Genomic DNA, 70,333 nt, shown 5'->3' with positions numbered 1-70,333 from the left:
GGAAATGAGCACAAATATTTCCACCATGGTATAACTTTGCTTTATGTAAGCTATTGTTGGGCACGAGATTGTTGAAGATGCAGCAATCTCATGCAGATATCAAGCCATCAGGAAGAGTGAGGCCCTCCTCTCCATCTCCTGATAAGATATTGCGGCACGCATACAGCACAGCCGAGTGGAACCCCGAAGGGTTTTCTATAAACACGAAATGCCCCCCCTGCAGAATATAACCACAGAGGTTTAGTCCTTCAACCAACCAGTCCTATAAAATTGTAATTCGAGAATATGCGATGTTGCCAGCTGGCAACGTGTACCTGTGGGACTCTGATTATTTCACAAGGAACTTTCATGTCCTTCCGCGCTTGCTGAGCCCCTTGGTAGTTCATCCAATCTTCCTGCCCATATATGAATGTAGTCGGCACTTTCCAATCGGAAGCACTGTTGCAAGGATAGTAAAACATCAGCAAACATCATGGGGATTCCACTTACTCCAAACGAAATGATGATTTCATTGACATTCAGAATGTATTGTGCATGATCACTACCAGAGAACAGTTAACCACAAGTAGATGTGTGTAAGAAGCTAACCACTGCAGAAGAGGTTTCCTTGCAAATGCCCCAAAGGAAAATATGTATTTCATGCACAGCTCTCCACTAGCTTTGGCAGCTAAGGTATGGTAGATATAATCTTCATACATGAGAAAACAACCATAAGGCTCAGTTGCAAGTATTATAAGAAATATGCATTTACTGGATTAGTTAACCAAAAGGAATACCTGTCAGCAATGCAGATTCTTGATCTGTTAGTAATGCACCCGTTGAACTAGTACCAAACCTGGCACTAGTATAACTTTGTACTACACGTGGACCCCAAGGACCCAATCCTCTGTTTGAGGAAAACAGATAAAATAAGGACAAAATGTAGGAGCTCAGATCTTGGATGCAGAACAGAAGTGGCATGCTCCAGGGATTTGTGAGGTGTGTAGCAATGCAGATGGAAATATTATTTTGTACGAACATTTAAATCATTTGAGTGAAAGTTTGACTGGTGTTGGTGTTGCTTTGGTTGCTGTCACATATTTGGATGTGTACTTTGTTAATTTGGAGTTGTGGACTCAATTTGAACTTGGCAGGTTTTTCCAAGCTGAAGGCAAGTTTCAGCTTATTTCAGGAACTTCCAATTTTTCTTTGATGTTTTCCTAGTAAATCCATGGGTAGCTTTTGTCTGATGTTGAAAGTCACGACTGCGCTAATAATTGGCATGGCACTTCTATCAGTTGTAAAAAAACAACAACGACAAACTACACTACTCTGTTCCAACATTTGACTTCGAGTAGGAGGTTTCTGTTGCAATGCTGCCCTGTTTCTATTCCAAAACTAATAAAACAACAGATAAAGTTACGTGAAAAAATTGTAATGTGAATGTTTCGACAAAAAAGAAATGTGCAACAATCTTAGATTACCTAACAATTCTTTGAGGAGTAAAATTGGACTCCCAAAGATGATTGATTAGCATGCCTTTCCATGTTGCTCGAAACTTTGTTAGCCACTCAGAGCTATGCTCTGTTTCTGACGAGAAGCCAGCAGGACCAACCAAAACCAAGTGCTGAACATGTTCAGGGTGCTGAAATATGATTGAAGTTGTTAGTAATGATTGGCATAAATGCAGACACTTCACCCGGCAAATGTTTTAGGAACATACCTTTAGGGCATACTTTGCCGCAATATATCCTCCAAAAGAATGGCCAAGCAACACAAAATTACTGAGGTTCTTGGCCTTGCGCCACTCCTCAAAAGAATCTATGAACCACGCCTCAGTTTCTGTTTACACACACCCATAAGAAAGGCAAAAGAATATAACTTGTTACTATACCACTTATGCAAGCATATGTTAACAACTGAATCAAAATATGAATTTAATGGAACAAATCTAGTTACACTTCTTATAAATGGTTAAACTACTAAGATCCACAGAAAAGAACATATCAGAATACTATCATAAAATTAGAGTATGTGGCATGCTAAACGGTGGACAAGTTAAAATCTAATGGTAGTTTTGGCTAATCAGTATCATAATAACAAAATAAAATCATATTTAAAGTTGTGCAGAGTATCAACCTTCGGTACTTTTACAGGTGAAGTCAGGTCTGCTTGAACCACCCCAGCTGCAAAAGGAATGAGAGAGTCAATGCTATAGTGCCACGAAATGCATCAGAGGACGGTTAACTGAGAAATGATTCCTCCAAACCACATTCCATGACATCTTAAAATATAAGGACCAGATCAATTAATGAAAATTCAGTCCTCCTTTATCCTCATGATAATTTACTACTGATTAAAGACCTATAGTGGTCGATAATTAAAAAAGAATCCGTGTCACTTTTGTCAAAACTTACCCAAGCTGATCAATGGCAATCACCCTAAAACGGTTTGCAAGGGCATCAAAGTTTCGGAAGAAGAACCCCTGAGAAGCTCCGTAGCCATGAACCATAACAAGGGTGGGGGCGTTCTCCTTGCTATCAAATGTTACAGTGTTGATGAACCTTGGTTCATCACTTGCTGACCTAAACCATCTTACTTTCGACCCAGGTGGAGCAGAGCCGATGTTGACTTGTTCCTGGACATACCCAGTTCTGTAAAGACAAAAGGAAAGGTGCATCAAGTACCAGCAAAATACACAAAGGATAACAGAAATATCTAGAATGAAATGATAAAGGCAAGACAGCAGCATAATACAAAAGAAATACAAAAATAAAGGCCCATGAATTATTAAAAAAAAGCCCCATGCCAACAATAATCAGAAAACCACAAAATATATTTGCAGGTTATATCTCAAAATTAACATGTGCAATAGGGACGGTATGGTTTTGTATAACTTGAAAATGAACCAAATTATATTATACTAAGCCATGTTGTTGCTTCACTCTTTCAGACACCTTGCAACATTTCAGTATAATCAGAAACAATTGTGTACTTGTAATCACTTAAGCAAGATGAAAGACAGTTCTTTCGTACATTGCAGATGCAGTTCATGAGTATGCTGACACAGTTAAAAGGACTAACTGGATAAAATCCAAGCACCGGGCTAGAGAGTTCCGTTTGTAGACAGAACAATGAAAGACAGTTCTTTCATACATTGCAGATGCAGTTCATGAGTATGCTGACACAGTTAAAAGGACTAACTGGATAAAATCCAAGCAACGGGCTAGAGAGTTCCGTTTGTAGACAGAACAAGGCCAAACCATCCATTAGTAAATAACACCTCACCCAATGCGCTACAGAACCACTACAGCACTTGATAATTTAATTGAATTTGCTCATTTGACCTGAAACTACACCATGTGGCTGTATGATCTCAAGCCACTGAGCAAAATTCCATACTCAGCACAGGACAAAATCCACTTAAAGTGACTAAGACCCAAGGGATTCCACAGCAACAAAGTTACGATTTTTTTTAGAACACAGACAAGTTTCTATTCAGAGTCCCCAACATTCAGTTAGTAGAATTCATAACCTTAGCAGTGCAGTTAGCTAGAGCACTAACAGCTGATAACTGTGACGAAAGTGAAACTGCAGCAACAGTCCAATCAGTCTTCATGAAAGGGGAGGCAATTGCCCTGTTCCAGAGTATCAGCTTCGAGCTCAACGTTCAGAAGGACCTTAATCTTAGCCGAGCTGGATTGCAGATGAACTAACAACCAGTCGCCCAATTAGCACATGCCTAATTGCAATGTACTAAATCCACACTAAGTGACCAGGCGACAAGCTGCTCCGGCCAAAAGCCTGAACTTTGTACCAACTGGCATGTAATTTCATAAATTGGAAGGCAGAGGTGGGAATGTGTTCCGGTACAAAGAGGAATCACATCACAATAACTAGTTGTACGGTACCAGTCAAAAGCGCGAAGTATCAATCAATTCACACGTTGTTTGATAAATTGGAGGGGGCACCCAAAGTTGGGGCCTTGGGGGGCGGGGTCGTACTTGACTATGGAGAGGAGCCGCTTCTCGGCGGCGATGATGCGGTCGGTGGAGGTGGGGATCCAGCGGAGCGAGGGCGGCCACACCCGCGCCCACCTCGAGGCCTGCGCCGGCGCCGCCTCCGCCGTGGCCACGGAGGCGGAGGCCCGTCCCATCTCCTCGGCCGCCATCCTGGTCGTCGTCGCGACGGCGGCACGGCTCATACGACGCGGGCACACGTCACGCGCGTCTTCCCCCCGCTTCCTCCGTCCTCCTCCGCGGCTGCTCTGGTGGAGTAGTCTGGAGGCGTCCGCTCGGTTAGGTTCCGGTGACGGCGGCCCCCGCAGTTCGTTAGCGTAATCGGGCAGGTTTAGGCGTGTTTTTATGGGGGAAGAAAAGAAACAACACGGGCGCGCGCGCGTTCGCGAGACGAGCCGGCGACCGCGCGTTGGCAGCTGGGGAGGTTACGTCAGGGCGTGCGTGGTGCGCGACAGGCCGCGTGTGGCTTGGGATTGGAGCGCAAGCAAGGGAGCAGAGCAGGCGAGCGGCGAGCCCGCGACGGCGGCGGCCTCGGAGGCTTCTGGGAAGGCTGGTTGGTTGGTTTTGGGGTCGGACTCTTTCGTCTGGTCCGGATTGGATGGCTGCTGCCTGGCGCCGGGTGCGCGAGGGGTGACGCCTCCTGATTCCTGAACGAGGCAATTGGGCCGGGGGCGGTGGGCCACGCGATGACCCGGCTGCCGGCGGACTACGGGATCGAACTTTGGCACGGCCAATGGCTACGGTGAATGGTATCCCTGAAGGCATATGGACCGGGCTTGTCAAAATAGTTAGATTCCAAATTGGATCAAAAGTCTATTTATCTCGAATATGAAAATACCGTTCCAAGTGTTGGTCGAAGTCTATTAATCTCGAACATGAAAATACCTTTTAAAGTGTTGGTCGTTTTAAGTTTTTTAATTAGATTTTGCTATATATAGTGGTGGATCTTTATTTTTAAAAAGAATGTCAGGAGGGATTTCCCTTCCTCTTCTACCTCTAGTCATTCCTTTCAAGTTTCAATGGATGTAAATTTATAGGCGGGCTTAGGATGAGCTCCATAGTTCTAGAAATGGTAGGAGAGGCTCGAGCCCAATCTACCCGTGGCTATGCATCCAAATATAAATCATATCTAGATATGTAGTAAAAATTATATACCTACAAAACTACAACGACCTACATTTTAAAACTCGGAGGAAGGGAAGGGAGTACTGTTTCAGAATTCTTTGTACTTCCCATAACACATCAGACGCCTACGGCTGGCAGTGCTGCCTGGCGTGGAGCTGCTTAGGAGGGCTCGAACCAAACCAGCCCCCAATGCAGACACTTGCAAACTGAGCATGGCGGCATTCATGTCTCCTATGCTACATTCAAGCATTTTGGTTCCTTCGTCAAAATCAAAGGAGTTATCCACTGCAACTCGATCTGACCATTTTTGGAGTCCTTGAGATGGTAATTTTGACCTGAGAACATCATATCAAAATTCGTTTCGTTTGCATTTTTCTTGGCACACCAAAATCCGCAATTTTTGGCACCATAATTCCATGAAGCAATACTTTGTAGGTTTCACTCCAAGTGAATAATATTATGTTCCTCGTGAAGGTAAACCTCAACAAACCTCCTAAAAGTTATTTGTAGCGCTTGTGCCAATCAAGTCCATAAAATTCATCTACATATGTACAAAAGAATGCATATATTTGATAACTGTTATCTGCAAAAATGCTGATGCGACTTAACAATTCAAATCACATGGGAGAAAAAATACAGCATTACTGTGGGAGTTCAAGCACCAAAAGGACAAAATTTGCAATCGCAAAGGAACTTATCAAGACCTTGTTTAGTTACTCCTAAATTCTCAACTTTAGCACTATGTAAAAAGAAGATTCCCCATCACATCAAACTTGCGGTACATGCATGGAGTACTAAATGTAGACGAAATCAAAAACTAATTGCACAGTTTTGTTGCACTTTGCGAGACGAATCTTTTGAGCCTAATTAGTCAATGTTTGGACAATAATTCACAAATACAAACGAAATGCTACAGTTGCACATTTATAGCAAAATGTAAATTTTGCCACTCCAAATTTGGAAACTAAACAGTACCAAGCATACAGCGGCTGCCCTGAAGCTTCCTCCACGGGGGCCGGCGGGAAGGCAGGGAGAAAGGGGGGTCGCGCCGCCGCAGGGATGCGCTGCCCTGCCCTTCAGCCCAGCCCTCCGGCCTCACCGGGGCGAGGGAAAGCTCCGGCAGTTTGGATTGGGGACTCGAACCCAAGTCGGGGTATTTTGGTCAAATCAGTGGCTGTAGAGGAAACACAGGTGTGTGCATCAGGGACGCGTGTCTGCAATCGGCATGCCGCTGCCCCCGGGACTCGTCCACGCACGCACGCACGCGAGTCCCCAACCGCAGCCAAGAGCACACGACGCCGCCGCCCCACCCCACACCCTCGACCCGCCGCGCGCTCCCCAGTCACCTGCCGCTGCGCCGCCACAGCTCCGCTCATCCCTCGATCTACAGTTGTGCAGATCCGTCCGGACGCGGACTCATCTGCCCGGTTTCTCGGTATGTAATCCGGCTCGTCATTTTCCCCAAATCAAGCCGGAATCGTTTTTCCTCCCCGTCCGTTCACTTCTCGATTCCCGTGGTGCGTGGTGCCGTGCTGATCCGATCAAGCCATCCATGGTTCGATTGGGTTCATCTTCTTCGTCTTTTCGGCGCGCTAGATAGACATTACTATTTAGGTCGCACTGTTGGGCTTCTTGGAATCTCCCAGCTGAGGTGCGGTTGCAGTTTAATTTCAAAAGACTTGGGGGATTCCACCGAATAACCATTCCGGAAGCGACTTTCCCGATCGGCGACTAACGAACATTTCTATCATTGTCTTCTGGGCAATGGGCATGAGCATAACAAGACTAACATTCTGCAAAATGAGTGTGCTTTCTAGTTTTCTGCCTTGTGTTGTTCCAGAGCCTCAAATCTACCGTCTAGCATTGAGGCATATATGCTTGCAGCAAGCTTAGAACGGCAGTGTTTTAGCCATGCCCTTTTCAGTTTAGTTTGCAGATTATGTCACTAGTGAAGAACTGAACTTAACTGAATGCACTACGCTCATGCCAGTTGCATATCCATGTGGCCATGGTCGATGATAGTATATGATGCTTTCTGCAAATATGGTAGTGCTTTTTTGTTTTCTATTGTCTATTCCAGAGTCTCAATCTATTTTCTAGAATAAGGTGTATGCTTGCAGGAAGCTCAGATCCACAAGGTTTCAGTTCAGTTTGCCGATAATGTCACTAGTGAAGAGCTTAGCTTTCTGAATGTACTCCTCTCATGCCAGTTGCAAATCCATGTGACCAAGTGTGATTATATATGATACTTTGATTGGATGACTGCTACATTGGCTCTGATGGTGTGCATATTGGCTACAGTGCAATCATGCTAACTGCTTTGTGAACAATGATTAGAGCTCTGAACTTAGAGCTACAGGCAGATACTTGGTTCTCAAGATACCCTGCCTAGTGGTCAGGACACAGGAGTCAGGACTTGAACTCTGAACTTACGGGTTTCTGATAACTCTTATCTCCACAGTTATATTGTATAGCATACTTTTTGACCTAAGACAGAAAAATGAAAAACAAATCCTAAGTCTAGAGTAGAAGTAATTTTAAATTTCTGTTGGAGAGAATTGACAAGAAAGCTCTTGCAGGACTAAAGAATTGTCAAACATGGCATCTAGTGGCATGAAAGATTTTTACCGGCAGAAAAAGAAAGGAGGTGTGACAAAGGCGTCATCATCTTCCAAGAAGAAAACACAGCAGTACACTGGAGGGGCCTCTGTCGGGGCCCCGGACACTGCTCAGACATCAGCACTAGTTTCTCATGGTTCCTGGGATCTCAAAGGTACTTGCCACTTGTGGAGGGATCATAAGAGTAATCTTCTTTAATTTCCACACTTCTCACTTTGTGGGAGTGACCATCTTGTAGAAGTCATAATTTAGAGACCTCTCTTCCTGTTTCATTTTTTTGATACCATATCATAATTTGGAGACCTCTCTAGCTGTTTCCTTTTTGATACCGTAAGCTTTTGTTCATGATAATGTTGCTGCAGATGATTTTGGTGACCAAGAGGAGCAGCTGCGACAATTTGACATGGACACGAAGTTTGGCCCATGTATTGGTGTTTCTAGGCTTCAGCGCTGGGAGCGTGCTTCTGCCATGGGCCTCCAGCCACCAGCCCATCTCCGGGATCTCTTACTGCGTATTCCATCAACAAAGAATCGCAGTGACAGCACTCCCTCTGTCGAGTGCCTCTGGGAGGGTAAAGTGGGGGTGTTTGGCAACACCCTGTTAAAGTTTAACACCTGTCACATCGGATGTTTAGATGCTAATTAGGAGTATTAAACATAGGCTAATTACAAAACTAATTGCACAGATGGAGTATAATTCGCGAGACGAATCTATTAAGCCTAATTAGTCCATGATTTGACAGTGTGGTGCTACAGTAACCATTTGCTAATGATGAATTAATTAGGCTTAATAGATTCGTCTCGCGAATTAGGACAGGGTTCTGCAATTAGTTTTATAATTAGCTCATGTTTAGTCCTCCTAATTAGCATCCGAACATCCGATGTGACACTGTTAAAGTTTAGCACCTCGTATCCAAACACCCCCCTAGAAATATCTTCTACAATAAGCACTGCGCGGTTGTTCATAGTAACCTAGTGTGACCTGTTCCACTGCTTCCATCAACCTCTTGTCACATCTCTCTACTGCTTCATAGGTTGGGGTCCAGTAGATCACTATGCAACCTCTTGTTGATGTATGATGACACTGCTTTGTTTCTCTTGAGGATCCTCAGCTTGGCTGAATGTGCTCAGCTTCTTGCCATTGAATTCTTGTCTAATTCCGTGCTCCTGTTGTCTGCATTGCAAATTCGCCCATAAGTTCTCGACCTCACCTGTTTATATGTATCTGAGGGCTCCATGCTTGCACGTGAAACATTCCCGGTTAGGCGTCCTGCATTGCGATCGAATGTTTAGCGTGCTGCGATATTGCTAAGCTAATTTAGTTGAAACAAGAATGGAGAACTGCTTCTGATCGAGGCCCGAGAAAATGTCCCATAGGGACATGGAAGTTGGCTATCCAGGTGTAAAAAAAAAATTCTGAATCCAGGACACTGCTGTTGCCGAGTGTTTTCCATGATGCAGTCTCGCTCCGTGATCACCACCGTACCAGATCACTGCCTCAGCAGATTTCCAGGCCCACGAAGCTCTCCCGGTCTTTAGGCCATGTTTAGTTACTCCCAACTCCCAACTTTGACACTATGCAAAAAGAAGATTCCCCATCACATCAAACTTGCGGTACATGCATGGAGTACTAAATGTAGATGAAATTAAAAACTAATTGCACAGTTTTGTTGTACTTTGCGAGACGAATCTTTTGAGCCTAATTAGTCAATATTTGGACAATAATTCACAAATACAAACGAAACGCTACAGTGTGCTACAGTGCTGTAACAGTAATTTAGCACCCCAAATTCGCCAAACTAAACACGGCCTTATAGCAGCACCACGCGCACGCGCTGTGCGCGCAGTGCTAGTACTGCCCGCCGCCACAGTGCTGCGATCAGATCAGGGGTACCGATCGACCAACAGCGTGTTGCCGCTGCCGCTGCACGCTGCCTGCTGCTGCTGCAGCTGCAGCTGCGCTGCTCTCACCCGAGCAGCAGCAGGCAGCTGCAAAGCAGCGCCCCGAACACGCTGAGCTAACCACTGCATCGGTACGGCACTGCCTCGATCTCCAGCCTCAGCTCCTGTACTGCAAAACAAGCCAAGCCATGCTCCTACACCGTAGCGGGTCGCTGGCTGGGTGGCAGGGGCACAGGGCCCAGTTGCTGCCGTAAAGCGTGACCGGGGTGTGATTCCTCGCTTGCCCTGTGGCCTGTGCCACGTGTGTTTTACACTAGTGTGACTAATGCTCACACAAAGTGGGCACATGATGGCTTCTACTAGCTAGAATCATGAGTTTTTTTTCAGGTTCCCATCGTTTCGTGTAGAAAACCAAAGTACTTCCACCTGTGAAAAATACAAGTGTTTCGTTTCCTTGCTACTCAAGAAAAGGTGTCATATTGACCATGGATAATTTAGTCAAAAGAAGCAATCCATCATAATTCATAACTGTTCAGCCAGTGAGAGCAAGCCAAGCTGGAAGGTTTTTGAGTACTCGACGCTAGTACCTGTGTGCTCTCTCCCATTAAAAAAGTGAGACTTTGGATACTGACATGGTTTTTGAGTTTTGACTAATATTATTTATTGTGATATGTTTATGAAATTACACAGCAAAAATAATGTACTTTTATGGCGAAAATAAAGGTATATATGCTTTAATGAGATTATTTCTTATTTCTCAAGGCAAATGTACTCATACCATTTCAGATCAAATATCAAAACTCAATAAGAAAACTAGATGCAACTGGAGAGGGTAGCACATACTTTGGTAAAATCATGAGAAGATCAGAACAAGATATCATCAAGTTAAACCCCAAAGCCAATAAAGTTCCGTACACGTACACCCTAGGCAGTCCATCATTATCTTTTTCATTCCGATCTCCGTCAAGTACATTCAGCTTGAGTCATGATTTTTCATGTTCCCATCGTCTCGTATGGAAAACCAAAGTACTTCTACCTACGAAAATAGAAATGTTTAATTGTTGACACATGGATAACTAAGTCAAAAGAATTTGGTCTGATGGTCCAAAATACTATTTTTGATAGGGACATGCAATTCGACATTGTTTTAGTTTGTTGAATGTCAAATTACTATAGTTAACGGGAACCACCGTACCTTTTAGTGTGGCGGTGGGAGGTGTGAGATTACGACTGCACCCATCAGGGTTCAAATCTGGGTGTGCCCATCAGGCCATCAGGGTACATGAACAAGGCTAAGTGCCTTCCATGCATAGAATTGTTTGTGTGTGATAGGAGATGTACTTGCGAGTGTGTTGTATTTGAGTATGAGTTATCTATCCTTGTAACTGCAAACAAAACTTGAAGGAAGGGGAGCGGCAGCGAGTCTTTGAACTCGACAACATAGTACATGTGTGCAGTGTGCTCTCTCCTATTACCAAAATGGTGATATTTTGGATATTAGCACGGTTTTGACTAACATTATTTGTTGTGATATGTTTGTGAAGCGAAAAATACATGTTTATGCCACAGATAAAAAAAACCTTTACTTTAATGAAAATATTTCTCAAAGCAAAAATACTCATGTATATAGTTTCAATCATCAAAACTTTAAAAGAATCTAATATGTGACGGGAGAGAGGGTAGCATCTAGCATGCATACATATGGTAAATCATGTTACAAGAAAAACATATCCTTAGGCACACCCTAGGCAGTCCGTTATTATCCTTTTGCAGTCTCCAGCCACAGTCCCACACCCACAAACGCCCCTTTTATGAGCTTCAACTTTTTACACTGCTGCGGTGCTGCCATGCTGCGTCATTCTACCCCCGGTTTCCATGGAATTTTCTAGGATTTTGACGGAAACAGATCCTCTAAAGTATTTTCCTTTGCCGTTGAATCACTTTTATGTGGATCCGGACCACACATCAGTGGCTCTCCTGCAGGGGTAGTACCGCAGAGAGGCCTCATCGGGTTTTGAGGGGCTCGTGCCAGTGCCAAAAAAGGAATCTCTCGTCTGTATGCTCAATGAGCCTTGATGTGGTACCGAGAACGGCGGTGCTTCATCACTGCTTGGTGCTTGCCCCGGGACCGGGAGTACCGTCGACGAGGCGATCGATGTGATGATCTGCCGCCGCCGCCACTTTCACGCAATAATAGGCGCCGTTGTTTTCTTCCATTTGGAAGGAGAATCCATGCCGTTGTTGACGTTACTTCCGGCTATGGGACGCGAAAACGAAGCGGAACGCGCGCCGCCGGCCCGTGCCGGACCGTACGGCCTCTTCGTGGCCTGGCCGCCTGGGTGGTGCGGCTCAGCTTTCTCGGAGGGCTCCTTGATGCTGCTGCTTCAATTCGTTCACGGCGGCGGGCCGACAAGGTACAGGTCCGGGCGGCGCTCGATCGCCGTCGGCGTGGCCTGGCATGCGCCGTTCAATCGAGGCGAGAGGCCGGACAACGGCCGAACACCCGGGCCATGCCTCGCACTCAATGGCCTTGGGGCCCGGCCGGCCGGCCAGCGGCCAGCCGACGCGGCGCGGCGCGGCGCTGCGTGGGCGGCGACGGCTATCTATCGAGCGAGAGCGCCGCTCGCACGCGCTGTGCATGAAGGTGTACGTGCTACTACCACTGTGCCGTGCCGTGGCTCTCACTGCACGCACGTCGTACAGGGGGCCTCTCTCCCTCTCTAACCACCGCGCATCGTGTAGCTACCTGCAGCCGTACTTCCTGGGCAACGCGACGCCCTCGACGCGACGCGCCGTTACTCCGCCTCGTCCTCGATCTCCCTCCTGTACCCAAGGCCATGCTCCTACAGTCCTACTCCACCGTAGGGCAAGTACATTTCGTCGTAGGAGAAGGACGTTGCGTTATTGCTCTTTTGCTGCTACTAATTACGGAGTACTAGTTGCTAGCGTGATTGCTCTAATTGTTGCACTACTAAAAACGGTTGCTAAGCGTGATTGCTCTAATTTGTTGCACTGGGTTTTCAAGTACGGTTGAAACGGCATTTGCAGGCGCACCCCTATAAAGCCATTTTCAGGGCGGGTGACGCTATCACCCGTCTTTTACCCGCCTCTGAAAATGTCGTTCCCGTCAAAAAATTCAGCTATTGAAATTGAATTTGATAAAACTGTTTCCCGCCAGTTTTTAAAACTTTTATTTCCCGCTAATTTCACCCTAACAGTCTAGTGTGCGACCGAATTGAAGAAGCTGTAGTGATCGACATAGAATATATGTTACATAAATTCAATTTAAGTTTACGAAATAATAATAAGGAAATAGAACCATACATATATACATCATTAGAGTGCACATTGACAATATGTTTTTCTGCCACTCACGAAGGCTAGCTTTGGTGGTACTCTTAATTCTCCCACTCATGGAGGCTAATGTATTTATCTTCTTATGCTAATTCGTGTTCTGGGTAATAATAGGTACCCTTCAGGTTTACCACTTCATGCAAAAATGAACCGACGTAAATCGATGCCTATATATAGAAGTTGTTGCTCATGGACACGTAAACTATGTAGTTGAGGCCTAATCTGCAATTAAAATCCATGAAAAAATTAAAAAGTGTTACGTAGATTGCATTCTCGTGAATTTTAATTGCAGATTAGGCCTCGACTACATAGTTCACATCTCCATGAGCAACAACTTATATATATATGTGTGTGTGTGTGTGTGTGTGTGTACTTATGTATGTACACACACATCCCTATATATGAAAGGTAGCCCCTTACACATTCGGGATCAGTTATGTATCTCCCGAGCATTCTGATATGCTCGCACATGTAATACCCACAGTGTACAGAACCAGATGGTTACTTGTGGCATGAAAAGTTTGTGTGTACAACTATTTTTTCCGGTCTCTCGGGGTTATAAATTCCTTCTCTTTACATGTAGTGCCGGTAAGCCCTGTTTTGAAAAAAAAGAGAAGTTAATTTATATGTAATCTTTGGGTGGAACAATTTACACAATGTAAGTGTACATAATAAGAAATTCACTAACTTTTGTAGGATGAATATGAATTCTTTGTATCTATCCTGTTCCCAATCTAATGAGTTAAATACGGTCACAATTCCTATCTTTGGTTGTATCATAAAAGCAATCTAGTGACTCCTGCAAAAATATTATATAAGGTTTTTTTAGGCATGAAGAATCAAGTGTATATATTATAACAAATGGTAGAAATTTAGACTCACTGGAAGTTGTAGGGCGTCCATATGTAATGCCTATCTTGCCACGTAATCATCATATGCGCTATGTAGGCTGAAACCTTCCTCATAGCTTTTTTATGTTGTTGTACTCATTTCGCCCTTTTCTCCTTCTTTGTCTTGTACTTAGCTAGCTTGTCATGGTTATCTCCCCACTGACTTGGGAAGTTATTCCTAACTTCGCAAAAGTTGTGCCTAACTTCGCAAATAGTATAAGGATCAAGATATCCGGACTTCTCCTTTACAACATGCATGTTATTTTCTTGCATCCTGTACAATGTATCGCAATTAATTAGTTATGCATAGTACATGTAGGCCATAGCATATACACAAGATAATAGCATCGATGAAGCACTTACATGCACCACAATCTGACGAGGTTTAACTCTAGCTCTGAGAGGTGGAACACATCATGGATGTCTCAAAAATCGAAGAAGATTTTGGAATACTCATCGAATAGAGGTCCGAAAACATCCGGTGAGTACTGTGCCCGTATGGTTCTGAACCCAAGTCTATGCCCTTGTGTACCAACTGTGCATCCTTTGCATTTCACCTGGGATCCTGGCGATTGCCCAATCGGGTAGTAACAGTTTACTATACTCAAATTTTCGAGTACAATCCGGTAAATCTAGTATGTCATCGACTCCAATGATGAAGTTGTACTCTGACTAAGTGTGGGGCTTGGAATATCCCGGTCGTCAGATGGCTTGGATCTTGTCTTCCGTCTTGTCTTCCATCTTGGCTGCTTTGTTGCTCGTGTGCCATCTTACTGCAATGTTTGATCCTTCGTTCTCGTAAGCCCGCATGACTCGAGGCACTAATTGCGGGTCCACCTATTGTTGTTGTGGTTCCTTTGGCAGGTCCACCTGTTGTTATCGTGGTGATGCTTGAGTTGGTGGTGGATGGTGTTCCGGCCAGTCCACCGGCTCTAGAGCTGGTGCTAGAGCCGTTGGTGTGGCCACCCGTTGTTCTTCTGATGCTGCAGCCGGTGGTGTGGCCACCCGTTATTCTTCTGATGCTGCAGCCGGTGGTGCTGGACCCGGTGGTGTCGAGTCCACTAGTGCATGCTCAGAAGGAATCGAAGATAGGTCCTTGTCAATTTTTTAATGTTTCTTATCAGCTCAGGAATTTAATGTTTACCTTGTCAATTTTTAGGTCAAATTGACTGGCACACCTTGCACCACTCGCGAGCCGATTTGGAGCCTGCACTGGAGTTAAGCGGATCTCCCAGGTCCTCCGTGTTGTTCAACGCAGAAGTCTGAGGTCCAGATTTTGCGTCAACACCTGCGGGCGCCACCATATATAGGGTGCCATTTAGCATGTGCGGGTGACGTCATAACCCGCCCCTGGAAACAATTTCCAGGGACGGATGACGCTTGGAAAATGTTTCCAGGTGCGGGTGATGGCGTCACCCGTCCTTGGAATCCGTTTCTGCATTTTTTTCTTCTAAAAATATATTTTGGAGCTATTAAATGACCTCAAATGCAAAACTTGTCAACTACAAAGTTTAATGTGTCGTTGAGCTCTACAATTTTGATATAAAGTTTGTATTCATCTGAGATGATATGAAAAAGTTTGTATTCAAAAAATACATCCACTAAACACATTCACATGTACTCACACATATACTCATACATTCACATATACTTATATATTAACATTTAATCACGCATATGCTCATTTATTTATATATAATTATATACATTTCGACCTCGTGCTACAACTTTCGTATAGTGATTCTCTATAACCAAAGTCCTTTGAAAAAATTAAAATTTGTACATTTCGGAACTTGTAATAACATTTTCGAGTAATAAACAATCTCAAATGAAAAATATGCCAACTTCAAAAGTGTTAGGTCTCATCAAGCTCTACAATTTTTATATAGATAGCTTATCTATAGTCGAAGTCATTTAAAAATTCAAAATTTTATATTTCAAAACTAAAGAACATTTTGAAGTATTAAACAATTTCAAATTGTAAAGTTGACAAGTTTAGATCCCGTTAACAAGTTTACATTTTGCCGCAGCCCGATGGATCGGCATGAGGATCATCTGCTAGGCGCTAGTGCTAGCTAGCTTGAGGAGATCGATCTATCGCGGGACTGGATCGATTGATTGATCCTGACCCCCTACTCGATCGCCCGCCCTAGCTAAAGAAAAAAAATGGACGACCGAGACTCGTGCAGCTTTGGCAAACAAGAAGCACTACGTACGTGTCGACCAAATAAAGGTAGCTAGAAAAGTCTGTGAGATGGAGCCATCACTAGGCGACAATCACCCTGCTGAAGGCTATACCCCGCACGACCCGGCATGCAGGCGTGCATGCATGAGATAGCCGCAGAGCGCGCAGAAGGCAGAGACTGCGCACACGCTGACGACAGGCACAGGCGGCGTCGGAGACGACGGGGGCCGGGTACCTGATTGATCGAGCTCGTCCCGTACGAGCTGACCTGGGATCGATGGCCTGCAAAATTGTAGAGCTCCAGTGACCGCAGCGTCGGACGGTTATGATCCTCCGGTGACCGCCAGTCCCTTGCCGGCCGGCCGCCGGCACGTCATGAAAGCGGCGGCGCGTACCACACGTAAGCTCCAGTGCCGCTGCTGCACATGGGGCGAAGCCAAGAACAAGCTTGTGGGTGCAAATGCACCCAGGAAAAAAACGATTTTACTTGCTAGTAGTCAATTTTTTACCCTTTGTGCACCCCCCTGGCCAAATGGTCTGCACTCATGGCATCCGGCCTCTCCTGACGCACGGCCCAACAAGACTCATAGAGTCGTAGTAGTTGTTGTGAGATGCCCCAGAAGAAACAAGAATGACCATGTATGCAAATGCAAAGAAGTAACCAATGTAAATGGCCCTCAATATCTGGCTGTGAAGGTAGCAAACCGATGGACCTCCCACTGCATCCTCACGACGGGATCACGCTGGCGTTTACACCTCTGCATTGCCATCTCGGCAAACAGCCGCCGATCTCGGTAGCCAAATGACGAAGCAACCAAACCTAGCGACTTATCGGAAAAACTACGCATCAGCTAATTTATTTGTTGCGCATCTCCTTTAGCTGTATATAAATTTCTTTCGAGTAAAGAAAATAATTCCATGATCTAGTTTTCCAATTTGATCTTGTTCAAATTATAGGGTTAAACTTCAGATATACTTGAGATTTCAAATTATTAGTAGAACATGATAACATATGAACGAATCATAATTGTCTAATTTACGCAAACATTGATAGCATCTAAATTTCCTTTGTACCCTCCACAGATCTGAACTAGCTTGTAATCTAGTTTTGTGAATTGCTAGCGCCCGTGCATGTGTTTTGAAGGAACCGAAGATGTAGTCGTGTTTTGTTTACCTATTTACGTTTAGTATTTTTGATAAAAAAACTTTATTGTTTCATATTCTACGTCTCATATCGCCATATGTATTGTTTGTTTTCATTCGTACATTGAGGTACACGATGAGCTGAAATAATGCAAGATGATGCATGATCACTGCACCACCTCGTATGTGCAGGCTCTGCCGCGATCGATCGAGGATCCGGAATCGTCGTGCAAAGGCAAGCTCTCTGCGACTCGTAGCAGGGAGAGACTTGATGGCGGCAGATCTCCTTGCTGCGAGTATGCGCGCCCCACCGCGTGCGCCCTCCCTCTGACCGACCACAGGCTCACCACAGGCTCCTCGTCGTCATTGGCTGCCTGATGTGCATGTGCCCTGCCATGTGAACCTCGCCTCCTCGGCTGGAGAGAATGTAATATACGTACACGTACTGGGATGATGTACGTGTCGCTTCATTTACGCGGAGGATCTTGTTTGAGTAATCCACTAAATTATAAGTTATGGTTACTATGGTATAATATCATCTTGCATCATATTGGATCACAAATAAGCTGGTCTTTGATAGCTTATTTCTGATTATTTGTGATCCCATGATAATCTTTTACCCTACCATTGTACCATAATCCAAGACGGAAAGACGGAAAGAAACATGCCCTTACCTAGTACAACTCACACGCTGTCACGTGCCACACACTATATTATCGCGTCGTCTAAAATTGGGCGAGGTTTATTTACGCTGTGGAAAGTGTTTTTTTGTTTGTTTGTCGTCGTCGTTCTATATTTCAAGAAGGGACGTACTACTGTAATTTCATGTCCTTGCTGGTTCATCTTGCGTTTCCTGCATACGATTTCCAAGACGTAGCTTCTTTATTCATTAGCCTCCATGGGTAATGGTGGAGGCAAACTTCGGCGATATGGGTTTTATATAGTTTACGATTTCTAAATCATTACCATAGATGTATGCGTGTGTACATGTGTGTGTGTGTGAGAGAGAGTCCATCAAGTTCAATCCGATGGGGATCTCCTGGATAATGACTTAAAGTTTCGAACATGAGGAACTAATCAAGTATCTAGGCCAAGGAGATGATGGCACGAGTACGCCCTAGATGAGACCGGTACCTAAAAACCTCCTGAAACGATTGATGTGAGTGATCCGACGGGGCGATTGAGCTGCTGATCTGACAGGCCAGAATCGATCGAGGATCGTGCAATAAATTAGTTTTAATTGTGATCCGCTTTATAATAACTTTTGCCAATGACATGACGGTGCACATGAAGGAAGCACTCCGGAGACGGAAAAAATCAGGATTATTCAAGAACAACTCTCTGGGTTTGTTTTGGATGAGGTAATAAATCCAGCGGGGGAGTTCCATAATGATGGATCAAATCTGCATCACCGTCATGACTCAGGTTCAAAATGTTGAACTTCAAGTGTTGATGCAATGTAATATTATTCATAAATGTGTATGCACAAGATGTGTGTGTATAATATTATCTCAAATGTAATATTATAGATCAAATATAACTTTATATATACACGTATTAGAACTAGTATATGTAAAGAAAATAAATACGAATATAGAATGAAGAAATAAAAAAGAAAATGAGAAAAGAAAAAGAAAAAGAAAAAGGTGTTAGTACTGGTTGGTATTACCAACCGGTACTAAATTGGCCTCTGCCACGTGGTACTAAATTGGCCTCCGCCACGCGCAACGTGGCAGCCAATTTAGTACCAGTTGGACAGACCAACCGGTACTAAAGGGGACCTTTAGTACCGGTTATTTGACCCGGTACTAAAGCTCCCATTTAGTACCGACATCGTAGTACCGGTTGCACAACAGGTAGTAAGGGGGACTTAGAACCGGTACTTAAGGCGGTTTCCCAGAAGTGGGAATGTACATGGGAAAATAAGCGAGATTATCTCTTCACTCTAACTGTCTTTTGCACTGTTTAATGAATAAAAAATTAGTTCTACCCTAGATCGTTGGAGACGCCCTTATTGCAACTGGCCGCGGCACAGGTGGTGGGCAGTGCACGAACGAACCAGTGGCGAGGAGGAGAGGAGAGCAGCGGCAGCGCGCGGAGTACCACATGAGCCGGGACCGCGCGCGCGGCAGGCCGGGGTCGTCGTCGTCCTGTTGGACGCGCGCGCGCGGCCGGACCGACCGCCTGCGCGCCCTGGCGGTGGCTGGCACCTCCCAAAGCCCCGGAGGCCGGCCCTCTCCCGCGCGGTAGTAATAAGCTCCAGGCGCACGGCGCCTGACGCCTTTGCGCGGCGCGCCTCCGGCTCCTATCCGTGTGGTTAGCTAGCTAGAAAAGACTTTTCCAACGCGCGCGGCCGTGTCTGATCACTGACAGTCTGATACACGCACTGCGATCTCATCTAACGGTCGCTGGCTACCCAGCACGGTGAGAAAAATCATCTGCTGTGCTGGACTCATACACACGATACGATGTGATCATGTGAATGTGACTGGCGTGGTTGGCCGGTGCAGGACGACCAAGCAGCATGCGATAACCTGGGCCGTAGTAAAGAGTTGTTCATCTCCATCGCTCGCCATCCTAATCGACCAAATCGTACACAGGTCAAGGCATTATTTCCTACTAGATCGCATACGGAGATCAGTCTCGTCCAGGTCGAGAGCGACCTCATGGCGCCGGCTGGCATCACGAACGCCTCAAACTGAATTTTTGAATCTCCTTGCGTTGGCCTCCACTTATTTTTCAGATCGAATTTCTGCAGCACGTACTACGCATGGCTCCGGTCGTGAATGTCTGCGTACACGTACGTGTACATGCGCTCGTTCCTTTGGCTCTTGCATACTCTGTCCCCGCCAACGCGCGTGCGATGACAGCGACCCCCAGCTTATTCGATTTCTTTTATTTGGCCGGTAAATGAATAGAGGAACTAGGGACTTTGATCTTGAGTTTCGTTCTTGACTGACTTCATCAGCTAGTGTAAAAGCACAGGTCAGACGAACATAGCTGGCAAGGAAAAGACATGGAATCAGGCCACTGACCTTAGTTTTGTTTGCTGGTTTTACTATTTGAGCAAGGTTTTTTTTTTTGTTGTGCGTGTGTGTGTGATCTTGGTAATCCAATTGACCAGCTCACGTCACTTTCGCACTGGTCTTTGGAGCAGCACACTTTTGGTTCCAATTGGACGACAAGCAAGCTAGTGTTCCAACTCCCAACGTCCCCGGGACAAAATTAATCCCTGTTCGCAATAAAAGCTTGTCACGAGGCCCTAAACGCAAAATGAATCGCCGGCCGGCACTATAAAACCAGAACCACATGACCGATCGAAGCGCCTATGTCCGGTTTCCACTTTCAGGAGGAGTTCAGGTACGCCGTGACCACCACCACCAGTGAGTGAGTGAGCGAGCGAGTGCAATCCAATGGACGACCTGCGGCTGTCCCCGTGCAACTCCTTCTCCCCGCCCTCGCCGCCGCCCTTCTTCTCCCACGCCGGCCACCCGATCATCGAGTTCACCTCATGCGAGGTCCCCGAGCAATGGCTGCTCGGTGACGTCGTCGTCGCCAAGAACGAGGGCTACGACGACGGGGACGACCTGTGGCCCGTGGGGAGCACCCTCTCGACGGACTCCGAGCTCTCCGTGCAGCCGGCGCCGCCTCCACAGCCGGCGCCGCAGCAGCAGGAGCCCGGCGCCACGGTCCCGGCGCAGCGCCCGGGGAAGCGGCGGGGCCGGAAGCCCGGCACCCGCCCGGACGGCCCCACCGTCAGCCACGTGGAGGCTGAGCGGCAGCGCCGGGAGAAGCTGAACCGCCGATTCTGCGACCTCCGCGCCGCCGTCCCCACCGTGTCGCGGATGGACAAGGCCTCCCTCCTCGCCGACGCCGCCGCCTACATCGCCGAGCTCCGCGCCCGCGTCGCGCGGCTCGAGGCCGAGTCGAGGCGCGCCGCTGCCGCGAGGTGGGAGCCACCCGTCGCCGCCTCCTCGTGCGGCCCCCCGGGAGCCCCCGGCCACGGCGACGAGGCGGTGGAGGTGCGGATGCTGGGGCCCGACGCGGCCGCGGTGCGAGCGACGAGCGCCGCCCCGCACGCCGCCGCGCGGCTGATGGTGGCGCTCCGCTCCCTGGAGCTGCACGTCCAGCACGCCTGCGTCACCCGCGTGCACGGCATGACCGTGCAGGACGTCGTCGTCGACGTGCCCGCCCAGCTCCATGACGATGACGGCCTCCGCGCCGCGCTGCTCCAGATGCTGCAGGACAGCGGCTAGGCAGCTCGTAGAGAGCTCATCGATCTCCTTCCCGTCCATCTATCCATCCATACTGTAACAGTTCTCGGTCGCGTACAAGCAGTGCTAAAATGGAGCGGACCAAGGTAGGTAGATGCTAATGTTGATTGGGAGGATAATTAAAACGATGGGTAATCCATCGTGTGTGGATGTCGTCTCTGCCTGTCCATGGAATAAAGTGCACACTAGCTATAGCTGCTGCTCAAGGGCTCAATTGGGTTCTGTTGCAACCAGAAGCACTCATGCCTAAGGTTCTTCTTGGATCCAACATCATCCCACGATCCATCCAAACGGTGGTGCCCAAAAACGACTCACGACCAAGGTGTAAGTGCGTGCATGTCAACATATGAGTAGTACTCTACTCTAGTGTGTATTGCGTTGCTAAATTATATTATGGATTTGCATTGTTTGCTGTATGACACATCACACATGAGTGTTGTTGGCTTGGACTACTCACACTTATTGTTTTTCTTCACTCTAATCTTCACCCTCCTATTCAACTCTGGTGATATTAGCCTACCTCTTTTCCATTTCTTGCGAGATCAACAAGCCTCTCTCATGCGGATCACAGTAATTAAGGGATTTCAGGATTAGGGTTGAGGGTTTGGGATTGAGATGAACTACAATTTTAGAGGAAAGACTGGGAAACAAGGTTGGTCCGCTGGAGGAGAGGGAGTCGGTGGGCCGGGGGCGGTGAAGAGGTTGTTGTAATCCTGAAGCGCCACAATGTATACATAATAGGGTGTATCTAGTGCATGTTTAGATTTTTGTTTAGAAAATGAAAATGGTTTCCGGCCTGTGCGACCGCACACAATGCATATCTAGATATCGGCCTTTATTATCCAAACCAGAACTTTGGGCCTAGATCTTCATCATATACTGCATATCCAAGAGCTCTCCTTCTTTATTTCTTCTACTTCCAGTCTTCTTCTTCTTCACACCATGGCCATGGCATCTGAGCAGGACCCTCTCCATCCCCGCATGGTGGTAGAACCGTTTAATTATACTGTCTTAAATCCATCGAGAGATACCTTTAATTATATGTATATAAGATTTTCATGAGGCTAATCATGAGCTTAAATCCACGGAGAGACACCTTTAATTAAGAAAAAGATTATATTGTCTCAAATACAGGGATTTTCCGTCGCATGGATTTTCTGGGAAACAAAGTCATGTGGAAGCAGGCATGTAGGTTCAAAGGCATGCATGCCATCTTTAATTGCTTGCTTGCATTGGCTGAATCTGGGGTTATAGATGACCAACCTATTCTTTCCTAAGATAATTTATTTAATGGTAGCATAGATAAATCGAAAACTTTCACAAAGAGTTCCAACCTTAGCTTGCAAAGAATTAAATTAGGCTAGAACGATGAAAGCCAAGACATCAGGATTAGGGGATACTGGACAATGTCCTTCCAAGTGGAAGCGACCAAATGAATCTTCGATCACTGTAGGAGATTCAGTGGTGTCATTTTGTATGAAGAGGTTCAGTGGTATTGTATGTCAAATAGAAGATGCTGATCTGATTGGAGCTATCTGGAAACTGAACCCGTTCAAAACCCCTAATGTAAATTTTCTTATCGGCCAACCATCAAGCAAGCACACGTTTTTCTTGGTTGTTTAAGTTTGCCCACTGTTTTCTTGGCGGTTTAGAGGTTTCGACAATGACATGTGTCGCTGCATATGTCCTTTGTAGTTTGCATTCTTCTCTTACAAAAATTCTCCGCACTGTTCGCGTTGATTACGGATATTGTGGTTGTGCGGGAATCTGGGAGTGTTCACTGGATTGTCTAATCGACCAAATCGTACATATTCTAGTAGTATTATTAAATTTATTTGATATTTGCAATGTGTATGTGTTGAAAGTATGAATGGTTGTGTGAAAGTTTACATATTCTAGACGCAAGATTGAAAATCAGTTACTGATGGGTGGATGCATGGTGGGTTTAGCTTGTTTCCCATTGCATGCATGACCTGCAAAAATGGTGTTTTGGCTCACAGCCACAGGGCTGTAGCCTTACAGGAATACCAGTATATGGGATGTGTAATGTGTTTAGCATTGGTCGCCACTAAGACAACTAGTGATAAGTTTGCTGCCTAGAATTATTTTTTGAGTGTAGATATTGGAGATTTCACGAGTAAACGATATTGGCCCCCAAAGTCTTTCAGGTGCTGATTGCAGCAATGCATTTTCCTCTGCTGCTTTGGCTACCATCTTGCCTCTTGTAGTGCATGCGGACCCCAAAGGACATGTGGTCGGCTGAGCATTGCAGTGTTCGTTTGAACTGAAATACTTCAGCACATGTTTAGCTACATCTATATTTTTCTGCTAATAAAAGAGAGTAGGACTGGATGACGGTATTTCGTTTTCTTCAAGGGACAAATTAAACTGACTAGCTACCCGATCCCCCAGTTAAGGGTTTGGTTTGCAGCTATATATTCGTTTTGGCTAACAAGACAACACCTACTGCATGAGTAGTGACAACTGACAATCAAGAGGAATGCCGAAAGCATGCATACAGTGGTTGACGGATGCGATCACACCCACATTTATGGATTTGTGGATGGCCGTTGGAATATGCATATCCTATATCGTCATAGTCTGTAAACCTCATCAACTCGAGTACGTCGATCAAAGTAGCAATGTGCATTGCATATCTTGATCTGAATCCGCACAAACAAAGCGATGGCAGGACGACTGATGAGGGACCAGAGCAATGGTGTGGTAGTGTATTAAATAAATCGCCATTTGGCAGAAGATCTTTGTCCGTTTGCACACGTAACCAACAAGAATTAAACCAGTGTGCGTATGTGTGAAATGCATGCGCTCCATCCGTTCTAGTTCTAAATTATAGTTCATAGTTCATGTTTTTTTTTTGAAAATTACAGGAGGGGTTCAGAACCCCTACTGATTAAATATATATATAAATAGGTAAAGTTGCAACAAAAGTAATACAAAGAAGAGGCGTAAGAGCGGGTGAAATAAATCGGATAAAAGAAAAAAAAAGTAAAAGAAGAGAAGCCGAACAGGTACAAGCAAAAAAGCCTAAAGGGATTGAATCCAGTCTTCGAGCCGAGGACGATGTCTTGATTTGATCCGGAGCGAGAGGTCCTTAAGTTCGGAGACGAATTTTCGCTTGCAAGCCAAGCTGAGAGGATCAAAATTGTTGAACATCCAGTTGTTTCTTGTTGTCCAGATGCTCCACGCCATCAAGATTATAATCTCCATAAAAAACGATATTCCCAATTTCCTTTTTAGTTGCTCTAGTATGTTCAAGATCGGCCTTGTATGCACATAAGTAATCCCAATACTTCTCCAGCAAGCCTTTGCAAAGTTGCAGCGGAAAAATAAGTGATATGCCGTCTCTCTTTTTTGTCTGATGCAAAGCTCGCAGTTGTAAGACTCAAGGGCCATCTGCCTTCTTCTTAGGAGATCTCTCGTGTTTAGTTTGTCCATGAGCAATAACCAAAAGAAGATTTTGTGTTTCTTTTGACATTTCGATTTCCATAGCCATCTGAATGCTTGATGTACATTCCTAGTACCCATGATTGATTTGTATGCCCTCTTGGTAGAAAATGAAGGTGATCCCCAGATATAGGACCAGGTATCATTATGTAGTTCCAAGTGAATTTCAGCGGTCCATTGTTGCAAAGTCATAAACTGAGCATGTGCCTCTATTGATAAGGGAGTGTTGAAATTTTCTATGAAATTTTGTTTTTCTTTGACTGACTTGAGGGTTGCATTTGTATCCTTTGCAAAGGATAGCAGTTCTGGGAAGAGTTGTGCCGGAATTGCTCCTTGCCACATATCATTCCAAAATAACACAGTTGAGCCATTTGCTATTGTAACTGAAGCAATTCCTTTGTACTTGTCTTGTAGTTTAATTATGTCCTTCCACCAAAAGGAACCTCTACTTTGCCCTCCTGGAAGCTTTCCATTTGGATAATATTTGTTCCATAGTAACGTTACCCACGGTGTATCTTCTTTGGAGTAGAATTTGTGTAGAAATTTCAATAACATGGCTTCATTATGCGCAGCTATGTTTATTACACCTAGTCCTCCATTTTCCTTAGAGTGACAAACCATATGCCAGGCTGCCTTTGATGGTTTTGTAGAGTTTGGGTCGGACCCCCTCCAAAGACAATGTTTTCTGAATTTGTCTATCTGTGATATGACTCCCTTGTGTATTTTAATAGTCGAACAAAAGAATACCGCGGACGAGGACAAAACCGAGTTAACCATCTCAAGCTTTCCTCCTTGACTGAGAAACATAGGCATCGAATTCAATCTTTTTTCCATTCTTTGAATGAGTGGCATGAAATGTTCGATCTTTGGTTTTACTGACCCAAGTGGCAGACCAAGATAAGTGAATGGAAGAGATCCTTGCTGACATTCAAAGGTTTGTGCCAGAGATTGAAGTATTTCTTCTGAAATATTGATAGGTATCATCACTGACTTAGCGTAATTAACTTTGAGACCGGTTGACAGAGCAAAGATGTGTAAAACTTCTTTTAGAACCCTTAACTGACTAGGGCAGGCTTCCATGAAGAGAAGAGTATCATCAGCATATTGGACTATTGGGAAATCCGTTTCTGCCCCTTCCTCGATAGGTAGCTTCAGGTTCCCTAATTCTTTCTCATGATTAAGAATAGACTGTAATAAATCTGCTGTGAGTACAAAAAGGAGGGGTGATAGGGGATCTCCCTGCCTGACTCCTCTTTTGCAGTGAAAAAATTTTCCCGGCACTCCATTCAAAAGTACTGATGATGTCCCAGAACAAAGAATTTGTTGGATCCACTGAACCCATCTGGTGCCAAATCCTTTGTGCTTTAGGATTTCTATGATGGCTTTGTGCTCAATCTTGTTAAAGGCTTTTTCAAAGTCCAGCTTGAGAACCACTATTTGTTTCTTCAACTTTTTGCATATATGTAGGAATTCAAAGGCCCATGCTAGACAATCTTGGATAGTCCTTGTTTTGATGAAACCATATTGATTTTTATGAATAAGAGATCTTATGACCTGTTGCAGTCTCTGTGCTAGGAGCTTTGTTATTAATTTAATGGTTGAGTTAAGCAAGGATATTGGTCTAAAGTCTCCAACATATAGAGGGCTTTCCTTTTTCGGCAGTAAGGCTATGAAGGAGGAGTTGATACTCTGTAAGCATAAGTCCCCATGAAAGAAGCATTGTACTAATTTATAGAAGTCCTGATTGATAATATTCCATGTTTTTTTAAGGAACTTTCCATTAAAACCATCCGGTCCTGGTGACTTATCATTTGGCAGCTGTGGTATAACATTGTCAATTTCTTCTTTTGAGAATGATTCCTCTAGACACTGTAGGTTCGTCTCTCTTTGTAGTAGCTGTTGTAAATCTAGGTACATGTGGGTGTATTCTGATGTACCCATTCCATCTTTGAACGATTTCCATAATAATTCAGCTTTTTCTTCATGCTTGGTTGTTTGTGTTCCATCATCAGAGTATAGGTGTGTGATAGTATTCTTTCGGTTTCAAACTGATGCTTGTGCATGGAAGAATCTGGTACACTCATCTCCTAACTTAATCCACCTGACTTTCCCCCTTTGCTTCCAATAGATTTTTTGTTGGTGTAATAGGTTTTCCAGATACTGCTGTATTTCTTTCCTGAAGTTCCATTCTTCAATAGTCAGATCTCTTGATTCCTCAATTATGTCCATAAACTGTAAAGTGGTTTTGTTGTTTTGAATAGTGGTGGCTAGATTTGGTAACTGAGCTTTCCATCCTTTCAAGACTCGACGGAGGTTTTTGAATTTAGCTGTTACTCTTTTAGCCTGATCCAAATGATCCAATGGCAAATTCCAAGCATGCTGTAATATGGGGGTGAAGTGCTCATGTTCTAACCAGTAGTTTTCAAAACGGAAGATGGCCGGCCTGGGCACCTTCGTTTGCACAGTTATGACACATGGGGTGTGATCAGATGTGTCTCTAGAGAGAGCCATTACAGTTGAGTTAGGGAAGCAAGTAGTCCATGCTATCGAAGTGAAAAACCAATCCAGTCTCTCTAAAAGTGGATTTCTCTGTTTGTTTGTCCAAGTATAGCGGCATCCCTTCAGAGGCAATTCAATGAGTCTTAATTTACTAATGGCATTGTTAAAAGCTAGCATTTCTTGACAGTTGGCCCCTGGCTTATTCCTGTCCTCCGGTCGTCTCAGGAGATTGAAGTCTCCAACTATCAACCACTTATCCTCATCTGCAATGTCAATTTCTTTAAACCATCTGATAAATGTTGCTTTCCCTTCCGTGGTGCATGGAGCATATATATTGGTGAGGTACCATGAATATCCAGATAATAAGCAATTGATTAGAACTGACTGAGCGTAATCATTCTGAAACTTAAGACTTGCACTAAATTTTGAACTGTTCCAGACAATGAGGGAACCTCCTGAGTTTCCTATCGAGGGTAGGAAAACGAAAGCATCCAGTTGGGGGGGGGGACAGAAATTTTTAATGTATCCTGAGTCAATATCCTCTCTTTTTGTTTCTTGTAAGCACATGATGTCACAATTAGATTCTTTAATCTTGCTATTGATAGCTTCCCACTTTCCTATAGAGTTTAAACCCCTGATATTCCAAGATAAAATGACCCAAGCTCTATCTCTTTGTGTGTAATTCATAAGAAGTATTGGATGGGTGTTGCGAACGCGTGAGAGCAAATCTTATTATGATTGACATCTGTCAAGTCCTTGCTCAAATTCTGTAGAACTAGAAGCGAAATTGAAGCCAGTAGGCTGATATTCCAATTATAGTACTGATAAACCTTCCAGACAATCACATCCATTACATTGTTTTGGAGTCTGACCAACCATAACAAAATACATAGTTTGATGAGGTGTTAACCTCTCAACAGAATTCCATACTTTGTTCGATGACATGAATAAGACAAAGAAAAGATGATATTCAAGAAGGACATATGGGGTTTCAGGTCCTGGAGCCTGTGCCCGAGCATTCACCTTCTTCTAGCTCCTGAGGCATCTCATTGTTCTTGTTTCTCTTGGGTCTTATTCCTCCTTTGTCTCCTATCACATTGGGTTTTGCTGCTTTCATCCTGAGATTTTCATCAGATAATGTTCCTTTATTGACCTTGCAAAAGTCTTCTCCCATGGCTACCAAGGTTTTTGTGGGGAGGCTTGGTGGGACTGCTGCACATGCTAGACAGTTCCGGGAGGTGCAGCTGGAATGCCTAAACCCCGCATTCCTGGTCCTGATCCTTGGACTCCTCCTAGCTTCTGTTTCCACCAAGGGTGCTGAGGCCTTTGCTTTTTTCTGGCCATGAGGATTATTCATAGTTCATGTTAGTTTTATCCTAAACAAACTGCTTTAATTTTCACTATTTTTTTAAAAATATAATAACATCTATAGTACAAATAAATATACTATCAAGACATATATTTATAATGGATTTAATAAAAATTAATTAAATTTATAAATATATTGGTGTTTTTCATAAACTTGGACACAGTTAGAGATGTTTGAGTTAGTACACGGGCCACACGCACGGACGATGAAGGATCTTGATGGTCCCGCGCCCAAAACAGCTAGTTGTACTCGCTCAATTGCAGAGAAACTGAGAAGGGCTTGCTACGGCCACCCTGAAGCCCACCAACGAAATTGAGTCAGCCCATGGGCGTGTTATTCTTTTGTTTTGCTTTGCCTTTCCTTATAGCTCATGCAATTGTTTACCTTGTGTTGACGTTTTTTGGAGCCAACACACGAATCGCACTCTAGAGTGTAGCGCGCAGAGGAGCTCGATGCAGCGCCTCTGCATAGGCTGATCAGATCAGTTTGATGGACTGGTCAGACTGGTTCGCCGGTGAGCTCAGCGATAAACCTTCGAACGCTCACCCGGGAAGGATCCCGTTGGGGCAAGCTCACGCAGGGTTGCTCTAGGATCGGCAGGCCACCTAGAGTGCCTTCAAACGTCGTCGAGACGAAGGAAGAACAACAAGTAGTAGATTGGAAAAGTTTGGGCAAAAAATAAAAGAAAAGATACAAAAATAGTAGATTGGTTTTCGTCGATTGGGTTCTCTTCTCAATCGGCCGAATCCCCTTATATTTATAGGGAGGGAAAATCTTCCCCATGTAGGAGTCGAAACACTAATACAAATCGTGCTAAATTACAACTCCTACTTGGATTACACAGATCCAGACCGGTCCGAACGGCCTAGGCAACCGGTCTGACCGGTCTGCACATGTGCAGATCTTGCGAAGGTCGTATCTCCCTCATCCGAACTCCAAATCGGACATTTTATATATGAATCTCAATCATCTCGATGAGAGCTATGCCATGGCAAAGTCCAATTTGCATTTTGGAAACTTTCCCCAAACCGGTCTGATCGGTTGAGAGACCGGTCTGAACAGGCTTGACAAGATTTCCCAAGTCCTGCCACTTTTGGGCGTCAACACATGCCCCCTGTTTTCTAGCAAAGTTTGCAAGCCAAAAAATACTCTTCTGATCAAAAGTTCCTGAGGACGATGATGAACGATGCATCGACCATATGATGGTCTTCTAAATTCTTTATGAATGCTAATGTAGTCAAAACGAAATCAAGTACTACATCTATGAAACTTCTATTTCGGCTTCTAAAACATCTAAGCATATCTGAAATCTTGATGTGGCCATGACGGCCAACTATGGCTCCTTGGTAAATCATAAGCATAATATTGATAGTTATGAAATGAAAACCAAGGGTTATACCAAAACTATGGATTATAATCATGTATACCTGAATATGCATTCCATGGCATATGCATTGATGGAATAAATGTTGAAGACCGATACGATGACCGTTTATGCTTCTTCGCTCTCGGTGACGAAGAATTCCTATTTTGATCATCTCCTAACCGATTGCTTCGCTTTCGCTCGGCCATCTTCTGATACTTATGTAATAACTCAGCTAAGCTTGGCTTTTTCTTCATCCCCTTGCTTATTGGCATGACACTTTCAGTTCTGCCAAATCTTTTGACAAGACCGGTCAGACCGGTTTGGACACCGGTTAGACCGGTTCCTTCAGAACCAGTCACTTTGAGATCATCTTGTCCTCCAGCCGAATCTAGTTGTTGTTCATCTATTTTGTTTGAAATATGCTTATCATTGGGGACAACTTGATCAACAGGACTAGTCGATGATTCTTCAACGTTCGGCTTTTCGATGTCTAATGTCAAGTCTGAATTTTGATTTAATCTACCATCCTTTTTGACAAGATAGACTTGCTTGATCACCTCATGCTTATTTTTTTTGTATAAACCGATTCTTTTGATCAAAATAGTCATTATGTATGGGTGATGACTCGCTGATTGTCGGCTCACTATGTGCAATATAATATGGACAAACATCTAGGAAACAATGACGTATACGAATTACAATACCATGATGGATAAGAATAAGGCGTATTAAAGTAAACCCCCCATGGTATAGGTGTAGGTGATCCATGTGAACTAAACGGCATTGATGTATGAAAATTATTCCAATGCCGATTGTGATCATGGAACTTCTCTCTCGAAATTTTTTTTGAGTGTTTGGAATTTTTAGGCCGACTAGCATGTTTGATATCCTTTTGTTTTGAGGATTTAGTCGGAAGCTTCTTTGGCTTCAACTTTTCCTTTTTATGCTTGCTACGGCCTTTGGATTCAACGATTATCCAAACACCAATATCAGGTTTCTTAGGTTTAACCAGCTTTGGTTTTGATTTATTTTGTGAAACCCCAGAAGAAGCAGTTAGATCGGTTTGCAAACTGGTCAGACCGATCTCGGTAGAACTGGCACCTTTAGATTTGTTTTGTTGCCCCCCGAGCGTTGAAGTACTAGATACAGTCTCTGTGCTCTTGCTAGGGGATTTTAGATCAGAAACTTCGGCTAGAGATAGCCGAACTGGATCTTGGCAAACAACATCACAAGTTGACAAATTTTTGCAAGGATCAATAATAGCATTAGACGGCTTTTCAATAGCTGAATTTTGGATAATATGAATTGAATCTAGATTATCCTTTTTATGAATCAAATACTTCACATATTTAGATAGAGGACCAGATAAGTTACCTGAGGATTGCATCTCGTTCAATATGTCGATGTTGGATGGCAGCTGCAACTCTTTTATTTTGGCAATGCCTTGATCGGTTTGACGGAAACATGATAGAAGGAATTTTTCAACAGCTAGATCAGATTCCTGCAAATACTCCATACCAAATTCTTTACATAACATCATATTGCTAGGGTTTGATGGATCAGCCATGGCGGCCAGATTCTTGTCTCCAACGGAGTCGCAAAAATGTGTTGACGCTTTTTTGAGGCTAACACACGAACGCACTCTAGCGTGCAGCGTGCGGAGGAGCTCGATGTAGCGCCTCTGCACAGGCCGGTCAGACCGGTTTGATGGACCGGTCAGACCGGTTCGCCGGTGAGCTCGGCGGTAAACCTTCAAACGCTCGTCCCGGAAGGATCCCGTCGGGGCAAGCGCACGCAGGGTTGCTCTAGGATCGGCAGGCCACCTAGAGCGCCTTCAAACATCATCGAGACGAAGGAAGAACAGGAAGTAGGAGACTGAAAAAGCTTGGGCAAAGAATAAAGGAAAAGATACAAAAATAGTAGATTGGTTTTTGTTGATTGGGTTCTCTTCTCTATCGGCCGAATCCCCTTATATTTATAGGGAGGGAAGGTCTTCCTCACGTAGTAGTCGAAACCCTAATACAAATCATGCTAAATTACAACTCCTACTCGGATTGCACAGATCCAGACCGGTCCGACTAGCCTGGCCAACCGGTTTGCCCGGGTGCAGATCTTGCGAAGGTCGTATCTCCCTCATCCGAACTCCAAATCAGACATTTTATATATGAATCTCGATCATCTCGACGAGAGCTACCCTAAACCGATCTGATCGATTGGGAGACCAGTCTGAACAGGTCTGACCAGATTTTTCAAGTCTTGCCACTTTTGGGCGTCAACACCTTGTTATGGAGTTATGATTTTACAAAGCATTCAATATTTCCAAAGGCATGATTCAACATTTCGTAGAACCTAGTTCAATATTTTTCAAGTGCTATCTCCCACGTCTACGCAAAAATATTGAACTAAAAAATTGAATATTTAACAATATTCAAAACTAATAAAAGTATATGTCATCAATATTTTTAGGTAAATCATTATTTCAACATCTTCTACGAAAAATATTGAAATTGTACAATCAGCATTTTAGAAGACTTGTACTATGAACATACCATCTATTGGCAACCCTTTCACTCGTCGTGTCATGTTTGTACCGCACACATCCTTGCATGCACCTCTCCAACGAACTCGACCCTCCAATTTTTCTAGTGTTAAACAATGATAACCTTCCGTGCAAATACGTGCACACCACCGTTATCCTGATAGCAACTCGTAGAAATAACGGAATACAATTAAGTACGGGTAGTGAACTAGTCTAGTAGCTAGCTAGCTGATCTAATATGGTAGTAGCACTGTTTCTAGCTGCATACGTACTCTCCGCACTGGCCACATCATCGATCGAATTGAGAAGACCGCTGCCAACGAACCAAACGATTCTGTGATGAGACAATGTATAATTCTATACTTATCCGCATGGTTACTGCAAGGATGCTATATGTTAATTCTAGAGCTCTTTTACGGTGCACAGTACTACCAGGTGGTAGTATAGATATATAGGCTATTTTTTGATATGGGTAAAATTGTAATTAATCTAGGGATCCGTCTATATGACAGGGCTCGACCGCCGCCGCACGCACGCACGCACGCATGCCGCGGCGCCCAATCTCCCAGTAACGCCGCGTGCTCTATCTTTCGTGCCTGCGAAGAATTTTCCTCAGAAGCTTTCATCAATGGTTTCATTTCTCGATCATCTCAGAGATACACGTGGATCGAGAGACGTAACGTTTTTTCTGCTTTGGTATTCGAGAACGCATTGAGAACCAATTCAGAGCCGGCCGTGCAGCCCCGCCACAACAAGCTGGGGAAGGCTGTGCATTGCGGCTTGACGCGTTCCGTGGCTGAGAGCTTCTTCGTGTTCACCTCGGACTCCGGCAGCATGCAGCGGCGAGCGGACCAGCGTTCGCCGTCGATGGCTGGGCTCCCTCCCGGCCTCCCCATCCCTAGGCACCACGGGCTCGCAACGCGCTGGCGTTGTTGCCAGAGCATCTCCAGTTGTGCCGCAGCCTTGCCAACGCGCCCGGATGGGCGCGTGAACATGGCGGGGGCTCGAGATCGAGCACGATCCAATCATACCCCTATACTACTCATACTACTCATGTATACTACATATATTACATCTTAAGGTTTTAGTAGTATACAATTAATTTCAAGCACCAGATCTTATATACGAGTCCTTTTCGAACAGTAGTATAAGGTAGTATTGTGTACCATAAAAGAGCTCTAGTTCTATACTAACCCTCATGGTTTCACACTCATCATTTCACTAATACTCGGTAAGTACTATGTTCTCCCTCGTCCGCCTCGTCTGCATCGTCGGAGTTGTCATCAGATGATGTGAATGATCAGACAATAACACAAGTAGCTAGGCACATACAGCCACGTCGCACCTTCAAGTATAGGTGAGCAAAACTAGTTTTGATTTGCTTGCCCCCATACTACCCAGGACGAAACTAGTACCCAATAGGATAATACTAGCCTGGTACCTTAGGCAACAGTATCTTGGCACATGAAAATGTTTTTGGGTTCTTCATCTGTAAGTTAGATGTAGCTCTCGCTAAAGGATTATTACATATTCCCTCCGTCCATCCAAAATTACATGTCATTTTAACTTTTCTAAATATATAATTTTTACTATGCATCTAAATATAGAATTATACATCATATTTAAATACATATGAAATATTCAAATGCTATGTATCGAGAAAAGCAAAATCTTTACCTATTATTAAAGCAAGTAACGCTTCTGCCCGGATTTTCGTACGTCGTGGTCATTTTGCAAAAAAAAACCCTGATGTTTTGTGTAATCAACCCGCAGTCCATTATTATGAATAGTCTAGGTGTCGGATTGAAAAAGGAGGAAAGAGAGGGGGTTTAAAGGGAAAGTTCTTCTCTAAATTACGCCGCCCAACGGCACGCACGCTCCCTCAAGTCTCTCCGCCCGTCGCCTCCGTCCACGCGGGAGCCGCTTCCTCCACCGCCCCTCCTCTCGCTAGGCACCGAATCGGAGCTTGGGATCCGTCGATTTGAAGCGGCAGTACTCGTGCGGAGGAGCATCGACGGTTGAGCTGGATCTGTACATGGGAGTCCCGCAGGGGCCAGTGGCCTCTCCCGTGACGATTCGACCGGCGGAGGTCGAAATCGAGCCGGTGGCCGGTGTGCTGGACCGCAGCGAGGCTCTCGAGCCGCCGATTTGGGGGTGGCGCAGCTCATCTTGGCTGGATTCAGCCGGGCATGGGGGCTGCGCAAGATCCGGCGAGGAAGGTCCGAGCGTGGGGCGACAGGGCTTGAGCGGCGGCATGGCGCAGGGAGTGCAGGGGCGCAGCTCCTCCAGCTCGCAGCGGCGGCGTGGATCTGCCAGTGCTGGAGTTCTGGGCGGCCGCAGCACCGGCGGGGGACCCGACGGGCGGTGGCGGCAGAGCTCTGGGCGGCCGCGGCACCGGCGGGGGAGCACGACAGGTTGTGGTGGCAGATCTCCAGGTGGAGCTCGAGGGCGGTGGAGTTTCGGGGGGGGAGCTCGAGGGCCGGCGAATCGAGGTCCGGGCGGAGCTGGAGGGGTGGCGGCGGAGCTCGGGGAGCGGGGGCAAGCGAGCTTGAGCGACTGCTGTAATCACCGATGGATTTGATGCTTGGATTGTCCTGCAGCGGATTGAAGAGAAAGAAGAAATTGGAGAGATGGGCTGAGAGATGAGTAGGTAGGTGCTCGACTGCTCGTGCTTGCTGATTAGAAAAGATAGGAGCTGCTACTGGCTTGCTCTCACCAAGATTCAATCAAGAATAACTGCAGCTGCTGTTCTTGGATCGAATTTGATAGTACATTTTATCTAAAAGACTGAAACGCAGACAGCAGCGAGCTGAGAAGAGAGAGATGCGAATTGAATTAGTGGTGCACGAGAGAATTGACTAATTGACTATCACAGAGAAACTCCAATTAGACTTGACCTCTCTACTCTCTAGAATTATAACTAATGACTTATTGGGTTTTTCCGAGTTGGTATCTAAGTTCATCCAACTCTCTGATGTGTTTTAGACTATCTGCTTGCGAGACAATGAAATCTACAATTGAGGAATCAAGCTTACAGAATGGAGCAAGAGCTGTTAGGTTTACGTCGGACATGACTGCTCTATCTTATTGTTGAGTTAGAGGGCTTTCTTAGCTGAGATCAGCTCCTGTACGTAAGTCTGTTATTTTGGAGCGTAACATATATTGCATTTTAACTTAGAACTTCTCTGAAAATACGAAGAGTGGGTTAACTCTTAGTTTAGTTTATCATTGTCACTTTTTATGGATTTGATTACTATTTTGTTTCTTCCATTGCATTTTCAGGTGAATTTTCATTGCTATTAATGAAGAAGGAACATTATGCATTTGATTACATATATTTTGCAAGGATGAGATCCATTGCAGTGCATGGGAAGGATCAGAACATATATATGGTGATTGCAATGCCATATTGCGAAGTTGGCTTCGTTGCATATGGGTTAAAGGATTTTTTTTCCGTTGCAACGCACGGGTATATTGCTAGTAACATATAATTTGAAATGAAGGGAGTACATGTGTGTGATCTAATTTGTACACTTTGCGACACCCGACATGTGTTTACTTCAAAAGAGCCGGGAGATGGTTACCCTAAAATTAGAACGGAAAAACATGCATTATAAATTAGGAAAACTGGTCCATCCACCTGTGAGCTAGTACATCTAAAAAAATATAAGTATTTTAAAGTGATATAAGTATTAGAAGTGCATGAATGAAGAATAATTTTTTGCTCGCAACTAATCAGAATTACTTATGTTTGCCTTAACTTTCGTGTATACTTTTTATTTTCTAACATAATATTCATATGGATTCGGTCTCTGGTGATGTGATAGACTTCGTCTACTGCTTACTCCATATGCCATTGTCAAGATCCAAGTACAGGGTGCCTTGCTCCAAGTTCTACAATTGCATCACCCCACCCATCACCAGTGTGGAACCAAAGACGATGAAGTAAAAAATGATGGCTTTATTATTGCGTTCGGTTCCTAATTCAATTTTTTGCCTTGATTTGTAAAACTGTTTTCACGCTACTACAGTGTTTCAATTTGCACAAAATAGGTAAAGCCGGAGCCGGTAAAAGTCCTTCCAAACAGGCTCTGATGGTATCATGGAGTTCAGAGACAATTTGAAATTCTGAACAGGCATTTATGTTTAGGGGTGTTTGAATACTAGACGCTAAACTTTAGTAGTATCACATCGGATGTTCGGATGCTAATTTAAAGGACTAAACATAAGTTAATTGTAAAACTAATTGCAGAACCCTGTGCTAATTCGCGAGATGAATCTATTAAGCCTAATTATAATTAGGCTTAATAGATTCGTCTCGCGTATTAGACTCCATCTGTGCAATTAGTTTTGTAATTAGCCTATATTTAATACTCCTAATTAACATCTAAACCTCCAATATGATAAGTGCTAAACTTTAGTGGGGTGTATCCGTACACCCCCTTAATATCCCTGGTTGGCAGATAAATGCAAAGCAGGTGGAAAGTATATGGGGAGAAAAACTAGTAGTGATTTGCTTCCCCACGTATATGCCCAGGACGAAACTAGTACCAAATAAGTACTACTAGCCTGGTACCTAGCTAGGTAACAGTATCTTGGCATATGAAATGTTTTGGAGGTTCATATTCTGAACAGTACGTTAGGTGCAGCTCTTGTTGAAAGATTATTGCCCACCTGTAATCTAACATGTACATTTTGCGACCTCCGACATGTGTTTACTTCAAAAGAGACGGGATAATGGATAAATAAAATAAAATTAGGATGGAAATAAACGTGCATTAAAAATTAAGAAAACTGGCCCATCAATTTGTATTTCTTTACATGTTCCGCTCTTGCTACTAACGGGGACACGGGGTTCGGTACGGTTATGCCACTCGGCGCGGCGATCAGTCATCATTACGGGAGGATCAGCTAGCATTCAGCAGCAGCAGCAATAGCCGCGCGAGCACAATGGCCGGGCCGGGTCTCGTTTGAACGAAGGCGCCGTCGACTGCCTCGGCGCCTGACACGTACTATATGCTGGGATTTTTGCAGCGGCGATCGAGCAATATGGGCTGTGTTCGGTTGGACTTGTAAGCCGGCTGAAAAGTTAAAACGGCTGATTTGTTATGAGAAAAAAATATTGTTCAGTAGCTGATAAGCCGGCTGATAAGCTGAAGCGTACAGAGGACTAAGCTACACAGCAAAGGCCAAGCATCCGTATGTATGGTATGACGGATGGCTACACAGCTGAGCGCCAAAATTGACCTTAAGGCATCATGAATACCTCATTAGAATTTTACTGTATTTACCAAACTGCTATATATCTTTGAACTAAATCTCATGTTAAAAAGTCTAGCCCACTTTTCAAATTTCTGCGACAAGCTAACCAGCAAGGTACCAATGATGGTCAGTCTAATTGGCCTTCTATGGCAACCGGGAATTTTTCTCTAGCGAGCTGCTATTATTAGGGGTTCTAATTTAGTTAATTTTTCGTTAATTTTTATGGCAACAGGCAAAGATTGTAAAGTTCAAAAACGGAGGGAGTAACTGATTTAGTTAATTTTTTGTTACCATATTACTCCATATCTGACCAACTCATGTCACTTTCTCACTGTGGAACACAGTTTAATTGGAGAGTGGCGTCGTTCCAACTTCCAACTTCAAGGACCAGAAAGCACAATGCAAGCACCTCCACGCAAAACAAAACAAAAAAAAAACACTTGCTAATGGGGAGGTCTTCCATGCAAATCTCTCTGCCTGCACTGTAATATAAAGGCAGAACCACACTGATGCTGCTTGCCAGTTGCCACATGACCGAACCGGCTCTGTCCGTCTGCCACATTCAGTAGCTAATGGCTGACATGGACGAGCTGCTCTCGCCGTGCCCCTCATTCTCCCCTCCCTTGACCCCGTTCTTCCTCTCCCACGCCGGCCACCCCGTCATCGAGTTCGCTTCCTACGAGGTCCCTGAGCAATGGATGCTCGACGACGGCGACAACCTGTGGCCCGTGGGGTGCTCCCTCTCGCCACACTCTGAGCTCTCCGCGCCGCCGCCTCCTCCTCAACCGGCACCCCCGCCGCAGCAGCAGGAGCCGATCGTCACGGCCCCGGCGCAGCGCCCGGGGAAGCGGCGGGGGCGGAAGCCTGGGCCCCGCCGCGCGAACGGCCCAACCGTGAACCACGTGGAGGCCGAGCGGCATCGCCGGGAGAAGCTGAACCGCCGGTTCTGCGACCTCAGGGCCGCCGTCCCCACCGTGTCGCGCATGGACAAGGCCTCCCTTCTCGCCGACGCCGCCGCCTACATCGCCGAGCTCCGCGCCCGCGTCGCCCGCCTCGAGGCCGAGTCGAGGCGGGCCGCCGCCGCGAGGTGGGAGCCCGCCGTGGTCTCGTGCGGCACCCAGGGAGCCGACGAGACGGTGGTGGAGGTGCGGATGCTGGGGCCGGACGCGGCCGCGGTGCGCGCGACGAGCGCGGGCACGCACGCCGCCGCGCGGCTGATGGGCGCGCTCCGGTCGCTGGAGCTGCACGTCCAGCACGCCTGCGTCACCCGTGTCCACGGCCTGACCGTGCAGGATGTTGTGGTCGACGTGCCCGCCTCGCTGCAGGACGACGGCGGCGGCGGCCTCCGCGCCGCGCTACTCCAGGTGCTGCAGGGCAGCGCGCCGGCTAGCCCCAGCTCGTAGAGCTCATCGATCTCGTCCCCTCCGTCCGTACCGTAACGTACAGTTGTAGCTTGTCATTCTCGCTTCCCGAGAATCAAACGTAATTCTCTTTAATTAAATATATATAAATTCTGAGAATTCAAACGTAATCAACTTTAACCAAATATATATAAAAAAATATTAATATTTATGATACATAATTAATATTTATAATACATAATTAGTATCATTAGACAAAACGTTAAATTCATTTTCATAATAAATTTATTTAAAAATATAAATGTTATTAATGTTTTCTACTAATGTAGTCAAACTAAAAAAGTGTGACCAGCACGTTTCCCATGGTGATGTATATTAAGGCTAATCCCAGTGGGAGTTTGATAAAGGTTTCATGCACATTAAATACGGTGACACATCAGCATATGTGATGACATGGCATGGTAGTTATGAAGTGAGAGAGGGAAGGAGTTTCATCAGGATGAAACTGTGTATACACTGTTTCCAAGACTATGAAACCTATTGAAACTTGCATTGGGGACTATAGAGTTTCATTTCCATCTAACCATATCCAATCACATACCTCACAATTAAATGTCATGAGCATCCTATGAAATCGTGAAATGAAACTGTACACTGGGACTCCCTGTTTCATTCATGAGAATACACCTCATAGGATGACGTGACATCCTTAGAAACAGTACAATGAAACCTTGCACTGGGACTAGCCTAAGGGACAAAGGGAGTACATGCAGATGCAGGGCCAAAATGTCACGGGTCAAGGTTAAGTAGACGCTAATGCTGATTAAGAGAGTGATTAAGAGGGTAAAATGATAGGTAATCTTAATATCTAATTTCATCATAAATGCTAAACAGTCGGCCACTACCGGTTAGCTCTTTATTCAACTAAATGAGTAATTAAATAAGTTAAATGGATATTAGACATGCTAAACAGGTGATTAAATGGATACGTCCGGTCACTGTGTAAGGTTTACACGGCGTATAAACGAACTAATTACGTCCGTGTAGGCGAACCTGCTAATATCTGACGTCTGTGCTTCTGCCTGTCAATGGAATAAAGTAGCGCTCAGTTAACTCATTGCTGGAGCTAATCAACATACGGATCATCGAATTATTTCCCAGCCCATCAAGCAAAGCTTGTAATTTTGTTGCATATCTTGATCATAACTTTCTAATTAAATCAGAGGAAAAAGGGTCCATTTTACTCCTCTCACTACTCAGTTTGTCCATCCCACCTCCTAACCTAAATGTTGGCTCCACCTATCAATACTGGGTTAAATTAACCCCTAAACGGTTTTGTATCCTGTTTTGCTGATATGGACACGGTTTTGGCTGGAGTCAAGCCGGTTTACATGGACGCTAACTTAATTCAGCTGGTTGGCGTGGACTGCAAGAGGCAAGCTACCAAAATGAGCCGAGCCTCCTGTCTCTAAACGTCGCATGCGCCGGCGCCCATCCATCCGCTGCTGCGCACAGTTGGGCACACGCAAGGTATGAATTTTGTCGTCCTCCCACGATACGGCCGCTCCTGGTGCATGTGTTTTTGTTTAATCGACTTCCAGTCTTTCACGATAGAAGACGGATGAACCGAGCCACAGTGATGACTAAGGGCCAGCAGCACAGATGGCAAGGAGGGACCATTGGAACGAGCAGCAACAACCTCAGTTCTATATATTTTTATGATCAGCACGTACTTCTTGACCTGCTTCAGTTTGTATAAAAGATCTCCTAAAATTCTTATCACATCGAATGTTTAGATACTAATTAGGAGTATTAAATATAAATTAATTATAAAACCAATTGCACAGATGAAGACTAATTTGCGAGACGAATCTATTAAACCTAATTAGTCCATAATTTGACAATATGATGCTACAGTAAACATGTGCTAATGATGGATTAATTAGGCTTAATAGATTCGTCTCGTGAATTAGCCTCCATCTGTGTAATTAGTTTTATAATTAGCTCATGTTTAGTCCTCCTAATTAACATCCGAATATTCGATGTGACATGAATTTTAGGAGCTACTGAAGAACCAAACACCCTACATGCTGTGGCGCCTTGACCTATCTTTGGGGAACAAACATTCATTCAGGTGGCAAGTGATTGCCCTTTACCTTAGGGGGTGTTTGGATGCGAGGTACTAAACTTTAGGAGAGGTCATATCGGATGTTCAGACACTAATTAGAAGGACTAAGCATGAGCTAATTATAAAACTAACTGCAGAACCCCTATACTAATTCGCGAGACGAATCTATTAAGCCTAATTAATCCATCATTAGCAAATGGTTACTGTAGCACCACATTGTCAAATCATGGACTAATTAGGTTTAATAGATTCGTCTCGCGAATTAGACTCCATCTGTGTAATTAGTTTTGTAATTAGATTATATTTAATACTCCTAATTAGTATCCAAACATTCGATGTGACAGGTACTAAACTTTATGAGCCTGTATCCAAACAGCCCTTAATTTGCCTTAATGAAATGAACGACATCCCAATGTTTTGTGAACATTATTGAAACTTCAAAATCGAATAGGCCATCGAAAAATATCACCAAACGCAAGAGTTTGATGCCTAGCTGATCCAAGAGGGATACCATAGAAGTGTCAATTTTGCAAGCCATTTTACATCCATCACTTATCACAAGAATAATACTACCGTAAGCATCTCCAAATAGGTTCGTGGTCACAGGAGATCTATCTACCAAATCATCAGCTACTAACTATGCTTTGACCCTTGGCGTATAAAGAATTCCTGATGCTTACTGGCAGGGGTGTACACCAGGGTTTTTATTTACTAAATTACTTGCATTTGTGACGCGAATGAGAGTTGCAGGGCGGGGACGAACGATTCTACCGGACCTGCGTTTCGCGTCAGCTTTTGATGGACGTGGCTCGGCTCGAGTGGCGCGGGTCCGCTCTGGACCTCCGGTGGTACGAGGCGCTGCGGCGTTCCACGTCATCCGTCAAAACAATTTTACTCCAATCAAAACCGAGTCCACATCTGAATAGAAGATAGGAGTAAAATGGACTTTTTCCTAAATCAAAAGTTCCATCACACGATGGTCTCCGCATGGTAGAGCCTCCTCGGGGATAAAATATTTTCATGAGGCTAATCCTGAGAGCGGACAGATTCATCGTTTAAAAGAATATATTTTCACATTGAAGGTCTCAAATTCAGGATCCTTTATCGAACGGATTTCCAAGATGAAGCAAAGTCATAGGCACAATGGTTCACAAGCAGGTCAGCTTCTTTATTTTCTTTTTATTTTTTTTGTAAATGACTGCCAAAGCTCTGTCCGGCTTGTATTAACAGAGAAGAAGAGTGTACAAAATTGTTGGCTTAAAAGCTGAAAAAGGAACAAGCTCCCTGCAAAGCAAGCTCAATCAGGAGTAGCAGGAGGCCGGCCAGCTTTAATGTGCTTGGGTCGGATGAGAATTTGTGGTTGTAGAGGAGCAACCTGTTCTCCCCTAAGGTCATTCAGTTAGTGGTAGTAGATATAAGTTCAAATCCTTGGCAAAGAGTCATAACCTTTGTAAAAGGATTAGGTAAGGCTAGACTGAAGATAACATCGGGATTATTCAGGGATACTCGGCATGGCCCTTCTAAGGGGTGGAGGCCGGAGACAAATGTTCCTTTCAGGATATTAAAAAATGCACTTTTGGTTAAGATGTTTAGTGGTATATGTAAAATGGAAGATGCTGATTTAGACATATCAGGAAATAGATTTCCGTGAGGGGTCCAAAATCACTAATTAAAGTTGTATTGTCAACCAAACATCAATCAAAGCACATGTTTGATTGGCCTGTAGCAAAGGAAGATGACTGGAAACGAAGATGGACCGTGAGATAGAAGCAACTGGGTTCAGAGGGCCACCCTGTACCAAGGCCCATAGAAGACAGAAGCAAGTGGGTTCAGAGGCCCACCCGGTACCAAGGCCCATAGAGAGAAGACATGAAGCAAGGCCCAGCTTTTCAAAAGGGAAAAAAAATACGCAGCATTGATCGCCGCCGATCGGCCGGTCAGGCGATCGTTCCCCCGGTGCGCTGGCAGGTGCTCCGTCCAGAGTCCGAACCAACCAGCGCTCCAAGCTCCACGGTTCCACCGATCGTGCGTCTGATGACTGACCATCATCCCCGACGTCGCCCACCTACCTTGTCAAACACACACAGTAGCTCGCAACGAATTCTTGTGCTCACGTCACGCAGCTGATAGCGAAAGGTTTGACCGCGCACGGCCCGTACCAAGAGAGTTGCGGCGTCACGGCTGTTGACAACCTAAGCCCTTGTTTACTTACCACAAAACTCCCAACTTTGACACTATGCAAAAAGAAGATTCCTCATCACATCAAACTTGCGGTACATACATGGAGTACTAAATGTAGACGAAATCAAAAACTAATTGCACAGTTTTGTTGTACTTTGCGAGACGAATCTTTTGAGCCTAATTAGTCAATATTTGGACAATAATTCACAAATACAAACGAAACGTTACAGTGTCGCATTTATGGCAAAATGCCAATTTGGCACCTCCCAACTTCCCAAGTAAACAAGGGCTAAGAAAGGTTGAGCACCAGAACTCTAGAAGCAGTTGGGACTGTGGCATGATGGAAAGCTGCTGCTTGTGCGCCTCACGCCCTCACGGTGATCTGTGGGTAGCGACCTGTCATGGTGAGGAACATGTCTCGCAGTATCTATGTCGCGTGGTTGAGGAACATGCTAATGGTGCGTTTGGTTTGGGACAGGACGGGACGATCCCACTTCGTCCCGTATTTGGTTTGGAGGTAGGTGGGATGGGGGCATCCCGCATCTGGAGGGATGTCCCCATCCCACCAAAACGAGCGGACGGGGGCATCCCACTTCGCCCCCATCACGCGTCGTCCGTCCGCACCGAGGGAGTGGGCGAGGTTGGGCGGGGGGAGCCGCCGACGGAGGGGCCGGCGCAGGCGAGTGCGGCCGCGGCCGGCGCGGGCGAGCTTGGCCGGCGGGCGCGGGTGAGCGCGGCCGGCGCGGGCGAGCACGGTCGGCGCGCGCGAGCTCCCCCACGGCCCCTGAGATTCGGCGGGTGGCGGCTCGAGGCCGGCGAGACCCGATTCTCGGGCGGCGCACCCGGGGCAAGCTCCCCTGGCGACGCAACGGCGAGCCCAAGAACAGTGCCAAGAGTGGAACCGGGGTGGAGGAAGAAGATGGCGGTTAGTATGACAGGTGGGCCCCACGAACGGTGTCTAACAGAAGAAGAAAACGGTGCTCGTCCCATCTATAGCAATCTCTCCAACCAAACAAAAAATTAGAACGGACCCATCCCATTTAACCAAACAAGAAATGGGATCATCCCATCCCGAAAAATTAGGACGGGACCGTCCCATTCTACGTTATCTTCCAACCAAACGCAAACTAAGTGCATGGCACGGAGACCACCAGCACGCACACTGCACTGACATCCGAAGATCCTGCGGTCCTGCCACTCACTCTTCAAATGCACACGTGGAAGTGAAAAATCTTCAGAGCAGAGCTTCCTGAAACCTGAACCCAGCTCTCCTAACTGCCATCAGATTCTCCACCCAAAACCCACCAACCGGAACAATCACCCCTCACCAGCATCTCAATTTTCCTCTTTCCCAATATCAACGAGAAAAAAAGTTTCTCCTTTTCTAATAATTTTAAAAGAACATCACATCTTTTTTTTTTACATGATAGCTTGTTTGCTCTCTTCCCTCCAACCAAAGAGTAGGACTAGGAAACTGAACTATTCCTTTCGTTCCAAATTATTCCTTTCGTTCCAAATTATAAGTCATTCCAACTTTCTTGGAGAGTCAAATCATTTTAAGTTTGACCAAAATTATAAAGAGGATTACAAAAATTTATGGCACCGAATAGATATACTATAAAAATATATTTAATGAAAAAATTAATGGTACTTAGTACTTTATCATATAAATTTAATGACTTATAATTTAGAACAGAGGGAACTAAGGTCATGTTTAGTTCCCTCTAAACTCCCAACTTTAACACTATGCAAAAAGAAGATTCCCCATCACATCAAACTTGCGGTACATGCATGGAGTACTAAATGTAGACGAAATCAAAAACTAATTGCACAGTTTTGTTATACTTTACGAGATAAATCTTTTGAGCCTAATTAGTCAATATTTAGATAATAATTCACAAATACAAACGAAACGCTACAGTATGCTTACAGTACTACAACATCTCCAAAGTTGGGCAACTAAACAAAGCCTAACAACCGCTGCTAGCTGCACCTCTCCCTGTCTCATCATCTATAAATAAATAGAAATCCAAAACCTAATCCTCGAACAGAAGTCTAAACCGACGACGAATAAAGGAGAGATAATCTGTACGCCTGTCAAGCAAGCCTCCAGAAGAGCCGCAAACGGAGACAAAAGAGGCACCTTGTGGCGTGACCATGAAGCCACGCCCGCCGGCGGGTGCGTCGGCGTCTGCTTACGCCGCGCCGGCCAGGCTCCGCCCGCACCTCGCGCGGCTCGCCTCCTTCCTCGTCGTCTTCGCCGTCGGCTACTCCCTCGGCCTCCTCTCCTCGTCCACCCGCCCGTCGCCGAGGCCATCCCAGACGACGATCGTGCGCCCGCACGCCGCGCACCTCACCGACGCCTCAACCACCGACCCGGCGCCGAACGCCACGGCCGCGGCGACGGAGAGCTACCCGCGGTCGCCGCCGCACGACCTGTTCCGGTTCAGGGAGGAGTGCGGGGAGCCGGTGCCGAGCGAGGCCGTCGTGCCGACGCTGCTGGAGAAGCTGTTCGACGGCGAGAGCCCCTACGCGGGGTTCCCGGCGCCGCACACCGCGGCGCTGCTGCACCCGGCGAGGGCGCGCCCGCGCGGGTGGGGCTCGACGGGCGCCGTGTTCGCGGAGCTCATCGAGGCGGTGCGCCCCGAGGTGATCGTGGAGCTGGGCGCGTTCCTGGGCGCGTCGGCGCTGCACATGGCGGCCGTGTCGCGGAACCTCTCGCTGTCCCCGGCGATCCTCTGCGTCGACGACTTCCGCGGGTGGCCGGCGTTCCGCGACCGGTTCCGGCGCGACGTCCCGCCGCCGCGGCACGGGGACGCGCTGCTGCTGCCGCAGTTCATGGCCAACGTGGCCGCGGCGGGCGCCGACGCCGCGGCGCGGGTGCTGCCGCTGCCCTTCTCCACGGCGTCCGCGCTGGCGGCGCTGTGCGGGTGGGGCGTGTACGCGGACCTCATCGAGGTGGACGCCGGCCACGACTTCCACTCGGCGTGGGCCGACATCAACCTGGCCTGGGCCGTGCTCCGTCCCGGCGGCGTCATGTTCGGCCACGACTACTTCACCTCCGCCGACGACCGCGGCGTGCGACGCGCCGTGACGCTCTTCGCCAAGGTCAAGGGGCTCACCATCCGGCCCCACGGCCAGCACTGGGTGCTCTCCCCGAAGCCGCGCGAGCACGGCAGCAACGCCCGGTGACGGTGAGTACGAGTGCTCGTCGCTCTCGCCGTCGCCGTCGATCGGGCCCCACGCACTCGCCATCATCCTCCGGTGCAGAACCTGACGTGTCCCGATTGCACCAGCGCCCTTCTTACCCGTGTTCGTACTTGCAGGTGACTCACGCACGCACACACCAGCACCTCGATCAAAAGCCGACGATCGAAAAAGGATGCGTTGCCACTATTCTCCGAAGTGTTCCTCTCAACCACCATCAATTTTCTTCCCGCCTTATTCTTCTCTAATTACACGGGAGATTGATCCCAAAGCTAAGAATGCATTTGTTCTTCTCTCATTCGAGCAGCACTGGACAATGAAGGGACATTTATGTGTAGATATGAACACACGAGAACACGACCATGGGGGTGTTTGGATCCTGGAAGTGTCACATCAAATGTTTGGAGGCTAATTAGGAGGAGTAAATATGAGTTAATTATAAAACTAATTACACAGATGGAGGCTAAACGGCGAGACGAATCTATTAAGCCTAATTAATCTATCATTAGCAAATGGTTACTGTAGCACATATTGTCAAATCATGGATTAATTAGGTTTAATAGATTCGTCTCACCGTTGAGCCTCCATCTGTGCAATGAGTTTTGTAAATAGTCTATATTTAATACTTCTAATTAGTATCTAAACATTCGATGTGACATGGACTAAAGTTTAGCCCGGGGATCAAACACCCCCAAAGCATATTGTGGAGTAAAGGTAGATAGATGGAATGTTGCTCTTGATGGTCTGCTTCTTTTTGCTTGTTTATTACATTCATCGTACAGAAGCGGATATATACATCTTTCATGGATGCAAAAAAGTAGCTAGGGTTCTTTATCATCTTTTCTATGGGATAGTGAAGTCCGTGTGTGTGGGCTAGACTCGAGAGATGCGCCGGTGCGGACGGCGATTCGGCGATGATGGTGAAGGTGACGTTCCGTGGTGGAGGATGACGCGGTGTGCGTGCCGGCCGGAGGAGGAAGACGGTTTGAAGTCCGAGTGGATGGATGGATGGGCAATTGGGCTTGGGCATGGTAGAATCGTGGCCGACAGATTTATATCGTCTGGTTATCATGCATCATTATAGAGTAATTTACAAGGCCGATCAAGATGATCAAGCCACTGATGGAGTATGGATTAAGTTACTGCGAACGGCCAGTACGTGGTTCGTTCAGTGGAGAGCCATGAACACGCAAGGATTTCTGACGTAACAGAACTAATTGGTAGCAGGTGTTTGACTTTGATCACACCAGCAGCGCAGCATTTGAGAGCAACAGCTTAACCGTGCCACATCGCGAACGAAGACGAAGGAAGCAAAGCAGCCCATAGGATGTTGAAACTATCGACTCCATCGACCGTCTATCCCTCATTTTCAGGTGATCCAATCCAAAACTAGCACATCTCATCCCATCAGCCCTGCAAAGTTTAAATGAAATGAATACATCTGAAACTAGCAGTCTGCCGATGAATCAGAACTGTGCAGTGATCCAGTAATCTGCAGGTGGATGTTGGAATTAGAGGCAGTTCGCGGTTCATTTTAATTTGAAATATAGAACAAAACATGACAATTAAGATAGTATAAATAGAACATGATTTATTGTATTTGTAGTGAATATAAAGCATCCAACAGATACTACGAAATATAGGAATTGAACCAGGAAGTTCAAAAGAAAGTACCCTGAGGCGGGATAGTTCTGGAGGAACCAGCTGCGCTATTACCCAACATTGTTAGTTGAGCTTGTTCAATGTAGTCGATCAGAAGTTGATGCCGTGCAAATGATTGCAGTGCAGTTGCGCCTTCAGGAAGTAGTTGTGCACAGCGAGCAGTCGCGCAGACGCGCTCCCCAAAAACTTGATCGCCCTTCTACTCCTCGGGTGCAAAGTCTCCTAAGGAAGAGCGCAGCTTCGGAGGCCTACTCTTCCGGCAAAATCTGTGTACACAGATCGCCGGAACGGAGATAGCAAAAGCGCAGCGCAGTAGTGGAGAAAAACTCTGATAGTATGTGTTTTTTCGCACAAGAAAGAATGAGAGGTAGCACCTCTCTTATAGGCACCACCAGAAGACCTTGGATGCCCAAGTTAATGCAGCAATCAAATGGTCAGTATCCGGTAACTGCTAGTCATTAGCAATCGTCAGTTTCAGCACGCGCGGCGAGGCGAGCGAGCGCGCGTGTGTGGCATCCTGCTATCCTTCTCTCAACTTCTCAACAGGTGCAGCACAACTCCACCCTATAAGTTAATTAGAGACCCTCTCAACTTCCAAGCCACCACTAATTAGCTTTGGGATTTATTTGATTAATTAAATAATTGGACCAGCCCAATTATTCGAACAGTGGGTGGCACGTCGATCTTGGATGGCTGCGATGGAAGGCCTTGCATTGGGAAGCCTCTAGCGCGAGTAGTAGCTTTGGAAGGACGTAACACGCCCTTATCCGCGTCAGGAACATTGTTTAGCCTTTTTGGCCAGCCGGTCAGCATCTGAAGTCGACTAGTTCAGATTGTGATAGGTGCGAATAATATATCAAAGTACTGATAAGAAAACTGGACATGAAGGGCAGAAGACGATGATAGCACCAAATCTCCTTTTTGTACCCATTTTTTTGGTCCCTTTTTACCTAAAAAAATTGTACACCAGTTCGTACAGAATATTGAATTTTTGGAATTATGTGTATGAATTGCACCATAGTACTCTAAGCGACTAATAATTTGAGATGACTAATAATTTGAGACGAAGGTAGGATTTTGTTAGCGATGCTGGGTTGCACGAGGAGCCGAGGAGGACGGGTCGGTGTCAGGGTCGCTGGGAGCAGGAACGGCGATGATCATTATCAGACGAGCGAGACGTCGCCGGTCGCTTGCGCCGGTGAAGTCCGGCTTCACTTTGCGGCATCCGGACGCCTGGCGCCGGCGCGAAAAGCATCGAAGACGCTTTACTGGGATCGCTGCCGTCCGATCCGGTCGAATCATGGCTACTTCAGTGTAGCTTTAATTCGGGTCTTGTTTAGTTGCCCTGAATTTGGGTGTCCAAAATTACTGTTGTAGCACTGTAGCACACTGTAGCGTTTCGTTTGTATTTGTGAATTATTGTCTAAATATTGACTAATTAGGCTCAAAAGATTTGTCTCGCAAAGTGCAACTATACTGTGCAATTAGTTTTTGATTTCATCTACATTTAGTACTCCATGCATGTAGCGCAAGTTTGATGTGACGGGGAATCTTCTTTTTGCATAGTGTCAAAATTGGAAGTTTGGGTGAAACTAAACAAACAAGGCCTCGATCGAGGTTCTGTACTTCAGTTTATTAGCTTCAATCGAGGAGACGAGTGGAGTAGCAATTTTCTGGCACGCCATCACATCGTTCAGCGTATATAGCAAGGAAACAGAGGAAATATCTGGTGACGATCTTCATATACAGCCATACTGGTAGTGTCTGCATACCTATAAACCCGGCTTTGAAATGGAGAAGAGGACCTTACTCCTTTTTTTTTATTAATTTATTTATATTGAACTCACGATCTGCAATAAATTGGCGAGGTAACAGATAGTTGTAAAGCACTCGTTCAGTTTCAAATTATAAATCATTTTGACTTTCTAAATTCACAGATTTTGTTATAAATTTATACGTAGAGTATATTTATATGCATAGCAAAAAATATGAGTCTAAAATAACCAAAACAACCTATAATTTGGAATGGAGGGAGCAATTTTGATCAAAAACATTGCGACACTTGCAGTCAATTATCTCGGCCGAAATGCAGAAATTATTTATCCACTGAAACACAAAACACGCAGACGATGTGAAATCTTTATTTCAAGAAGATCTCAAGCCTGTCCCCAAAATCAAGATATGAAGCAGCTCTCTAAATGGGTCCAGGAGATTCAGTTCATTGTACAGGGGAAACAAGACAACGCAACAGGTCACACCACCTGAACATATGGGGTACGATGGAACCACCTCTCCGGAAAGACAAAACTTTGCACATCAGCAACTGGATCCACCACTTCGACTCATCAAGTGGAAAAAACTCGTGTGCTCTGATTTGAGTTTCTGCCTTCTATAGCAAACAAAATGTGGACCTACTACATTATGACAGGAAACAACCAATATTGAGATGCGCCTCTCATCAATTGAAGCTATCCTTGCTCTGAGTTACTCTCCTACCAATAATATAGAACCCAGACAGAGTACATTATGACATCATTACACCTCAGATCACATGAATGGCTAGAAACTAAAACTGGATGAGGACATTGAAGGCACACAGCTAGTATCCCTTGTTCCCACGTATCCGAGCTCGCATGTCAACCTGTTGGGAGATTAGCACAGTTAGACATTTGCAATTTCACTTAACTGCCTGAGCAATTCAGTTCAAACTGGCAAAATGATAGCAGAAAATGCAGAAGGCAGACAATGATATCAAGGAAGAACATGAAAAGTATATGCGGGGATGGTACTGAAAGATGTTAGCACCAATATGATGGATACAACAACTTTAACACCAGGTGCAATAATACTGGGCCAATGCAATCTACAATATTGCTAAGCTAGGTTATGTGTCACTTTCAGAAACTGTACTATCTGGCTTCCACAGATGATGTGTATGATTATATTTCCACTGGAAGATACAAAAAGAGCTGTCCATCAGAAGTATTATGATTACATAACACACAAAACAGTTGCACACAAGTTTCTAACTTTATATATCAGAAACCACCAGCAGGGTTTCAGCCTTTTAGATTGGTGTTTTTAGTGAATAAAAAAAGATTGGTGTTTTTCTTTGTTGGTGTTACTCAAAGGGCGCACACAAAATTAGCATATTGCATTGCAGTTTTGTAGTTACTATATGAAAAAAATATTCAACAGATAAATCAGAGGTGCATAGTAATTGAAGGTATGTGTCCATAAGCTGCAATGACACCAGAAATGCAGATGATATTGGCCACTGCTCTTGTGCTCACTTTACAATACTATACCCTTTCCCAGCTCAATGTACTTCCTATGGGTAGAATCAACTGAATGTTTAGCGCACAGGGGTAGTTACAGAAAGATGCTAATTCTGACCACACTCCAACATTTATCTTTTTTTCAGGTCATTGAATCAAGATTGAAATTTATTTCTAGCACCATTCGTTGTGCATACACCCTTGTCAGATTCTTATAAGCTGCACCAGCCATAGAAATTAAGAAACTGATAGGAATCATCTAGAAAGAGCAACAGTGTGAAGTAACCAAAATAAGCAAAACTAGCGAAGCTCCATATTCAGTACACAAAAAAGAACTGAGCGCCCAACCTTGTCTAACTGGAAACACAAATTTTAAGTTTTGCCCATTTTCAAGTAGCCAAACTGCTACTGAGAATGCGCGCTGCACACATATTGATATGTAGCATTCACTACAAATCTATGAAACAGTTTTATTAGACGCTGATGAACATAGTGCCATAAATCTATGCGGTTTGTATCAAACATAAACTATGGGACTGAGAGTACATTCGATCATTATTTGACAAAGTAATAGACACATAGACTGTGATGAACATAGTGGCATAGGCACCAGTTTATTTAGGCAGAGGCACAGGCATTCATATCATGTCCAAATAATGTCTGCATGCTAAATATTCGGCTCTAATTGATAACTATTCAGCACCTCCATAAAACCTAACACCATGGCCAATTCAAGAATCAGGGAACAACAATGATGGGACTGATTTTGAATTCGGTACTGGGAGAAAACCAACATATGGAAAATGAATGGCTTTAATGAACCAAATAAGACACTTCTCTGCACGACAGAGTATCTGGCACTTCAAATCGCAAAACAGCCTATCAACAAGAAGCTGGTGATGACTAGTAATTTGCAGCGATCAGGATATGCATATACCTGGCCCCTTTTGCAGTTGAAGTAAGTCTCCCGCAGTCCGACGCACTCGCTAGTGATGTTGGGCACCTTCTCCCCGGCACACTCCTTGTACGGCCTCTTCTGAACCTGCACAGAACCGCATCAGGAAACCAGAAATAGGCCGGGCCACAATCATCTCAACACTTCTTAAGCAAGATCGTAAACTCCAGCACCTAATCAGCATCACCGCTTCCTGATCCTCTCCCCCAGCACTACCTTGCACCTAATCGGATTACGCTCGCATCCAATCGGATAGAAACGGGCAGCGGAAGACTGCGGCGTGGGTGGACGGGGAGAGAGGGAGGAAGGGGGGGAGAAGGGGGAGGAAGGAGCCGACCAACCTTGACGCAGTCAGTCTCGCTGAGGCACTTGACGAGCTCCATGGCCAACCCCTTGCACGATTTCGCCATCTCTCTTCCGCCTCTCCCGTCGCGTTCCCTCCACGACGGCGGCGGCTTGCGGGCGGGGAAGGGTGGAAGCGAGCGTTGTGGGTGTGGCGAGGCGGCGGCGCCTCCGCTCCTCCCCGGCGGCCGGCTTGACGGGCTGGGCCGGAGTCCGTTGACCAAAGACTGGGCTCGGCCTGCGTATAAAAGTTTAAAAGAAACTTTGTCGGCCCACTCTGCGAAATGCTGCTACCGATTCCTTCCAAGTTTTCGCAAGGTCCAACCCCCTCAAAAAAAAAAAAAACCAAACTTTTCATATTCGGATTCAAGAAAGAGACGAAATGAAATTCCTCGTGAAACCGGAGCTGAAATGAATTCCTCTTACAAAAGTGTTGCAGAATTGACCCGAACTAATAACATTCTTTTCGGGTATTTATAAAGAACTAAAGAAGAATGGAAGATGTTTTTACCGGGAACGGGGGCGTGTGTTCTCTAGGACTAGAGTGATTGTGCTCGCACGAATGAACACAAGTACCTGCCGATAATGTATGGTTCAGATCCGGAACTTGTGCAGAAGCAAGTGTTATCCATTTGTCTCCATATTAGACTGTGCTTGATTTGTTTCCCAAAAAAAAAAATGGTTGCACCTGCTGATAATGTATGGTTCAGATTCAGAACCTGTGCTAACGACATGTACTAACTGCTGGCGGCTAATGACTCTGCATCAATTTGATGATTAAAGTACATACACGAGCAGTTGGGTTGTGCAGACTCGTCGAAGGTGCAGCTGTAAAGTAAGCCATGTTGACCACTACCAAGTACCGATCGTTGTAAAGTGCATGTGAAACACCTTTGTTTCAGTTTATTCGTTTTTCAAGCCATGGAGCTTGCAAAAGCGCACAAACTGGTGAGAGCCTGACAGCCTGCAGTGACGATCCAATTGTAGATAGTTGTGGTCGTATATACTCCCCCCGTCTAAAACAATACAATTCTTGTTTCTCGAGGAGTCAAACGGTTTCAAATTTAATCAAGAAAATATTAACATTCACATCTCATAGATTCACTATGAAAATATATTACATGATTAATCTATTAATATTTATCATGTTAGTACTATTTTGTAAATTTGATCAAATTTAAAATTAGTTAACTTCTAAAAAACAAGAGTTGCATTCTTAATTCTTTTTAAACAGAGGGACATACAAAATTCCCAAAGCCGCCGGACAGGCAGCCGGACCAATCAGTGTATGTGGCTAACTGGAAATATCTTCAAACCTCTAAACATCCCCGTGCTGGCTCTGCATTTGCTATAAGAAGCCATTGCTAAGCCACCTCACTTCCTCGCAGCGAGAACGAAGCCGTCGACCTTGCGCTTCGAGTCTTCGACCGGGCAACAAAATCTCCTGCTCGATCTGCTTCTTTGCATATCGGCGGATCAGAGATCTTCGCGAAATGAGGATGGAGGGGCTCATCCCTTTCGTCTTCGGCGCGATCAAGAAGCGGAGGGCGACGAGGAGGACGATGCACTACGACCTCATCTCCTCCCCCGGCTCCTCTCCTCCTCCTCCTCTCCAAACGCGGGGGCGGCCGGCGGCGGAGCGGCTCACCGGCGGCGCCTATCACTCCCAGAGTGGGAGTAGTCAGAGCCAGAGCTGTCGCTTCGTCGTCCGGCGTTCGCTGGCGGACGAGCTCCATCTCTTGCGCGACGACGACGGGCGCGACACGCCTGCCGGCGACGGCCGCGGGCTGTCCAGGTCTCGGAGGTTCAGCAGCATGCGTGTGCCTGGATGCGTCAGCGACGTGCAGGAATCTGTAGTTCTCCCTAGGCGCCATTGAAGCCTAGCATGTGAGCGCAATTACATGCATGCTAAACAGTATACCATTTTGTTGTTAATTTTTGTTAAGACTCGAGAGGAATCAATACCATTCTTCCCCCGAGAGGAATCAATACCATTTTGCTATATTATATTGACCCAAAGAATGTTTGTCTGATTGCTTGCTTGGCGAGCCCGTTCGGCTGTAAGATCAACTATTTTTCGGCCCACCTAGGCTGGGCTCGGCCTGCATGATGTAAAGGAAGCGTCCGGGCCCGTGCGGCCGTGCCTGACGATTCGTATGGAGCCAAAAAAATTAAGGTTGGGATTCAGAGGTTCAGAATACAGAATTCACAGCATAGTTCGCAGATAACTCAGGGGTACTAAACTTTAGGAGGGGTCACATCGGATGTTCGGACGCTAATTAGGATGATTAAATATGAACTAATTATAAAACTAACTGCAGAACCCCTATACTAATTCGCGAGACGAATCTATTAAGCCTAATTAATCCATCATTAGCAAATGGTTACTGTAGCACCACATTGTCAAATTATGGACTAATTAGGCTTAATAGATTCGTCTCGCAAATTAGACTCCATCTGTGTAATTAATTTTATAATTAGATTATATTTAATACTTCTAATCAGTATCCAAACATCCGATGTGACATGTCATAAACTTTATGACCTCGCGTCCAAACAGGCCCTCAGACGAGAACTTGGAGAGAGAAAACTTAAAGCCGGGGCATGTTGCAATGGGATTATATAAAACGACGTTATTCAAATCCAGATACTGTTTGACATATAGATGCACGGATGCACCTGCTCCAGAGATGAGCTCAGCTACTCTCTCTGACACAAACATCACAAATTCAGTATAATTCACAAACTAATTAAACAAGAGAAACTTTCTATTGTTCAGACAGCTTATCACATCACAGGGAAGAATAATAAAGAGAGGCGATGATACAGATCCAGCATGATATGCATGGTAATTGAAAGTCCCAGAATGCAAATGCAAGTTGCAGCATTGCAACCAAAGATACTTGTACGATGGATTTATCGAGGCGAAGGCAGGAGGTGAACCGGTGCAAATCAATCATTGTCCCGGGCTTCGCTCGAACGCCGGCGAGAGCGGAGGCGACGTGGCGTGGTCCGCCGTCGGCTCACAGCGTGGCGGGGCCGGGGCCGTCCCGGCCGCCTGGCAGCAGCAATCTTGCAGAAAAATGTGGATTATGTGTCATTTTTGGATATTCTAACTTTCAGTTAGAGTGCATACTTATACTGTATTTAGGGCATTGTAGTTCATATGTGCCATGTATTTTTCAGGTCTTTTGACTTCTTATTCCTTCAGAAAAATGTGGTGCTTAGCTGAGCTCCTATCTTTTATGGTCCACCTATCTTCTCTGCGATGAGGGCATTGCATTTGCACTTATGTACCTAGGCTAACCACAATAACAAGAGGTAGTGTTTATCTGCTTCGAATAAACTGAACTTTTTGGTAACTAAGAATGAGCAAGTTCAGTTAACCTTTTGTACAACACTAATGCTGATACCAGTTTACAAACATTCTGGATTTGCAAAATCACATGCATATCGATCCCATACTAAATTTTCTATTATAGCCTTGGGCTCTAGAAATTCTTCAGTTAGCAATGCTTTACCAATTTTCGGTCCAGTATATTTTACTTCTAGAGTGATAGCTTGACATTATACCATTTTTCTGGTTACTATTAAGCAATTTACTTTTTTTTTCTAGAATACGCAGGAGAGCTGCGCATCATTCTATTAAGAAGAAATAGATAGTACTTATACAACGCGGGCCTAAACCGGGCGCACGCACACGGTAGAAGTGATTCTATGGGCTAATTACACGAGACGGGAGCTCCTAGACATTAAACCACCAACGCCATAGCGTCACGAACTATCAAAATACCATCCTACACTATATAGGCAATGTGCCCCAGCCATGAACCAGATCGCCGCTTCGTCCGCGACTGCTGCTTGCTGCTAGCTGTTGCGGCGTCTGTTGAGGATCTCCAGAGAATACCCGATTATTTCGCTCTTTCCAAATATGCCAGGAGACCAAGATGGTTGTGGTGTCGAACCCTTTCTTCCTGGCGCCATGGAAGCTTTGCCTCCGAAGAAGCCACCAATCCATGAGTGAAGACCCGGGGGCTGGTAGGAAGGAGGCGTTGCCTGTCATTTGATCTACTGAGTACCATACCTGCTTCGTGTAGCTGCAAGTGGCAAGCGGATGGTCAGAGGTCTCGGGCTCCTGGCAACATAGACAACACTCGTCCCAGTTCTGTAGCCCATGTTTCTTACGGCGAGCCGAGGTCCAAAGTCGTTGCATCATAGCGAGCCACATGAAAAGCTTAACTCGAAGGGGGCCCAAGCTCACCAGATACAACCGAATGCCGGGGATTTTACTGACCCAATGAAGAAGAAGTTGTAGGCCGACCTAGCGGAGTATGTTCCTGAATTCTCCCAGCGCCACAATATCGTGTCCATTGCTCCTTCCTGGAGCTGGACATCAGATACGGCGTGCCATAGCTAGACATATTGCGAGATTGCAGCCACAGTTAGGCGTCCGGCAATGTCACGGATCCATCTTTTCCCCTGAAGCGCAGCCGCCACAGTTCTTGTTTTTCTGGTTTTTGGTTGTACCATGAGACACAGGTCAGGAGCTAAAATGCAGGGAGAAAGGTCGCCCAGCCAGCAGTCATCCCAGAAGAGTGCAATATTCCCGTTGCCCAAGTGTACACGGGTGGAAATTTGGAAGATTTTATGCAAGGTGTGATTGTTGTCCAGTGCATTGGCTAGGTACTTCCATGGCAGCAGATCATCAGTCCTCTTGAACCACAGCCAGCGCAAACGGAGGGCCAGTGATGCCATTCTGAGGTCCTGAATTCCTAGACCACCCACAAGTTTAGGGCGGCATGCAATTGGCCAGGCTACTGCACATTGCCCTCCATTGGCAGCCTGCTTTCGTGCCCACAGAAAGCCTTTTTGGAGTTTGTCAATTTCATGGAATACCCAGGCCGAGATGTCAAGGGAGATTAGATTGTAGGTGCAGGTCGCTGTCAGGACTGATTGGACCACGGTCAGCCTCATCACCTTGTTCATGAGTTGAGCCTTCCAGCTAGGGATTTTACCGGCCACCTTGTCAATCAATGGTTGGAAATGGGTCTTCCTCAAGCGCCGAACCGATAGGGGCATGCCAAGATACTTGTGACGACCGACCCCTAAGCCTTCCAGTTAATCTTGATCGCAGCCCTTAACCTTAGTCAGCTGTCTTGCTTGACCGCACCTAAGTGCTCAGTTTTCCGCCGGTCCCGACCCCTGAGATCCGACCCCTTCCCGCTTCGCTCCTCTTCCGACCCCGGCGAGCTCAGCCCACCGTCGGATTCTGCGGATCTTCCTCACCCGTCCGATCTATCCACCAGTGGACCCGCGAGATCTTTTCCAGATCCCCCGCGACAGCCGCACTCGAGTTGCATGGCCGCCTCAGAGCCTTCCTGCTGCGTGGCTCGTCTTCTCCAACGCCTGCCGCTCCGTTTTGTCTCTGGCCAGCGACCGAGTGGGGTCCCGCGCCCCCCCTTTCCCCAATAGCAGCGGAAGCCCTCTGCACCCCTTTCTGCAGAGCCTCGCCGCCCGCGCCCATCATCACGCCACCAGATCCCGGCCCCAGAGCCCGATGTCGCCCGTCTTTTCCGTCCCTTCAGCCATAGTTGCGCCGCCCGGTCGCCGCTACACGACGATTCCTCCACCGCCAACCCCGACCGCGGCCGCGACAGTTCCTTTCCCCGCTCTGTCAGAAGCCGCCCGACAATCTGTTGTTCCGCGCTCTCCCCCGCGCCCGCGTCCGCCTGTCTTCTCACCCGAGCGCCCTCGATTCTAGCGCCGTTAAGCCGGTCACTTCGATCAAATCTTCCGCACGACGACGCCCGCTTTCCGCCAAATCTCAACCGCCAGTCTACCCGCCCCTATGCCGCTCTGACGGCAGAACGCAATGATCGCTGGCGTCACCCCCGGAGTTCTGCGCCACCGCCCTCTCCGCTCAATCGCCGCCACGGCAGAGCACTCCATTGCTTCTCCCCGGCCTTCGCGCCGCTCCCCTTCTCTCTCTCCGCGCTGTTTCCTTTCCTCTGCTCCAGCAGCTATAAAAGGAATGCCCCCGTCGCCGGAGTTTCCTCCGCCCTTGTTGCCTTCAACCTTCTCTAGCTCCCTGCTCAAGCTCCTAGCGCCACCCACCCAGCTCTTGAGGAGTTTTTCTCTCAGTTCTCCCTCAGTTTTCTCCAAGTCACCACCAGCTTGCTCCTCCGTGCTGCGAACAAGCTCTCTTGTGATCCGCAAGAAGCAGCGCCGCCGCCGGAGCATTGCCAGTCTTAGCCCTTGCTTGAAGCTTTAGCCCATCCGCCCAAGTTCGCTTCGTTCCGACCCCGAGCTTTCCTTTCAGGAAGAAGGTGAGTTGCCGACCCCAGTCCGCCTCGCCCGACCCCTCATATCCGCCCGACCCCGGTTCCGTCTCACCCGACCCTGTCTGTTCCGCCGACCCTTATCCGCCTCGCCCGAGGACTTGGCTGTGATCTTTTTCTTCAACTCGAGGGTGTATGTGTAAAACTTGGGAACCCTTCAACGCTTGCGTCTAAGGACCCCAGTTATCACATCCTCTAGTTCAAGGATCAGACCACTAGTTCCTTTTCTACCCTTACCTCTTGATCATCATCAGCTCTCGAACCACCATAACCTCCTGCTCCTTGTCGCGAGTTTCTGGGCTCAGGCGAGCCAGTGTTGCTGTTGAAATAACCGTCTATGCTAACCCTTGCTTTGCATTCGTGTAGAGCTGCACCTCGCCGACGGCTTCTACGAGCTTCACCCGGCGCCAGAAGAAGAAGCTGTAGCCGAGCTCCTGTCCTCCGAAGCCGAAGTCACCCCAGAAGTCGAGCAGTTCCCGTCCCCCTTGCTTGAAGGCAAGCCCCGGTTGCATGAAAGTCCTATGTGTTTTACCAGACTTGCGCATGCCTTCTGTAACATGCTTGTGCATTTACGTATAGGAGTTGTGTGAAACCCTAGATGCATAACCATAGTTATCCCAATGACCTGAGCACTAGCTGTTGGACCGAGTAGTTGCACTGCTTAAATTAGGAGACGGTAAAAGTCGAGTGATTTCCTGTCACTCGCGAGTTATAAGAGTTGCATGTTTACTCTCCTGTTATAACTATAAGGACGATGGACGGGGCAGGGTTTTGGGTAACTCTTTGGTGGTCGGATGGTTGCCCCGTCTGTCTATGAAATCTTGCTAAGGCCCGACAGTGGTGGTGTTCCTGATCAAGTGTTTGAAAGTACTAGCCTCATACTTAGTATGGGATGAGGAAGCCTAGTACCGGATTGAACCTAGACGTGAGCGGTCGCCCCATTGTTCTTGGAACGGAGTTTCCCCTGCTGGTTGTCGCACGTGGTGGCAAGCGTGGTCACAGGACGACAGAGGCTGGGTCTGTGGAACCTTGCACCAAAGGAAATGGGCCCGACACGGGTTAGGGGATTGATGGGGAAGGCCGACACAGGAAGCGACCTCCGGGTGCGCGGATGTCGTGAGGCTAGGTTCACCATGCATGGTTAAAGAACTCGAATCGATTCGTCTGCCTCTCACAGTTTGAGATTGCTTGATCGCTATGTCACCCTGAGTAAATGAGGAATCTGATGATGGAGATATTTGTTGTTATATCCACACATCTTGCTTGGTTCTATGAATGTTTAGAATAGGTGGCACAACCTAGACTGGTAAATGAACCTAGAACCGGAGCTAAAACTTGAAAATAGGGTTATTTAGTGCTTTTGGCAAACAAACCCCTCAGCCAAACAACTTGCATGTCTAGAAGGAGGAGTAGCCCTTACTCCTATCGGTTAAGTCTTGTTGAGCTTAGTAGCTCAGCCTTGTTGTGGGTCCTATTTTTCAGGTATAGTTGCTGCTTCCGACCCTTCTCCGGTTGGTGCTTGGCCGCCCCGGCTCCCGCCAGGCTGGACGGTCGAGTGGGACCCCTCCTCGGACGGCGAGGAGAGGACTCAGTGATGTTCTGGCTGGCCTCGCCCGGACATCCGACCCCGACGAAGTCTTCCGCTAGTGTTTCTCCGTTGTTTTTCCTGGAATCTTGTAAAACTCTGATGTTGGATTTTTATGGCCGAACCAATTGGATAAAACTTGTTCGACTCAGTGGATTTTTTGCATTCTCTGTAACCGCTCACCTTAGTGTGGGTTTGCTGAACTCGATCCTGTTTAAGTGGTTAAATCGGATGAAATCCGACGGCACTTCGTATTAACTCGGTTTAGGCAGGAGTGTCGCATGTTAGGCGGCTTAACCCTGCTTAATCAAGCTAATCCGAGGTGGTTCCGCCACAATACTGTATTGGAAACCCAACCACTTGAGCGGGGAAAATACCTTTGATTCTCTCAATTTGCTGATCACTGCAAGAAATTGGAGCGATGGAGCACTTCTACAGGTTTGTACGCAACCCAGAAGCGTTGCCGAAGAAGTCAAGAATCCCTTTAATGGCGATTGCATCCTGGGCCACTGGCCTAGCAAAAATTATCACGTCACCGGTGTATAAGGAGCACTGATGGCAGATGGTGTTGTCACCTGGGTGGGAGAGGACTCCCTGTTCTGCCGCCCTCCTGAGGAGCCAGTGCAGTACTTCCATGACGAGAATGAAAAGCATTGGCGAAAGTGGATCGCCTTGTCGCACCCCTCTAGCATTGCGTATTGACCGACCTGGGGAACCATTGAGCAGTATTCTGGTGGTGGCCGAGGACATGAGCACAGAGATCCAGTCCCTCCACTTAGTCCCAAATCCTCTCGCCTGTAGAACTTGCAGGAGAAATGGCCAACAGACTGTGTCGAATGCCTTTGAGATGTCAAGCTTAATTAGAAGGCTGGGCTTTCATTTTCGGTGCAATGTTTTCGCAGCTAGCTCCACAAACTTGAAGTTATCATGGATTGACCGTCGCTTGACGAACGCGCTCTGGTTAACTGTTGGGATACGAGGTAGGCTACACTAGTGTAAATCAAAATTTCTACCACGTATAACCAGGAAGAACTGCCGTATAAGGATCACGGGATTACCACTCGACGCACTACTGGTGCGGAAGATGTAGATATGCGTCGATGCAGTGAAGACGATCACGTAGTCGTACGTAGTCGATCACGTCACGTCCAGCAGCTCCTCAGCAGATCGTCCACGTGCAGCAAGATCGCCTCCGGTGCCGCGGCTCGTCGTCGGCTCGTCGTGGCTCGTCGGCGGCTCGTCGATGGCTCGTCCAAGTGCTGCAGGCGCAACACCTCCAAGGTATCCACACGTGCAGGGAGGAAGCGTCGCAAGCCGAACTGCTAGATCCGCGAGTTGCAACAGGTGAGGGCGTGGGAGGCGCGGCAGGTGTGTTTCGCCAAAAAGGTGTAAACCCTAGGGCGCCCCCACCCCTCTATTTATAGAGGTTCCTGATGGGCCTCTGGATCCGAGGCCCATTAGTACTCCTAAACCTAATCCAACTCGGATCAGATCCGAATTGGGCTTCCAGCCCCTTAAGTGTGTGACCCTATGGGTTCGGATACGTATAGACATGGCCCGAGTTCTCCTACTCGGCCCAATAGTCGGTAGCGGCCTCTAGCAAGACGTGCCAACTCCTATACGCACACGAAGATCATATCAGACGAACCATCACAACATAATATACATGCTATTCCCTTTGCCTCACGATATTTGGTCTAGCTTCAAGCCGACCGCTCTTTCTCGATCCTATGATTCGGAATCCCTTTGTAGGTTAACTCTTAACCGTACGTAGCATGGCCATGCATTTTCGGATCCGATCACTCGAGGGGCCCAGAGATATCACTCTCAATCAGAGAGGGGAAAATCCCATCTTGACTGACCATGTCTCATAGCATGCTTCTTGACAAACCCGAAAGCTACCTTTATAACTACCCTGTTACGGCGTAGCGTTTGATAGCCCCTAAGTAGGTCGATCCACATCTAGGATACATGCGACAGTCTCAGGTCTAAGGACAAAGCGTATATGTTGTTTAAAGAGAGAACTACTTCTCATGTTGGGTCAGTCCTAGCACATGTCTCCACATGTGTCCACATTATTAGTTCAACATCTCCATGTCCATGACTTGTGAAACATAGTCATCAACTAATACATGTGCTAGTCTAATATTCATGTGTGTCCTCACATGAACTCCAACTAGGGACAACTTTAGAATAACCATACAAGTAAAGAGTTTCACATACAATTCACATAATTGCAAATCAATTCAAGTAGACTTCAATGAATATTCAATGAACACAACATACAAATCATGGATACAAATAGAATATCATCATCTCTATGATTGCCTCTAGGGCATACCTCCAACAGTCTCCCACTTGCACTAGAGTCAATATAGAAGGTACCTAATACCCATAGCTCTTACATGCGCATCATGCTTAGCCTGCTGGAGTGGTTTTGTCAATGCATCAGAAATGTTCAGATCCGTGTGTATTTTGCATATCTTGATCTCACCCCGGTTAACGAAGTCTCGAATGAGATGAAATCGCCGCATTACGTGTTTGTTCTTCTGGTGGTTCCTTGGCTCCTTTGCTTGCACAATTGCCCCATTGTTATCACAGTAGAGATTCAATGGGCTGGACGCATTCAGGAACACACCAAGCTCAATGAGTGAATTCCTTATCCAAACACCTTCCTTCGCGGCTTCGGCTTCCGAAGCCGCGATGTACTCGGATTCTGTCGTAGAATCGGCCACCGTCTCCTGCTTGGAACTCTTCCAACTAACAGCACCACCATTCAGCGTGAACACAAATCCTGATTGTGATTTTGAATCATCTCTGTCGGTTTGGAAACTAGCATCGGTGTAATCTGTTACAACGAGCTCCTCCTCACCTCCATAGACGAGGAACATATCTTTAGTCCTTCTCAAGTACTTAAGAATGTTTTTCACCGCTGTCCAGTGACTCTCACCTGGATCAGATTGGTGTCTGCTTGTCATACTTAGCGCATATGAAACATCTGGGCGAGTACTTATCATTGCATACATGATAGATCCAATAGCCGAGGCATATGGCACTCTAGTCATGCGATCCCGCTCATCAGCAGTCGAAGGACACTGAGTCTTGCTGAGATGTATGCCATGTGACATAGGCAAGAAACCTTTATTTGCCTCTTCCATGCTGAACCGCTTCAACACTTTGTCAATGTAAGTATCTTGGCATAAACCTATAAGCCTTCTCGATCTATCTCTATAGATCTTAATGCCCAGAATATATGTCGCTTCCCCTAAGTCCTTCATCGAAAAACTATTTTTCAGTGAAGTCTTTACGGACTCAAGCATAGGAATGTTATTTCCAATCAGTAATATGTCATCCACATATAAGATTAGAAATACTACAGAGCTCCCACTAACCTTCTTGTAAACACAAGACTCTTCTTCGTTCTTGGTGAAGTCAAACCCTTTGACCACTTCATCAAAACGAATGTTCCAACTCCTAGATGCTTGCTTCAATCCATAAATGGATCTCTGAAGCTTGCATACCTTTCCAGCATTTTTCGGATCGACAAAACCCTCGGGCTGTATCATATACACGTCCTCAGCTAGGTTTCCATTCAGGAAAGCTGTCTTGACATCCATCTGCCATATCTCATAATCGAAATATGCAGCTATAGCTAGAATAATCCGAATGGACTTAAGCATCACTACGGGCGAGAAGGTCTCGTCGTAGTCAACTCCTTGAACTTGTCGAAAACCTTTTGCGACAAGTCGTGCTTTATAGATGTGAACATTTCCATCCATGTCCTTTTTATTCTTATATATCCACTTGCACTCTATGGCTTTAACACCATCAGGCGGGTCAACCAAGTTCCAAACTTGATTGTCTCCCATGGACTCTTTCGGATTGCATGGCACTCTGCCATTTTTCGGAGTCTGGGTCCATCATTGCTTCTGCATATGTCGCAGGCTCATCATTGTCCAACAATAATATATTTCTCGCATTTCGCGGAGCCTTGCTGACCTTCGTGGTTGTGGCGGTGCTTCTCTTGCCATGGGTATCTCAACTTGTTCTGCTACGTTAGCATCACTCATTGATTCTTGCCCGATTGGCTCATCTTGAACTTCTTCAAGATGCACTGTCTTTCCACTCTTTTCTCCTTTGAGAAACTCTTTCTCTAGGAAAACCCTGTTCCGAGCGACAAACACTTTGCCTTCTGATCGGTTGTAGAAATAATATCCCAAAGTTTCCTTTGGATATCCCACGAAAATGCACTTATCCGACTTGGGTGTGATCTTGTCCGACTGAAGTCGCTTGACAAACACTTCACATCCCCAAATCTTTAGAAAAGACAAACTGGGAACCTTTCCAGTCCATATCTCATATGGTGTCTTAACTACGGATTTAGATGGTACCCTATTTAGTGTGAAAGCTGCTGTTTTTAGAGCGTATCCCCAAAATGACAACGATAGGTCCGACTGGCTCATCATTGATCGAACCATGTCTAACAAAGTTCGATTACGTCGCTCGGACACACCGTTTCTCTGAGGTGTTCCAGACGGCGTAAGTTGTGGAACAATTCCGCAACTCTTTAAATGATTGCTAAACTCGTGGCTCAAATATTCACCTCAACGATCAGATCGTAAGGCCTTAATTTTCTTGCCACGCTGATTTTCAACTTCATTCTGAAATTCCTTGAACTTTTCAAAAGTTTCAGACTTGTGCCTCATCAAGTAGACATAGCCATATCTACTAAAATCATCAGTGAAAGTTATGAAGTATTGGAATTCTCCTCTAGTCGTCGTGCTCATTGGTCCGCATACATCACTATGTACGAGTTCCAACAAGTCTACTGCTCTCTCAGGAAATCCTGTGAAAGGCGTCTTGGTCATCTTGCCTAGCAAGCAAGCCTCGCATGTCTCGTATGATTCAAAATCAAACGAAGTTAGAAGTCCATCAGAATGGAGCTTCTTCATACGGTTTTCACTTATATGACCCAAACGACAATGCCACAAGTAGGTAGGACTCAAATCATTAGGCCGATGCCTTTTAACACTTACATTACAGACAGGTGAACCATCAAGATTTAAAACAAACAATCCATTCACAATGGGTGCAAAAGCCATAAACATATTATTCTTAGAGATCACACAACCATTGTACTCGCAAATGAATAACCATCCTTCATCAAGCATGAAGGAGACAAAATGTTTCGACTTAAACTAGGAACAAAATAACAATTATTCAACTCCATAATAAATCTTGACGGGAGGTGGAGTTGCATCGTCCCAACGGTCAAAGCAGCAACTCTTGCATTATTGCCCACGCGGAAATCAACTTCTCCTCTTTCCACGCTTCTACTTCTTATCATTCCCTGCATCGAATTGCAAATATGAGCAATCGATCCGGTATCAAATACCCAAGAATTAATAATTGTATCAGCGAGAAATATGTTGTCTATAACATTAACAACAAGCGTACCTGAGGTAGAAGTACTCTTACTTCCGCCGTTCTTCAACGAAGCTAGGTACTGCTTGCAGTTTCTCTTCCAGTGACCAAGTTCATGACAGTAAAAGCACTCTTTATCTGGAGCAGGTCCAGCTTCAGCCTTGGGCGTTGGGTTTGGCTTGGACACTACAGCCTTGCCCTTCTTTTTCCAAGAATTGCCCTTCTTCTTAAAGGTAGGCTTGTTCTGTACAGCCATCACATGGCTGGTACTAGCGCTTTTCTTAATGTCTACCTCTGCTGTCTTGAGCATACCACACAGTTTAATCAGACCCTTCTCCGTCCCATGCATATGGTAGTTCGAGATGAAGTTCCCATAGCTAGGCGGAAGAGATGAAAGAATGAAGTCAATGGCCAACTCTTAGCCCATTGGGAAGCCCAGCTTCTCCAATCGCTGAGTGTAACAAACCATCTTGATTACATGTGGTCCTACTGCTGCGCCTTCTGCTAACTTGCACTCCAGAAAGGCTTTGGACACATTGAACCTTTCGGTCCTAGCCTGTGTCTGGAACATGTCCTTGAGCGTCACGATCATATCGTGTACCTCATGATTTGTTTTGAACTGCATCTGCAGCTCGGATTCCATGCAAGCAAGCATAAGGCAGCTTACCTCAAGATTAGCATCAAATGCCTTCTTGTAAGCAGCCTTAACGGCAGCAGATGCATCATCAGCAGGTACTGGTGGTAGTGGGGTGTCTAGAACATCTTCCTTTTTCTCAGCCCTGAGAACAATTCTCAGGTTACAGATCCAATCCGAGTAGTTTGTTCCATTCAACTTGTCCTTCTCAAGGACCGAACGCAAAGCAAACGATGCGGTGGTGTTGCTAGGTGCCATTTAATCTACAACAAAAGTAATGCAAAATACACTAAGACAACCGTATCCATGATAGAGCAAATTACATTAAACTATTTTAACAGAATCTACTCCCACTAAAATCAATATCCCTCTATTGAAACTTAGTGATTCAGGATCCACAACTAACAAGTCCACTAGTGAGCTTTAGCATCACCGCTAGCAAACGAGGTAGATCGGTAAGCAACTTTTGCTAATCATATCACATATGACTCCTATTGTTGGGTGACATCTCTATGTCTCGGCGCCCAACCTTTATACCCCAAGGTCCTTAACCGTTAAGATAACCTTGTTAAGCAAACCAACCCTTATGCGTGTAAGTGTCCGACACAAACCCGTCAAGTCAAGGAAAACTAGTGGCACAGTAATTTCATAGACCCACCACTAATTGTACAAGACATGGGACGGTGCAAGTTTTAGTTGGGAGGGCATACTAACTTAAAATTTGCGAGGGATCGTTCTACTTCTAACATCACAGCATGCAGAAAGTAAAACATAAACAGAATAGTATTCACACAACTTGTGACACAGTATGGCCCGTTTTCATATGGTGATCTCCATCTCCATAGAACCTGTTCACCATGGTGATCTCCAACTCCATGTTCCATGTGCGCCATCCTTCTGGTGATGAGTCCTCCAAGAACTAGAGCATGCTATTACGCCTCATAGCTAGTAAAGAATCTAGTAATGAAGATTACATAGTTGCTTGGATCATCACAGATTGGTACGCAGACCATTAAATACAATAAAGTGACAACACATATGGCTCCTGCCGTGTTGCCGTACGCGTGACACGCAGGTCACGAATGAGTTACACACATGCATCACATACACAAGGGGGCCATACTGATCACAAGATACATACATACATCCTGCAAAACAGAGTTAGGCGTCCTAACGTTCCAAACTTCGGAGGCCCGAAACTCTATCTTCTAAGCCGAATTTGGGAAATCTAATCTCGGCGAAAACGGCAAAGCGGTTGAATTTCATGTGTAACTTTTTCTGTAGATCAATTTTCGTATAAAAATCGCCCCGATCCGAGATCGTACTGAAAAGTTACGGCTGATTTACCGAAGCATACGCATACGGCAAAATCCCGACCCCGGCAGTAGATCCCATCTACTATTGCACATCTAATGCGCCTGGCGTGTGACCCTGGATCTCGATTCGACCAATCATATTGATCTTCGCTCACTGCAACTGGATTTACGTGTATCACTTAACTCCGATGGCGGAAACCGACCGGTAGGAGTATGTCGTTACACTACCATTGCAGCAAGGGCACGAGACCAGGACATAGATCAAACAGAAAACTCGCATATCTCCATATGCACACATCCCGAATCCAAAACTAAGCAGCTACGGCTCTGATACCACTGTTGGGATACGAGGTAGGCTACACTAGCGTAAATCAAAATTTCTACCACGTATAACCAGGAAGAACTGCCGTATAAGGATCACGGGATTACCACTCGACGCACTACTGGTGCGGAAGATGTAGATATGCGTCGATGCAGTGAAGACGATCACGTAGTCGTACGTAGTCGATCACGTCACGTCCAGCAGCTCCTCAGCAGATCGTCCACGTGCAGCAAGATCGCCTCCGGTGCCGCGGCTCATCGTCGGCTCGTCGTGGCTCGTCGGCGGCTCGTCGATGGCTCGTCCAAGTGCTGCAGGCGCAACACCTCCAAGGTATCCACACATGCAGGGAGGAAGCGTCGCAAGCCGAACTGCTAGATCCGCGAGTTGCAACAGGTGAGGGCGTGGGAGGCGCGGCAGGTGTGTTTCGCCAAAAAGGTGTAAACCCTAGGGCGCCCCCACCCCTCTATTTATAGAGGTTCCTGATGGGCCTCTGGATCCGAGGCCCATTAGTACTCCTAAACCTAATCCAACTCGGATCAGATCCGAATTGGGCTTCCAGCCCCTTAAGTGTATGACCCTATGGGTTCGGATACGTATAGACATGGACCGAGTTCTCCTACTCGGCCCAATAGTCGGTAGCGGCCTCTAGCAAGATGTGCCAACTCCTATACGCACACGAAGATCATATCAGACGAACCATCACAACATAATATACATGCTATTCCCTTTGCCTCACGATATTTGGTCTAGCTTCAAGCCGACCGCTCTTTCTCGATCCTATGATTCGGAATCCCTTTGTAGGTTAACTCTTAACCGTACGTAGCATGGCCATGCATTTTCGGATCCGATCACTCGAGGGGCCCAGAGATATCACTCTCAATCAGAGAGGGGCAAATCCCATCTTGACTGACCATGTCTCATAGCATGCTTCTTGACAAACCCGAAAGCTACCTTTATAACTACCCTGTTACGGCGTAGCGTTTGATAGCCCCTAAGTAGGTCGATCCACATCTAGAATACATGCGACAGTCTCAGGTCTAAGGACAAAGCGTATATGTTGTTTAAAGAGAGAACTACTTCTCATGTTGGGTCAGTCCTAGCACATGTCTCCACATGTGTCCACATTATTAGTTCAACATCTCCATGTCCATGACTTGTGAAACATAGTCATCAACTAATACATGTGCTAGTCTAATATTCATGTGTGTCCTCACATGAACTCCGACTAGGGACAACTTTAGAATAACCATACAAGTAAAGAGTTTCACATACAATTCACATAATTGCAAATCAATTCAAGTAGCCTTCAATGGATATTCAATGAACACAACATACAAATCATGGATACAAATGGAATATCATCATCTCTATGATTGCCTCTAGGGCATACCTCCAACATTAACGTCCACCAGATTGTGCAGCTCCTGACCAAGCCGGTTAGCAAGCAGCTTCACCACTAGCTTCGTGAAACTATGAACAAGGCTGATAGGTCTGTAGTCGGCCGGGGACACCGCGTCTTGACTTTTCGGTATCAGTGTGATAAGAGAGCTGTTCAGGTGGCCAAATTGGACGCATGCCCCATGGTAGAGTGCGTCGAAACATGCAAGAAC

The 70,333-nt window shown here is 46.0% G+C and overlaps 7 protein-coding genes across 8 annotated transcripts in view; 5 read left to right on the top strand and 2 right to left on the bottom strand.

Annotated features, from left to right (window-relative positions):
• The window catches only part of LOC101773851 (probable 1-acylglycerol-3-phosphate O-acyltransferase), a 4,632-nt gene extending 132 nt beyond the window's left edge, over nucleotides 1–4,500 (bottom strand). Inside the window, exons 1-9 of the mRNA XM_012844165.3 lie at nucleotides 3,984–4,500; nucleotides 2,397–2,633; nucleotides 2,119–2,165; nucleotides 1,703–1,821; nucleotides 1,464–1,624; nucleotides 777–886; nucleotides 589–688; nucleotides 315–438; nucleotides 1–217 (exon numbers count right to left, since the gene is read on the bottom strand). The exon at nucleotides 1–217 is cut by the window's left edge and continues 132 nt beyond it. Of these exons, the coding sequence (XP_012699619.1) occupies nucleotides 89–217; nucleotides 315–438; nucleotides 589–688; nucleotides 777–886; nucleotides 1,464–1,624; nucleotides 1,703–1,821; nucleotides 2,119–2,165; nucleotides 2,397–2,633; nucleotides 3,984–4,183 (1,227 nt within the window). The 5' untranslated portion in view covers nucleotides 4,184–4,500 and the 3' untranslated portion in view covers nucleotides 1–88. The remainder of the gene's footprint in view (nucleotides 218–314; nucleotides 439–588; nucleotides 689–776; nucleotides 887–1,463; nucleotides 1,625–1,702; nucleotides 1,822–2,118; nucleotides 2,166–2,396; nucleotides 2,634–3,983) is intronic.
• A 1,849-nt stretch (nucleotides 4,501–6,349) lies between these two features.
• On the top strand, nucleotides 6,350–8,888 carry LOC101773431 (DNA polymerase delta subunit 4). 2 transcript variants are annotated; one of them, XM_004957326.2, is made up of 4 exons: nucleotides 6,350–6,558; nucleotides 7,703–7,896; nucleotides 8,105–8,321; nucleotides 8,668–8,888. In XM_004957326.2, the coding sequence occupies exons 2-4, from the start codon at nucleotides 7,722–7,724 to the stop codon at nucleotides 8,669–8,671; spliced, it is 396 nt and encodes a 131-aa protein (XP_004957383.1). In that variant the 5' UTR covers nucleotides 6,350–6,558; nucleotides 7,703–7,721; the 3' UTR covers nucleotides 8,672–8,888. The 2 variants fall into 2 exon arrangements, with proteins under 2 accessions (XP_004957383.1, XP_012699263.1); XM_012843809.2 differs by lacking the exon at nucleotides 8,668–8,888 and having other exon boundaries at nucleotides 8,105–8,444.
• An 11,666-nt stretch (nucleotides 8,889–20,554) lies between these two features.
• On the top strand, nucleotides 20,555–21,911 carry LOC101773024 (transcription factor MYC2). Its single transcript, XM_004957325.3, has one exon. It carries the CDS (start codon nucleotides 20,630–20,632, stop codon nucleotides 21,470–21,472), a length of 843 nt encoding a protein of 280 aa, XP_004957382.1. The 5' UTR covers nucleotides 20,555–20,629; the 3' UTR covers nucleotides 21,473–21,911.
• A 16,616-nt stretch (nucleotides 21,912–38,527) lies between these two features.
• Nucleotides 38,528–39,502, top strand: LOC101772620 (transcription factor MYC2). The gene has a single exon (XM_004957324.3). It carries the CDS (start codon nucleotides 38,563–38,565, stop codon nucleotides 39,391–39,393), a length of 831 nt encoding a protein of 276 aa, XP_004957381.1. The 5' UTR covers nucleotides 38,528–38,562; the 3' UTR covers nucleotides 39,394–39,502.
• A 6,084-nt stretch (nucleotides 39,503–45,586) lies between these two features.
• Nucleotides 45,587–47,247, top strand: LOC101772217. The gene is made up of 2 exons (XM_004957323.3): nucleotides 45,587–46,854; nucleotides 46,987–47,247. The coding sequence occupies exon 1, from the start codon at nucleotides 45,818–45,820 to the stop codon at nucleotides 46,850–46,852; it is 1,035 nt and encodes a 344-aa protein (XP_004957380.1). The 5' UTR covers nucleotides 45,587–45,817; the 3' UTR covers nucleotides 46,853–46,854; nucleotides 46,987–47,247.
• Nucleotides 47,248–50,636: 3,389 nt separating this feature from the next.
• LOC111256271 (cytochrome c oxidase assembly factor 5) lies at nucleotides 50,637–53,287 on the bottom strand. Its single transcript, XM_022824030.1, has 3 exons — nucleotides 53,104–53,287; nucleotides 52,745–52,849; nucleotides 50,637–51,170 (listed from the first exon to the last, which is right to left on the bottom strand). Exons 1-3 carry the CDS (start codon nucleotides 53,170–53,172, stop codon nucleotides 51,129–51,131), a joined length of 216 nt encoding a protein of 71 aa, XP_022679765.1. The 5' UTR covers nucleotides 53,173–53,287; the 3' UTR covers nucleotides 50,637–51,128.
• A 1,210-nt stretch (nucleotides 53,288–54,497) lies between these two features.
• LOC101765629 lies at nucleotides 54,498–55,113 on the top strand. Its single transcript, XM_022823762.1, has one exon. It carries the CDS (start codon nucleotides 54,598–54,600, stop codon nucleotides 54,979–54,981), a length of 384 nt encoding a protein of 127 aa, XP_022679497.1. The 5' UTR covers nucleotides 54,498–54,597; the 3' UTR covers nucleotides 54,982–55,113.
• Nucleotides 55,114–70,333: the final 15,220 nt, after the last annotated feature.

The sequence above is a fragment of the Setaria italica genome, chromosome II (assembly GCF_000263155.2).
Source record: "Setaria italica strain Yugu1 chromosome II, Setaria_italica_v2.0, whole genome shotgun sequence".
Taxonomy (NCBI): Eukaryota; Viridiplantae; Streptophyta; class Magnoliopsida; order Poales; family Poaceae; genus Setaria; species Setaria italica.
This window is presented reverse-complemented; position numbering and strand designations above follow the sequence as displayed.

Coding starts and splice junctions, on each gene's coding strand:
- LOC101773024 (XM_004957325.3), top strand. CDS start 20,630: ATGGACGACCTGCGGCTGTCCCCGTGCAACTCCTTCTCCCCGCCCTCG.
- LOC101772217 (XM_004957323.3), top strand. CDS start 45,818: ATGAAGCCACGCCCGCCGGCGGGTGCGTCGGCGTCTGCTTACGCCGCG.
- LOC111256271 (XM_022824030.1), bottom strand. CDS start 53,172: ATGGCGAAATCGTGCAAGGGGTTGGCCATGGAGCTCGTCAAGTGCCTC. Junction 52,850..53,103: donor GCGAGACTGACTGCGTCAAG/GTTGGTCGGCTC, acceptor GGTTCTGTGCAG/GTTCAGAAGAGGCCGTACAA. Junction 51,171..52,744: donor TCAACTGCAAAAGGGGCCAG/GTATATGCATAT, acceptor ATCTCCCAACAG/GTTGACATGCGAGCTCGGAT.
- LOC101765629 (XM_022823762.1), top strand. CDS start 54,598: ATGAGGATGGAGGGGCTCATCCCTTTCGTCTTCGGCGCGATCAAGAAG.
- LOC101773431 (XM_012843809.2), top strand. CDS start 7,722: ATGGCATCTAGTGGCATGAAAGATTTTTACCGGCAGAAAAAGAAAGGA. Junction 7,897..8,104: donor TGGTTCCTGGGATCTCAAAG/GTACTTGCCACT, acceptor ATGTTGCTGCAG/ATGATTTTGGTGACCAAGAG.
- LOC101772620 (XM_004957324.3), top strand. CDS start 38,563: ATGGCTGACATGGACGAGCTGCTCTCGCCGTGCCCCTCATTCTCCCCT.